This window comes from Pleurodeles waltl, chromosome 8 (assembly GCF_031143425.1).
Source record: "Pleurodeles waltl isolate 20211129_DDA chromosome 8, aPleWal1.hap1.20221129, whole genome shotgun sequence".
Taxonomy (NCBI): Eukaryota; Metazoa; Chordata; class Amphibia; order Caudata; family Salamandridae; genus Pleurodeles; species Pleurodeles waltl.
The window spans coordinates 213713650-213785738 of NC_090447.1; the positions used below are offsets into that span (position 1 = coordinate 213713650).

A 72089-nucleotide genomic window follows, 5' to 3' on the forward strand; every position below is an offset into this window, starting at 1 on the left:
ACAATTCAAGAAACCCCCTTGTGTTGCAATTCCTATCCATAAGTATGCGATGGAGGTACTATTGAATCAGTGGAGAGATCCAGATAAAAGAAATCTTTCAAAGTTATGGCAAAATTATATCATTTAGAGAAAATGGAGGATATCCTTCTGGATTCAATACGTGTTGGTTCTGTGGTGGCAAGTCATGTTAGTGGATCCTCCATGGCAGAAGAATACATTCCAAAAGATCCCAAAGAAAAGAAAGTGGATGGAGCTCTTAAAAAGGTGTAATCAGGAGTTATGATAATGATATGATATGATATGTATATTTATATAGTGCAGCTGATCACCAGTGAGGGTCTCAAGGTGCTGTCCATGGGCCCTGGGGAGATTAATTGATTTGCCCAGAATCATGGGACGTTGGGTTGATGCCAAGATTGGAACCCGGATCTCCGTCTCTCGAGGAAGTTTCTCTGACCACTGCACTACATCCTACCACATTTGGCTTTAAGAGCTAGAATTTATAGTGTATATACATCCCAGTGTTTAATAACCGACTTAAAAATCTCTTTAAAGCTGTTCAAGAAAATCAATATGCAAGAGACTTGCTGGAGGAAACAGAGCGCCTGACTGAGCTACAATCAGATATATCTGTTGATTCTGTAAGGAGCCTTAGCATTGGCCTGCGGTGCATCTATTGAAGCCTGGAGATATGTGTTTCTCAACAACTAGAATACGGCTGCTGCACAAAGAGCTACAGCACTGAGAATGCCTTTGGAGAGAATGAGAGTGGTTCTACCCTGGAATAAATAATTACACAAATATTCAAAGAAAGGTAACACTCTTATTCTTTCAGAAAACAAAATTATAAGTCACTCTGATCTTCCTCCTCATCCTTTAAGGTAAAGGTTTTATTCGCCAGCCTTCAAGAAGACATTTTTTTGTAAGGAAGCAGTCTAAACCCATTTACAAATACTCTAAAAATAAACAAAGACCTGATTATGCCAAGTCCCTGATAGCGGTTGGGCAAGATTTACCGGTTGGGAGAAGAATCCACCACTTCCTGGAAGTATGGGAAAGAACTACAATAGATGCCCAATCCACAGGAATCCGGGACAGTGCCTAATACGGTGAGAAACTCTCAGAGAGGGCAGGCTGTATACTCAATTGTGTTTCTGGTGCCCTGGTTAACAGCTCTATTCAGGATTATGTGAACAAAAGCCCAGGGCACACCAAAGCAAATTTTGTGTGGTTGATCCAAGTGGTCATTCAATCAAAGTCAAAGTCCAAAGAGTATGGCCCTTCAACCTCCTTGGATCCTTCCAACATTTCCTCCACTTTTGAGAGTGGGATCCTCTTCAGAAACCTGAAAGTAACCCTCTCCTTCTGGAGGTTGAGACGTTGACTTTCTTGCAGAAAGATCTTTCATCAAAAGTGGTTTAGGCTGTTTATAGTTTGTGAAAACCATCAACTAATAAGTCATATGTTGGACATTGGTCAAACTTGAATTCTTGGTGTTTATTTCACAACATCTCTGCTACTTCTTGCACTATTTCTTCTACTTTAATTTTTTGTTAAAAGGCTTTGCTAAGAATGTTTCTTTACCAACTCCTAAATTCCAATGGCTTTAAATCACAGCTTTCGAAGTGGCAATCTGTCTCTGCAGGTACTGGAATCTCGTTTTTAGACTATTAAAGAGTTTCTCCAGTTCTAGACCCTTACCTCACAATATAGCTCCTCTTTGGGGTCTATCTTTGGTTCTAGAATGTTTGCAATCTTACCCTTTTGCACCCCTGGACACAGTAGACTTGAAAAATCTTTCTCTGGAGGTGTGTTTTTTGGTAGCTATCACAACTGCATGCCGCTTGTCCTGTGTCGTCCACCTTTTTCAACATCATGGATGATGCAATAGTTCTGAAATGGGAGCCTTCTTTTCTTCTTAAGGTTAATTTGAAGTTTAATTTGTCTTGTCAGGTGGTTCTTCCTTCTTTCTTCACCTTGGTCTGAGGATGAAAACTTGCTGCATTAGTTGGATGATACATGTGCATTGTCCATGTTGATAAATTCAGTAAGTACAAAAAGTCAGGCAGTCTGTTACTTTCAGTTTACCTGCTCAAAAATGACAAAATTGTTGGATAAAAGAGACTATTTGTTTTGCATACTCAAGTCAAAATTTGCAATGTCCAAATGACATTCAATTACACTCAACTAGGAGAGTGACGGCCTCAGACAGAATTTCAAGGAGTTCCGCTTGAAGAAATTTGTAGGGGTGGGACTTGGGCATGTGACGACCACACGTTTGTAAGACATTGCTAATTGCAAAATATCTTTCAGGAGGGTAACCGTTTTGAAGTAGTTGTTTTGCAGTCAGTAAAGGGCAAATAATTGTTGTTTTTGCTCATATGTGTTTTTTTTTTATTAAACCACAGGGTGTAGCATGATTTTACTCTATGCTTTACTGTGTTTATTTAAATTGTAAAATGTATCATAAAAAGGGAGTGCAAGTCATTAATTAGGATGTCAAAGGCCTGTGGGCTTTGGTACACCTCAAAGATGATGACAGGGGCGAGAGAAGTAGAGGTAATGGCGCAATTACATACCAGTAATCTTCATTACTTAGTTTTACTCATCCTCATCCCAGTCATCACATACCCACTGACTCCCTGTTTCCACCTGAAATTATCTCCTCTTCAACAGAAGTCAATGGGAGAAATACATTCTCCTGGTTATTTTTTAAAAATCTCCCTCTTTCATCTTCTAGAATGTTGGCATGCGTTAAGTATTTATATCTCTCAGCTAAGGGAAGTTAGAGTTGGATATAGCATTTCCTGTTTTTTAGTTTCCTGTCTTTTTTGAAAGGGGACTTCAATCCAACAAATGATGACTGGGACGAGCACAAGTAGGACGAAGAATAATAAAGATTCCTGGAATGTAGTCGGGCCAATATGTGCAATGGCATGCTGCAAAATTTCATTTCATTGTGCCTCAAAAGTTTGTGATCCAGGCCGCAATATTCTGGAGGATTGTTATGTTTGGGGGGACCGCCCCACGTTCCCCGGCGCACAGGGGTGTTTGGTTTCTAAACCCCGTGCATGCCGGAGGGTTTATCTCCCCTGTTGATGGGAGAGAAATGGTATAGACGCTGTGACGTAAGAAAGATAATAAAGTGTTTGACTCGGCAGGCGGGAGTTTAGTTTTTCCCCAGCCGGTCAGCGTAACGGTCCAAGTGTGTGTCCGGTGTGTATTTCTTTCAACCGCGCACTGCGGCCCGTGCGATACCTCCGCCAACGAAAACTGGCATTGCGGCCGGCTTATTACCGTGCGCTGCTCGAACCAGAACAGAACAAATTGGCGACGAAGGCGGTGTTGTTCGAACCCACGTGGGGAAAAGCGGCGGTGTGAACACGGAAGTTGAAACGCGCGCAAGAAAAAAAAAACACGCTGAAGCAAATCGACGCGAGGCACAGTTTATCTTTACCTGGCAATACCGGAGTGAGCTACAGCTCTAGCGGGACGTGCGCTCGGAAAGAAAGAAAGAATACTTCTCCCAAAACGACCCTTGGAGACCGGCTGACGGCCCCCACACAGAAAGGAGGTGAGAGAGAGAGTGAGGCTCACAAACGAAGGGGCACAGACATCTGGGCCTAAGAGGGCACAAAAAAAAAAAAAAAAAAAGAGGGGACAGAGGAGTAAAATAAAGACATAACTGAGCAAACAAAGAAGAACAACAACAAAAAGGCAGGAAAAATTGACAGGAGTCAAGGACATAAAGAGGGGGTGCACAAAAAAAAATAAAAAAAAAAAAATGGCTACATTCCCAGTCATAGAGCCTTTTATTATGGAAGGACCCCCATCAGCACAGGCCGCAAGGTGGAAGTCATGGGTGGAATGGTTAGAAAATTACTTCGCAGCGGTCGCACTAGACCCGGATAGACAAAGACCAATGCTTTTGCACATGGGAGGAGTGATGCTGCACAGAGTCAGCAAGACAGTGGCTGAAGAAGGGCCCCCATTCACGTACCGAACGCTGAAAAGGGCAATAACTACATACTTTGAACCAATGGCAAATCCAGACTATGAACGATTCCTCCTGCGACAGGCCAGACAAAGCTCAGATGAATCAGTAGATACATACTATGCAAGGTTAAAGGAACTAGCAAGCACGTGCACACTGCCTGACCCAGATGATGAGATAAGAGCACAATTCATCCAAGGATGCCACTCAACAAAATTAAGAGAGCACATCCTTCAGATCCCAGGTATGACGATGGCTAACATGCTGACGGTGGGCAGGTCAAAAGAGCTGTCCAGGGTAAGAGCCGCACACATGGAAACAGCGCTTGCACAAACCATAAAAACGGAACCGGTAAATGTCAGAGCATCAGACAGTATGACGAAAAACAAAGACAGAACAAAAACGACAGGGGTGCAACGATCATGCTACATGTGTGGAGGATCATTCCCACACCAAGGGAAATGCCCGGCTCTAGGAAAACAATGCGCCAACTGTCAAAAACTGAATCACTTCGCAAAAGTTTGTCGATCTAACACCAGATCAAGAGGAGATAGACAAAAGACAAGTCAAGGAGCCAAGGCGGTACAACCACCAGATCTCATTCCTGACATGGATGATGATGATGAGCCAGAAGGTACTGTGTACATAATCCATGCAACGAAACCAGGCTGTACAAGCCGAAATAAAATTCCCAAGTGCCAAGTCACAGTAGCGGGACACCAAGTTACAGCCCTCATTGATACGGGGGCGTCAATTAATATACTGGCACAATCTGACTTCGACAAAATGCCACGTCGCCCCCCTCTGCGACGCACCACAGTACAAGTATTCGCATTCGGATCAACCCGGCCTCTCCCAATGGCAGGAGTCTTCGTGACGGACATCAATCATGAGGAAGTAAAGGTACAATCCAAGGTGTATGTCACCAAAATAGGAACCGGAATGCTGCTCAGCTGCCGTACTGCAGAAGAGTTGAAACTGGTGACATTCGCATTTAGCATTCACGTCGGGGAGTTAGAAAGTCTACAGGAAGAATACGCAGATATATTCCAAGGAATTGGCTGCCTGAAAGACCGTCAAGTAAAGCTACACATAGATAAGTCCATAGAACCAGTCGCGCTGAAACACCAGCGAATTGCATTTCATCTCCGCCCACAAGTGGAGGCGGAACTAAAGAAACTAGAGGAAGCGGACATAATTGAGAAAGTAGAAGGGCCAACCCCATGGGTGTCACCCATAGTGGTCACTAGAAAGCCGAAGCAACCAGGGGAGGTACGCATATGTGTAGATATGCGCCTCCCAAACGTAGCCATCAGGAGGGAGCGTCACCTCACCCCGACAGTCGATGACATAGTGGCAGAGGTCAGTGGGTCCAAGTGGTTCTCAAAAATGGATCTACGAGCCGGATACCACCAAATAATGTTGGCTCCGGAGTCTAGAGCTATCACCACATTCTCTACCCATGTGGGACTACGCCGATACCGATGCCTGAGTTTCGGGATTGCCAGCGCAGCCGAAGTCTTCCAGGACACCATCAGAGGAGTTTTAGCTGGCCTGGAGGGAGTCCTAAATGTGACTGATGATATCCTGGTACATGCACCCACAGTGGAGATGCACATGCAGAGATTACGAGCAGCATTCCAACGACTGCACGAAAATTGACTAAAATTACATCGCGAGAAGTGCGAATTTTTGAGAAAAGACATTGCTTTCTTCGGATATCACTTCTCAGAAAAAGGAGTTCGGCCGGACCCAGAAAAGGTGGCAGACATAAAATCAGCACCACCACCCACTACAGTCACCGGTGTGCGAAGTTTCCTGGGGATGGTAACTTATTGCGGGAGGTTCATTCCCAATCTAACCTCCCTCACGGCTCCCCTCAAGGAGCTCACCAAGGCTCATACTCCGTGGGAGTGGAACGATACACAAGAAAAGGCATTTCAGGACACAAAACGGGTACTATCGGCAGAGACGACTCTGTTTTTTTTTGACCCAGCAAAAGAAACAGAACTATCAGTGGATGCGAGCCCCACAGGTCTTGGAGCCGTGTTGTCTCAAAAGAAAAAGGAAGGTGACTGGGCCCCTGTGGCGTATGCCAGTCGAGCATTGACAGAAACGGAACAAAGATGTTCACACATAGAAAAGGAGGCGCTAGCAGTTAACTGGGCCTGTCGCCACTATCATCTATATATCTGTGGTCACCCATTCACGATATACACCGATCACAAGCCGCTGATACCGTTATTTAATAAAACAGCCTCACAGCCTCCCCCGAGAATTGAAAAATTGATTCTCCAACTACAAGGGTATCAGTTTGCTGTGGTATATCGCCCAGGGGCACAAAACCCAGCAGACTATTTGTCTCGGCATGCAAGACCTATTACTGGACGTGAAAGTGAGGAGATCGAGAGTACGGAGGAGTACGTGAGGTTGATAGTGGAGAGGTCGCGGCCACTGCCCATGTCCCTGAAAGAAATACAAGACGCAACAAAGGAAGATGAGGTATTGCAATTGGCAATATCCTGTGTCAGCGATGGGAGATGGCATTTATTGAAGCAGAATCTGAATCTAAGAACCGAGGAAGCCAACCACAATATGCAGGCATTGTTTCGAGACAGGCAGGAGCTCGCCGTGTCGCCGGAAAACTGCCTGTTGAGAGGAAGTCGGCTAGTTATTCCGGACCGCCTGAGACAAAGAACCGTCGAGTTGGCCCACATTGCTCACCAGGGAGTGGTCAAAACAAAAGCTCGACTGAGAAGCAAAGTGTGGTTCCCTGACCTAGACACCTGAGTAGAGAAGATCATACAGAGGTGCCACGCGTGTCAACTGGCAGGGCCGATGGATCCGCCGCCCCCCATCATCACCGAATCTATCCCGGCAACGCCCTGGCAGAGAGCAAGTGCGGATCTTGGAAGTTTACCGGATGGAAGACATATGCTAGTAGTGATTGACGATTTCTCAAAATATCCAGAGGTCGAAGTTTTAGAGTCTACAGTCACGGAAAATGTAATACCATGTACAGAGAAAATAATGGCTACGCATGGGTTGATGCAGGAACTACGAACTGACAACGGTCCCCCATTTTCGAGCAACGAGTTTGCAGCATATCTGGCATCGCATGGCATCCACCACAGAAAAATCACTCCACGATGGCCTCAAGCCAATGGTGAGGCTGAAAGGTTCATGCGGACCCTCAACAAGGTACTGAGGATTGCGGTGGTGAGAGAGAAAAATATAGACTGCGCGATATTTGAGTTTTTGAGAGAATATCGACTGCCCCCTCACAGTACAACTGGTGTGCCCCCGAGTCAGATTTGCATGCCAAGACAAATAAGGGATACAATTCCCCAAGTGGAAACCCTCACAGAGACACCAGGACAATTCAAAAATAGGCAAAAACGAGTGGAAGCGAGACTACGACAGAGACAGGTCCAAAATGAGAGAATGTCAAGGAAAAGGAGAGCGCATACCCGATATCTGAGTATAGGTGAGGTGGTACTCATGAAGAATCGACATCCGGCCGGAAAATTTAGAACAACTTTTGAATCGGGCCTATGGACTATCACTCGAGTAAAAGGGACGCTAGTGACAGTCACCAGAGGAAACGAGATGGTGACCAGGAACATCTCATGTTTCAAAAAATACCACGGAGATCACCCTATCCATCAAAGGAGCGGAAATGATCGCAGCCATGAGGGAGAAGATGAAGATCTAGAGCGACCAGGTTTTTTCCTGGGGAGTGAACTAAAGAATAGTCATACAGGCAACAGGGACGATGTCAGAGAGGGAGAAGTGGCACCTACGGGGGTTCCGACCCAGGTCGAGGAGAGCCAATCAGCGTAACGGTCCAAGTGTGTGTCCGGTGTGTATTTCTTTCAACCGCGCACTGCGGCCCGTGCGATACCGGCATTGCGGCCGGCGTATTACCGCGCGCTGCTCGAACCAGAACAGAACAAATTGGCGACGAAGGCGGTGTTGTTCGAACCCACGTGGGGAAAAGCAGCGGTGTGAACACGGAAGTTGAAACGCGCGCAAGAAAAAAAAAACACGCTGAAGCAAATCGACGCGAGGCACAGTTTATCTTTACCTGGCAATACCGGAGTGAGCTACAGCTCTAGCGGGACGTGCGCTCGGAAAGAAAGAAAGAATACTGCTCCCAAAACGACCCTTGGAGACCGGCTGACGGACCCCACACAGAAAGGAGGTGAGAGAGAGAGTGAGGCTCACAAACGAAGGGGCACAGACATCTGGGCCTAAGAGGGCACAAAAAAAAAAGAGGGGACAGAGGAGTAAAATAAAGACATAACTGAGCAAACAAAGAAGAACAACAACAAAAAGGCAGGAAAAATTGACAGGAGTCAAGGACATAAAGAGGGGGTGCACAAAAAAAAAAAAAAAAAAAAAATGGCTACATTCCCAGTCATAGAGCCTTTTATTATGGAAGGACCCCCATCAGCACAGGCCGCAAAGTGGAAGTCATGGGTGGAATGGTTAGAAAATTACTTCGCAGCGGTCGCACTAGACCCGGATAGACAAAGACCAATGCTTTTGAACATGGGAGGAGTGATGCTGCACAGAGTCAGCAAGACAGTGGCTGAAGAAGGGCCCCCATTCACGTACCGAACGCTGAAAAGGGCAATAACTGCATACTTTGAACCAATGGCAAATCCAGACTATGAACGATTCCTCCTGCGACAGGCCAGACAAAGCTCAGATGAATCAGTAGATACATACTATGCAAGGTTAAAGGAACTAGCAAGCACGTGCACACTGCCTGACCCAGATGATGAGATAAGAGCACAATTCATCCAAGGATGCCACTCAACAAAATTAAGAGAGCACATCCTTCAGATCCCAGGTATGACGATGGCTAACATGCTGACGGTGGGCAGGTCAAAAGAGCTGTCCAGGGTAAGAGCCGCACACATGGAAACAGCGCTTGCACAAACCATAAAAACGGAACCGGTAAATCTCAGAGCATCAGACAGTATGACGAAAAAGAAAGACAGAACAAAAACGACAGGGGCGCAACGATCATGCTACATGTGTGGAGGATCATTCCCACACCAAGGGAAATGCCCGGCTCTAGGAAAACAATGCGCCAACTGTCAAAAACGTAATCACTTCGCAAAAGTTTGTCGATCTAACACCAGATCAAGAGGAGATAGACAAAAGACAAGTCAAGGATCCAAGGCGGTACAACCACCAGATCTCATTCCTGACATGGATGATGATGATGAGCCAGAAGGTACTGTGTACATAATCCATGCAACGAAACCAGGCTGTACAAGCCGAAATAAAATTCCCAAGTGCCAAGTCACAGTAGCGGGACACCAAGTTACGGCCCTCATTGATACGGGGGCGTCAATTAATATACTGGCACAATCTGACTTCGACAAAATGCCGCGTCGCCCCCCTCTGCGACGCACCACAGTACAAGTATTCGCATTCGGATCAACCCGGCCTCTCCCAATGGCAGGAGTCTTCGTGACGGACATCAATCATGAGGAAGTAAAGGTACAATCCAAGGTGTATGTCACCAAAATAGGAACCGGAATGCTGCTCAGCTGCCGTACTGCAGAAGAGTTGAAACTGGTGACATTCGCATTTAGCATTCACGTCGGGGAGTTAGAAAGTCTACAGGAAGAATACGCAGATATATTCCAAGGAATTGGCTGCCTGAAAGACCGTCAAGTAAAGCTACACATAGATAAGTCCATAGAACCAGTCGCTCTGAAACACCGGCGAATTGCATTTCATCTCCGCCCACAAGTGGAGGCGGAACTAAAGAAACTAGAGGAAGCGGACATAATTGAGAAAGTAGAAGGGCCAACCCCATGGGTGTCACCCATAGTGGTCACTAGAAAGCCGAAGCAACCAGGGGAGGTACGCATATGCGTAGATATGCGCCTCCCAAACGTAGCCATCAGGAGGGAGCGTCACCTCACCCCGACAGTCGATGACATAGTGGCAGAGGTCAGTGGGTCCAAGTGGTTCTCAAAAATGGATCTACGAGCCGGATACCACCAAATAATGTTGGCTCCGGAGTCTAGAGCTATCACCACATTCTCTACCCATGTGGGACTACGCCGATACCGATGCCTGAGTTTCGGGATTGCCAGCGCAGCCGAAGTCTTCCAGGACACCACCAGAGGAGTTTTAGCTGGCCTGGAGGGAGTCCTAAATGTGACTGATGATATCCTGGTACATGCACCCACAGTGGAGATGCACATGCAGAGATTACGAGCAGCATTCCAACGACTGCACGAAAATGGACTAACATTACATCGCGAGAAGTGCGAATTTTTGAGAAAAGACATAGCTTTCTTCGGATATCACTTCTCAGAAAAAGGAGTTCGGCCGGACCCAGAAAAGGTGGCAGACATAAAATCAGCACCACCACCCACTACAGTCACCGGTGTGCGAAGTTTCCTGGGGATGGTAACTTATTGCAGGAGGTTCATTCCCAATCTAACCTCCCTCACGGCTCCCCTCAAGGAGCTCACCAAGGCTCATACTCCGTGGGAGTGGAACGATACACAAGAAAAGGCATTTCAGGACACAAAACGGGCACTATCGGCAGAGACGACTCTGTTTTTTTTTGACCCAGCAAAAGAAACAGAACTATCAGTGGATGCGAGCCCCACAGGTCTTGGAGCCGTGTTGTCTCAAAAGAAAAAGGAAGGTGACTGGGCCCCTGTGGCGTATGCCAGTCGAGCATTGACAGAAACGGAACAAAGATATTCACACATAGAAAAGGAGGCGCTAGCAGTTAACTGGGCCTGTCGCCACTATCATCTATATATCTGTGGTCACCCATTCACGATATACACCGATCACAAGCCGCTGATACCGTTATTTAATAAAACAGCCTCACAGCCTCCCCCGAGAATTGAAAAATGGATTCTCCAACTACAAGGGTATCAGTTTGCTGTGGTATATCGCCCAGGGGCACAAAACCCAGCAGACTATTTGTCTTGGCATGCAAGACCTATTACTGGACGTGAAAGTGAGGAGATCGAGAGTACGGAGGAGTACGTGAGGTTGATAGTGGAGAGGTCGCGGCCACTGCCCATGTCCCTGAAAGAAATACAAGACGCAACAAAGGAAGATGAGGTATTACAATTGGCAATATCCTGTGTCAGCGATGGGAGATGGCATTTGTTGAAGCAGAATCTGAATCTAAGAACCGAGGAAGCCAACCACAATATGCAGGCATTGTTTCGAGTCAGGCAGGAGCTGGCCGTGTCGCCGGAAAACTGCCTGTTGAGAGGAAGTCGGCTAGTTATTCCGGACCGCCTGAGACAAAGAACCGTCGAGTTGGCCCACATTGCTCATCAGGGCGTGGTCAAAACAAAAGCTCGACTGAGAAGCAAAGTGTGGTTCCCTGACCTAGACACCTGGGTAGAGAAGATCATACAGAGGTGCCACGCGTGTCAACTGGCAGGGCCGATGGATCCGCCGCCCCCCATCATCACCGAATCTATCCCGGCAACGCCCTGGCAGAGAGCAAGTGCGGATCTTGGAAGTTTACCGGATGGAAGACATATGCTAGTAGTGATTGACGATTTCCCAAAATATCCAGAGGTCGAAGTTTTAGAGTCTACAGTCACGGAAAAGGTAATACCATGTACAGAGAAAATAATGGCTACGCATGGGTTGATGCAGGAACTACGAACTGACAACGGTCCCCCATTTTCGAGCAACGAGTTTGCAGCATATCTGGCATCGCATGGCATCCACCACAGAAAAATCACTCCACGATGGCCTCAAGCCAATGGTGAGGCTGAAAGGTTCATGCGGACCCTCAACAAGGTACTGAGGATTGCGGTGGTGAGAGAGAAAAATATAGACTGCGCGATATTTGAGTTTTTGAGAGAATATCGACTGCCCCCTCACAGTACAACTGGTGTGCCCCCGAGTCAGATTTGCATGCCAAGACAAATAAGGGATACAATTCACCAAGTGGAAACCCTCACAGAGACACCAGGACAATTCAAAAATAGGCAAAAACGAGTGGAAGCGAGACTACGACAGAGACAGGTCCAAAATGAGAGAATGTCAAGGAAAAGGAGAGCGCATACCCGATATCTGAGTATAGGTGAGGTGGTACTCATGAAGAATCGACATCCGGCCGGAAAATTTAGAACAACTTTTGAAACGGGCCTATGGACTATCACTCGAGTAAAAGGGACGCTAGTGACAGTCACCAGAGGAAACGAGATGGTGACCAGGAACATCTCATGTTTCAAAAAATACCACGGAGATCACCCTATCCATCAAAGGAGCGGAAATGATCGCAGCCATGAGGGAGAAGATGAAGATCTAGAGCGACCAGGTTTTTTCCTGGGGAGTGAACTAAAGAATAGTCATACAGGCAACAGGGACGATGTCAGAGAGGGAGAAGTGGCACCTACGGGGGTTCCGACCCAGGTCGAGGAGAGCCAATCAGCGTAACGGTCCAAGTGTGTGTCCGGTGTGTATTTCTTTCAACCGCGCACTGCGGCCCGTGCGATACCTCCGCCAACGAAAACCGGCATTGCGGCCGGCGTATTACCGCGCGCTGCTCGAACCAGAACAGAACAGAGGATCTGACAACATAATCAAACTCGACCCATCCTTGACTCTTCTGTCAAACTGAAACAGGGCTTCTAAGTAACCGAAAGGAGTTGGGTGGCGTTTTCTAAAACTACAAAATAAATGCATAACACAAGAAGTCATGTAATTGAAAGACAATGGAGTAAGGCCGGGTCCGTTGCATACAGTGATCTGAGCGTCAAGGGACCCGCCCTCGCCTCCGGCTAGAAAACCAGGGCATCCTCATCCAACATGGCCGTCGGTTTCTACGTCCAAATAAGACCGTAGTAGCCGCTCCAGTCTTCCTTCTGCCTAATTATGTCCACTCCTGCGAACACTTTCCTCAAACTTTACAACGATCCAAGTGCGTTCCCTTTTTCATAGCTCAGTTATATTTAATTTTTTTTGAAATTTTGAACATGAATGCTTCGGATATGTCTCGGTTCTCTGGACTACCACGACTTCCCATCATTCAGCTAGTAACAGCCATTCACGTTTTGAAGCGGTGCGCATGCGTGATTTCCCATCCTGCCCTTCGCGGCGTGTCTCCCTAAGCTGCCATCTCTTCTGACTCCCGGAGGTTACGGTCTCGCAAGGTGAGCGAGCTATAAGTAACGGCTGTTTTAGAGATAGGGAGCGTGGCTCGCGGGCAGCGCTGCGCGAGAAAGCGGCTATAGTCAGGCCCAGGCGGTAATGCTAACAGACGTTCTTTTTAAGACTGCGCGCCGTCATGTCCGTGCCAAGGTCAGCTAGGTTCCGGTATACTGTCACCGTACCAATTTCTGTGCATACGAGGCATTTATTTTAAATGTTGTCAGTAGACGAAGTGAACCGGATTCGAGGGGCACGACGTGTCCCTGCTTTTTTAATTTATGAAAAAACGTCTCCCTACTTATTATTAAGACAACCTTCCCGGAACGGTGAACTCCTGTCGTGCAAATGTTTCAGCGTAAGTTTAATTCAGGGAGTCTTCTGCTCTGTGAAATCGAGGGAGGGATGAGCAGCTTAACCATGAACAGGCCTTATTGCCAGGGTGCCTTCTCTCTGAAAGAGATGCAAATTCTCCCAACTGGTAAATTTGCAAATGTAAAGGTGGCTTGGAAGCAGGGACTGGTTTAATTGATCGAATCAAATAAAGCTTTGCAATGACAAAAAATTATTCTTGGACTGGTAGTGCCACAGAGTTACTAGCTGAGAAGTGCAGTGTGTGCTTTTCTGGGCAGTTACATCATTACCTTCAGTCTGGGTACTACTGAAACCTATATTTTGGAAGCACCATTTTATATGAAATTGTTTTGCACATTTGGTAGCAGTCGGCTTTATATGGCCTATAGTGCAAGTTTAACATAATGATTCTTGTACTCTGCTTCCTGTCAAGGGCTGGGCCCTCGTAGCACTAACAACACACAAGCCAAAATTCTCCATTTTACCAACCAAGATTTCATTCTGTGGCTTTCTGGTTACACACAGACCTCTCAGTGAATTAACTAATAGAGGTGTTGTAACACACAATATTGTGCTTGCCACTGATTAAGTGAACTTTCTTTCATTCATTCAGTGAGTTATTATATATGTAGCTACTTGAAGGAGAATATTTAGTTTTTTTTTTTTTAGCCACACCTTTGACCCCATCCCATTCTCACTGACCCTGCCACCATTGCATACAGCATCATAGTTTCCATACTTTTTTTTTTTTTTTTTAATGTACTTCGACTGCTGAATGTTGATCTTCTGGATACATTTTGCTCTATGACTCTGCCTCAGAACCAACTTTACCTATTGCCACTGGTCTTGAAGTGGCTTCGGAGTTCTGTAGTTTCATTTATTTTAATGAACCCAGTGGTTGAAGTGGGTGGGATTGCCTATACTTTTGATTTATGAAACGCCATTCCTCTTCTTTTTGTAAAAAAAAAAGACAACCCTACTGGGACGGTTAATTCTGACAGTTTAAATGCTTCAGCTAAAGTGCCATTTACTGAGTCTCCTGTGTGGTGAAACTGAAACAGAGCAGTCTGCTAAAGAAGCAGTTCTGCCAGGGTGGCTGCTTGCTGAAAGAAATGTAAATGTGCACGACGGGTTAATCTAATATTTAAAGGATGCCTTGGAGCCACCACTGACTTTAATTTGACCTAATCACTTGAAGCTTTGTGATGACTAAGACTTAACCTTTTCGCTTGGTAGTTCAAAGAGTTGACAACTGAGCTGTTAAGTGATTGCTTTTAATTGTAAATGTATCTATATTGCACTTACTACACCTGCAGTTGTTGAAAGGACAATGTTTAAAAGCAATTGTATTCAATGCAATCTGGGTATTACAAAAATCTGTATATCTTAAACATTTTGTAGCAGTCTGATAGTATGTAATACAAGTTTAAAATAATGAATTACATATTCACAGGGGTGTGGAATTTAATAAAATATCTACTTGTCCATGGGACAGGTTGCGTCTTAAATCTACTTTGTCCTGTAAAAAAAAAAAATTGACTTGTCCCTTTTGTGCCATGTAGTGCAGCGAGAAATTCTAACAGCAATCTAATTACTTAAGAGCTCCGATAATGGCCTCTCTGATTATGCCAGGGCTACTGTTATAGCAGGGCTTGAATACTTGCAAATTCAATCCCTAATATAGCAGTTTCCTTATATTGCCACCTTTCTGCAGATCTACATACTGGTGCTGAAGGAAGCAGTAAGCGATATTTCCAGGGCTGGAATGCCTTTAAGTCTGCAAACTTAATAAGTTGCGTGTTTTAAGGATTTTCACCATCTCTTCTCTAATCTTTTCCTGTAATAAGAAAGGTTGGGAATTTACTCCTGACAATGGCAGAAGTAGAAGTTCTTCCAGGGTTGGTGAAAAAAGTGGTTGGAGGGAAGTGAAATTGTAAACGCTCAACGGATTTTTCACAAGAGGGAATCTGCACATGTATATTTGCTCATGTTAAAATACAGTTCATAAATACTTTCTAGGAGTAGATTTCCTGGTCTACTTCTGTAAGTTCTTGTGAATTCATGAAAGCCACTAATTCAAAGACATATACTATAGGTGCATTTTTGTGACTTTCTTTCAGTATTGGGTTCCTAATTAGGTCTGGTGTTAACAAAAACAGTTTGCTTTTATTACTCTCTCTATCGGCTGGCTTCACTATAAGTGATTGCATTCTGCTCTTCCACAAGGAGCATATTGGCACACAAAGTAGTTTTGTTCAGTGCCAGAAACTACTGTGGCAATCAGTGGTGTAACAAAACTGGAGGGGACTCCCCTGCAAAGAACATGGAGGGCCCGCCCTCCCCCTTCTACCAGACTCACTCGGGGCAGGTGCTGTGCTGAGGGGGCCCCTGGAAAGGGGGCTGCGTGTCCTTTGTTACGCCACTGGTGGCAATATGTGCTTTTTGAAACCAAAATCGTTTTTTCTTTTTACCATTCTTTGTTACAATTGTGAGAGCTAGGCAGCTCCCACAACAATAAAGTTACAAAAGCCATGTCAAAACAAGACATGCATTGACAAAACCAAAAGACTCAGAAAAAATGTTGGATCGGTTGTCTTTGCCAGTGCTTGTTTATTTTCATACTTCCCATAATCTTGAAAATGGCTACACTGATTATTATTATTATTTTTTTTTTTCAAATACTGGGAGGCAGCAACACATTTGACTAAATGACCCTTCAAAGAAGTAGCACCTAAAATTTCATAGTAGTGAAACTTTTTTTTTTTTCCTACTTGCATTTTTTTTCAGAACACTTTATTTTGAAATCAAAGAATCACTCTTGCTTACAAGCTTCTGCAAACATTTGCATGCATGTTTTTTTTTACTGGAACCACTGTCCGTAGTGCAGTGTGACCTTAAAATGTTTATTTACAGCGCTCACCCTAATAATGAAGGCTTTTCATGAATGAACCATAAATACACGTTCAAACAGCATTAACATATGGACACACATTACCTCAACTGCACACTGTTCCGTTCTCTGTAAACTGATAGCCAAAGAGTTTGTGCTGCAGCGGGTTGGGCCTACTTGTCCCAAGGACAAAATAAACATGAACACTTGTGCCCTTGACCCCAAACAATATGTCCCGGGCATCGGGCGATAGGAATTCCACATTCTTGTATTCACAATGCTTTCTGTCACAGACTGTGATCTCGTTGCACTATAAATACACTTCACTTTTCTCCATTGCACCAACCTAGACTTAATTCTGTGGCTCTCTGATTGCACACAGACAGACCTCTGCAGTCCATTAATAGAGGTTTCATAATGTACTATAGTGCATTTTCAATGAGTAACAACATTTTAACTTATTTTTTTCATTTAAGTGTTATTTTATATGAAAATGCGTCTGGGGCACACAAGTTCTTAAACTTCAAAGCGTGAGTCCATTTATTGAAAGAGATGCAATTCAGTGGTTCAAAAGTTCCATACACAAACACAGGTAGCAGCTGACACGTGTTTGATCTGACGACTTTTTCGAGACTGCAAAATTAACAAACATCATGTAAGTGTTTGAATCTATATAATACACAACAAAAATTGATGAACCACCACCCATGTGTGCCATGCATGGGATACCAAATACGGTAGTATACCTACAGGTGTTGCAGTCTTGTGATAACAAGCCATAAAGACCAGCTTATCAAAAAAATGCCAAAGCGCGGGAGGACATTACAAGTATAAATATAAAATGATTGAGGTTAGTGATTTCATGCTATTCTCAAGTCAAGTGGAAAAACAACAAGGGAATGAGTGCAACTAATGTCCGTAGGTTAAGGATCCAAGTGCAAAGACTAAGTGCCAAAGGGAATCTGGGAGTAATGACAAAGTTAGCGAGGGAATGGCTTGTGCCACATTGTGCTTCATGCAGAGAGTAACAGAGGAAGGGATAGAAAGGTGTACCAGCACTCCTTCAGAAAAATGTGAAATTATGGATATTACTTGTCTTTTCAAATAATGTTGCTGAAACCATAAAGTAAAGAGCACAGCTCAGTATCAATGTGCGTGGGTTTCGTTATGCAAACAGGGTCCAGCTTAAATAGGATGTCCCTGTTAGATTTGACTCAGCCTGTGGTGGGAAACAGGGAAAACAATTGAGTTGCATGAGCTAGTAAAGATAAACCACACAAGAAAATCAGAACCAAAGCTTCAGGAAGAAGCACATACCTAATTCTGATCATGGAATGAATATTAGTCAGATTGTGCCGATAATGGTAACAACGGGGACCATTCTGAAAAGTCAGTATAAGTGAGCGTCAAAGTAAGTCAGTCAATAAAAATATACTCTTCACAGCACAACTGCTGCATAAAAGTGCATAGGGTACAAATCCATAACAGATGGAAAAAAATACATAACTTTTTCTAAAAAACAAAAAAAACAAATACATAAAAGCATTACAAAATAATGTAAAACTTCCCTCACTCCATTTGTTTAAAGAAGGGAGCCAAACTCATACTGGTATCAGTATATAAGAGGGGATGCCTTCCTAATTTTTAAAATCCGCCATAAAAATTATGCTGCTACGAAACATGTGGATAAAGATTGTAACTGTTTCACAAAAAAGCAATGCCGGTTTACATTGTTGAAAAGTAAACTGCTTGAGGTATGAATGGAGCAGTGTATGCCTCGGGAGATCATAAAACAAGCAAAATATGCTTTAATGATTGCGTTGATTTCCCATCGACAGGGGGGGAAGGTCGGCATGAGAATAGCAGTCTGATGGAAATCCCGCCATCAGCGGGATATAATAAAAAAAAAATCTAGTCAATAGATAACTGCTTCTGATTCCAAACAGTGCCCAAACATGGCTTCAGATCAGCCAATGAAAATCATTGCTTATGTAGAAGAACTGTAGATTTATTACGATTAGTAGCTTCCCTCCTGGCCGCACTATTTCCAAAAAATGGCTGTTTCAAGGTGGCTTTTGAGAGACTGCTACACTTATTCAGGGAAACAAACAGGTCAGCTAACCCAGTATCGTTTAGTGTTTGTTTGATGTATGCCAACCACGGAATTTCACATGCTGAAGAAAGATTTAAGCAATCGCTTATAATCAAATGATTTAAAGGAGCTGATTCCCCTACCCATATTGCCATCCATAGCAAAAGCGGGGCAACTTTCATCTTCTCCTCAATATATGGCATCCCAAGTGCAGGATGAAACAGTACTCTGAAACAACTCTGGGGAACTGCAAGGAGGATTCTTTTATTTTTTATTTTATTTAAAAAAAAAAAAAACATTTTCTACACTCTGTATCCTGTCTGCATCTACTATACCCCACACTCCAGCCCAGTAAGTAGCAATGGTCTTGCTGTGTACAGAGTTTCTGTCACAGGTTTGCCCCCTATCTTTATACAACATTTCTGTATACCTAAAATAGACTGCTCAATAAACGTCACACTATTGGTTATCATCAAATTCGAAGAAAGACTCTGATCAAAAAGGACACTGAGGTATGAAAAAACGTCTGTCTATTCCACTTTAGCATTATCAGTGAGGAAGGTGGGGCTTCTTTTAGGGCTTTTTCCACATCTCATGACAAAGATTTTCCTTGGGTTAACCTTAAGCTCCTTCCTAAATGCATTATAATCCTTTATAAGCCCTTGAAAGGCCTGCCCATCCTTGCTAGCAGTGCCACGTCATCTGTGTATAATAAGAGGGGGATAAGTCTCGTTCCTACTTAAGGGGTAGCCCTACGAGTAAGCATCAGAACTGCCTTAATGTTGTTAACATACAAATAAAAGAGAAATGGGGCAAGGACACAGCCTTTCCTCACTCCTCAGCTAATGTCAAAAGGGTCAGTGCTCTCCCCCTCTTTCCCACAGCGGGCTGATGTTTGAGCCCCACAGTACAACTGTCTGATTTAAAAAAAATAAAATAAAAAAAAAAAGGCTGACCTTTTCAATCCCCCATCTTCAACATGATGGACCATAATGTAGAATGAATGATGCAATCAAAAGCGGCTGACATCCATGAAGGACAAATACATGGTCCCCTTTTTAGCCACAGTATATTTGGAAATCAGCTGATTCAGATTCAGTGCCTGACCTATTGTACCCATACCCCACTTAAACACATTTTGGGTATCTATCAGTACAGTGTGCAGGTTCGTCCATGCTTCCAACTGCAGGAGTAAAACCTGCCCCACGATCTTTGTAATGAAATCGAGGAGGGACATTGGCCTATAATTCAGGGGCTAGAATCTATCCCCCTTCTCATAGATCAGAATAATCAAGAATGTTTGCCATGAGGGAGGGCGACCAACCTAGGAAACTGCATTTAATAAAATAGTCAACATGGGGGCCCACAGGTCCTCAGCTTCCAGAACCACATCTGCAAGGACCCAATCAGGACCAGGGTGTTTCCCATCACACACTCCTGCAATGCTTCCTCCACTACAGCTAGCTCAAATTTTAGATGCAGAAGAGGATCTGAATTGGGCAAATCGGTTCCAGTAGCTTCTACTTTGGGTTCACACAAAAAATATCAGAAAAATGCTTTACTCACTGGCTTTCTTGGACATGTACCTCTGTTGATGGATCCAAGGATGCTTTCCAGCATGAGGCATTAACCCCCTCAAAAAGCACCACTATCTTTCAATTCAGAAGCTGCACTAAGGTCCTCCCATGCCTCATCCCTTATTTCTCTTTGCCTAGTTCCCCCGGCTTTCCGGTACTCTGCCCTAGCATATTGAATCAAAACTTTATCCCTGGGAACTGCTATCAAAGCGGCATGAACGTCAGATAGTGCTTTGGAGCATTTCTTACCAAACCAGCCATTAGATTGGAAAAATCTTCCTGGCCTGTGAAAACATAAGAGCAGTCCTAATCGCTTTAATTATATCACCAAATGCATCTTTTATTTCTTTAGGGTTATCTGCAGGAACAAGACAAACTGATACACTCTGCTGGTTACTCTGAATCAGGGAAGGGAGAAAACTAGCCTTGTCTCCCTTGGCTCACTTTATCACATAGTCATTTTTCCTACCCAAAATCGTCGGAACCTTGCCTTTACAGGGGAGTGGAGTGGGGTCTTTATTCACACCCCATTCAAATAGCAGGTCATGTATGCATGATTGCTATTACCAGATTGTATGACCTGCAGGTCCCTGAGGTCGCCCCCTAGCCGCTCTGAACTTAAGATGTAGTCAATGGTAGATTAAGCCCCGCCTCAAAATGCTGTCTTTTGAATTCTAGCTTCCCCATTATCACTTAACATTTTCAACTTATATTTTACTAACAGATGGTTTCAGGGTGACCCCATAACTATCATGCCTAAAATACCCAGTCCTCTTGTGCGTGGTCTGTAGCAGGCCACATCTTGAATATATAGATAATGGGTAATGGTGGGCTTTGAAATCTCCAACCAATAAAATCTCCAATTGCTTCCCATGGAACTGGGTTAAACGTATAATCTCCTCCCCTAATATATCCACCATCTCTGAGGCCCTTCTGTCAAAAATAATATTGTAAAAATTAATCTAGAAAATGTCCCACTCACAACTGAAGACCAAGATAATAGATTGAAAACATGGGGATACTACAGAATGAAATGACACCTTCTCTGGAACAGCATTGGAAATCTGCATTTGAAGGCTTGGCTACACCCACAAACACTTGATACCCATCTAATCCCCAATCAACTGCCCAGGTTTCCTGAAGACCAATAATTTGGTACCTCCCCAAATGATCCGACCACTCGGAGTTAGTCACCTTCTTGCCTAGGCCCGCTATTTTCCAGGATTTTTTTTTTTTTGGGGCGATATTAGTAGAAATCACCCTCTTCATATACTGCCCCACACCCCTTTCTCTGCCACACGCCTGGGGAGTCAATAGTTTTGAGCTTCACTATGCACGTTGGATACTACCTGTGGGCTGGGGGGGAGGGTGGAACCCAAGACTGACAGCTTACTCGCCGTAGCAGCAGCCACATCCTGATAAACTGTCTTGCTACCACCCCTGCTGCCCCCCCCGGTGCCCCTACCGCAATTGATTGTATAACTTGTGTATTAGCAGAGACTGGTGGGCCTTCTGGTCAAACAGAACCGACAACTTAGACTTAGTACTTTCCAGTCGGTCCACTAGTGGTTCAGGAGACCCCTTAGTTTAGACATCATCCTCTCACACTGTTGATCAATGCACTAGGAATCAACTTGGGCCAGCTGCAGTGTTTTATTGGCTTGTGCTGGGGATTTAGTTTGCCCCATACCTCCCTTCCTTTTGATCAGGGGCTTGTTTAAAGTTAACGAGTCAGGATGACAAAATCTGGGGTCTGGTGAGGGTAACCCTTGGTCCCGATTAGCATCTTGGTTTTTAGCGTTCACAATACAGTCCCCGTACGCATCCTCATAAGTGGCATTAGATTGTAGGCCCTCAAAGCCCCCTTTCCTGAACAGGCGGTGTTCTCTCAACCCAATCTCCTTCGACAGAACACCTGCCACTTGGTTAAGGAAGGAGTCCAATGTTGTTACAGTGTCCCCCATCGATGGACCTGACAAGTTTCGTTTTACCCATGATTAGCTCCTTGCAAAACAATAAGTCCTGAGCCAGGAGGGAAACAATATCCCCTTTGAAGAAAAAAACCAGGCCAAAAAGGGGGTGTCCCAGCCCGGCCACACTTGGATGCAGCGAAGCGTAGACATGCCCAGTCTTGGTCAGGTATTTACCCGGGAGCGTCCTGCGCTGCAGGGCAGGTGTAGCGCTTTAATAGCACCTAAAAGATTTTGCCTACTCATGTCACAGGAAGCCCTGCTGGGGGATGAAGTCCTTCCCCAGCAGAGACAGAGAGGAGTCCCAACAAAGTCCAGTGAGTCCCATGCTGCTGGGCAGATATAGGGATGTAATAGCGCCTAAGACTCAGTCTGCTCATGTCACAGCATACCAAAGTCCAGCACGCAAAATAAGTGATTATTAAGATAATATAAAATGAGATTTGAAAAAGAGAACAGAACTTACCAAGTATCATGTACTATTGTTTAAAAATGTAATGCATTCAGATAGTGATTCTTTGCCACAAGGGTGTAGAATTTATTAAATTATCTTCTTGTCCCAGGGACAGGTTGTTTCATTAATTTCCTTGTCCTGCAAAAAAATCCACTTGTCCCTTTTTTGTCATGTAGTATGGCAATAAATTATGGCACAATTTAATTATATGAGAGATCGGATAATAGCCTCTCTGATTATGCCAGTGCTCATACTATAGTAGAGTTTGAATTTTAGCAGTTCCCATTTTTTGATACCTTTCCAGAGATCTACATACTGGCGCTGGAAATAGCAATAAGCAATAGTTCCAGGGTTTGAATGCATTTTGGAGTCTATGCAAACCTACTAACTTGTATTTTTTAGGGCTTTTCACCAGGTCTTCTTTAATCTTTTCTCATACTGAGAAAGGTTGGAAATGTACTCCTGACAAGGGCAGAAATGAAACTTCCTTGTTTAGGAAAAAAACAGTGGTTGGAGGGAAAGTGAACTTGTAAACTCACAACAGTTTTTTTCATGAGCAAATCTACACATACATTATTGCTTGTGCTAAAATGCAGCTCACAAATACTTTCTAGGAATGCGATTTCCTGGCCTACTTCTTTAAATACTTGTGAAATGACGAAAGCTTTAAATCTGCACTAATGCAAGGGCATTTGTCATGGGTGCACTTTTGTGACAATATTAAAAATTGGGCTCCTAATTAGGTATTAAGTTAACCAGGATTGTTTGTTTTTATTAAAATTCTGTCTTTCTCTCTATCCATAGACTAGCCTCACTGTGAGTGACATCATTCTGCTCTTTCACAAGGAGCATATCAGCACACAAAGAATGTTGTTCAGTGCCAGAGATTACTGTGGTAACGCGTGCTTTCTGAGTCCAAAAACATAATTGCTCTTTGCTAATGTGTTGATAAATATGAGGGTCTCGCAGCTCCCACAACAATAAAGTTTCACAAAAATCATGTTAAAACAAGACACGCATTGACAAAACCAAAAAGCTGACCACCAATGTCTTACCTATTGGCTTTGCCAATTATTGTTTATTTTCATGTTTTCCAGAATTGTATTGAAACTGGTTGCACTGATTTTTCCTTTATGAATATTTTTTTGGCAATATTAGCACCGCAAGCACATTTTAGTAGATGATGCTTGACAGAAATGATAGCTAAAATTTCACAGTAGTTTATCAAAAGATTGTTTTCTATTTGTATTTTTGTGAACATTTAATTTGAAAGCCAAAGACTCATCAATCTTGCTTTCAAGCTTCTGAAAATATTTGCCTCTAATCGGAGAGCATTCTGGGAGCATAATACATAGCCTCATATTGTTAAACTTTGCAAAGGTGCATACACATTTTTATACTGAGGCCACTGTCAGCAGTGCATTCCAGGGTTACAACATTTCCATAGAGCGCTCACCCTAAGAAGAAAAGCTTTGCATTAAGGAAGTGTCAGAGTCACCAGATCCTCGGGGTCTGTGCACGTTCCCAACACTTCCACCACAAGACAGCTCCAATACTCTGATTAGATTTATCACAGAGTCTAAGAGAGTCCAAGTGGGGAAAAGGGGATTAGGACGGGAACAGCTGGGAAGGAGACCTGTAGGAAGCAAAAGGTTAAAACACAACATCAAAGTTACATCTCATTAAATCAGTACCATGCTACAACTCCTAAGCTTCGTCTTTTCCGAAAAACATGAACAACCCTAGAATAGTCCTAAAACTGACTAGGCTTTAGATGAGCGAATGCCTGAGGAGGAAACAGGAAAAGTTAAATAGGACTTTCAGATTCGAGTACTTTCTTTAGCATGAGAATCAGGAAACACTCTGAGCAATTTCTAAACAACCATATGAATCTCCTTTTAAGAATATAGATAGGAACACACAGCATTACATCTAGAACTCTGGTATTGTTGTGTTCATCTCAGAAAAAACATTGGGAAGTGAATTGCGCACATTGCCGATTTTTATATCAGTATTAAACACCATAAAGGATTGTGCACCATGAAATCACACAACGTAGATTCAAGGAATAAATCACGCAACGTGTCAACTTGAAATGCTACCAAGAAAATGTCTTAGAATAGTAGTGCACAGTAATTTACATTATTTATACACGAGGAAAGAATTGCGCGTCTTGCCGATTCAAATGCCACCATGCAAATGCCAAGAAATGGTAGCGCACAATGAATAACATGAAAAAACACTCAAGGAAAGAATCGCGCGTGTTGCCGATTCTAATGCCACCATGTAAATGCCAGAAAATGGTAGCGCACAATGAACAGCATGAATTACACACGAGAAGTGAATCGCGTGTTTCGCCGATTCGAATGCCACCATGTAAATGTCAAGAAAAGGTAGCGCGCAATGAACAACAAAGTTAAATGCTCATGAAACGAGTTGCACGTCTTGCCAACTCGTAAAACATCATGTAAATGTCAAGAAATATCAGCCCGCAATGAACAATAATGTAATAACGAAGTCAAATCTTTATGGAATAAATTGCGCGTCCTCCCTATTTGCAAACCACCATACAAATGTCAAAAAATGGCAGCGCACAAGTAATCTGTTATTCATTTAAGAATTAAAATCAAGAATATGAAGATTCTCAATCACGGTGTTGGGAAATGTCCAAACACAGTCTTACCGCCTGGAAACAGTGTTCACCAATGAGAGATGAGTGCAGAAGCCTGGAAAATCCAAATAGGCCGCCGGGACAGGAGCTCAGGAAGAAGCTGCTGCTCTGCACCGGGACCTCTGAATAGTGAGCACTGGAAGTTGGGCTGACTCTCTTTTATAGAGTCTTGGCCCAGCCTAGAACCACGCCCAGGCATGTTGCAGGGAAAGTCTCCAGAAGGCCCTGGAAAGGGACCACACACTCTGAATGTCTGCAGCAACACATTGTAAATGTACAGTATTTATAAGCACCTTAAAAATGAATCTTTTGGATGGAATTCTGCAATGCAAAAGGTTAAACAATAACATATCATCACAATGCATAAATTACATTATCTTGCGAGTGTTGGGTTTTTGCATTCTAGATGCCCGTAGAGCGCGCACTATCCTGGTGTTGACATGAAGCATAAGTTCAAACAGCATTATCTTATTGACAAAAAATATTACCTTAACTGCAGAAAGTGCCCTTCCTGATCCATAACGCAGTACTGTAAACTGGCAGTCAGAGAATGTGCTGCAGGGGGGTGGGGCCTACTTGTCCCAAGGTCAAAATAAACAGGAAAACCTATTGCCATTGACCCCAAACAGTATGTCCTGGGAGTCGGGCTATAGGAATTCCACACCCCCTGATGCTACCTGTCCAGATCATTAATACATCAATGTATTTCCCCCAATACTCCACATAGTTTATTAAATCTGCTGGACAGTTGGACCAAATGTAAACCTTTCCCAGCTATCCTACATACAAGTTAGCAAAGTAAGGGGAAAATTTGGAACCCATTGCTTTTCCCTGACATTATTGAAACCAGGTGCCATTATGAATGAATACATTATTGTCCAGTATTAAGGTGATCATCTCAATTAGCATGTTAATATGTTCAAATAAGGTGGCATCTCTCAGGGAGAGGAAATAACTTACGGCTTAGAAACCTGAGGTCTTGGGGATGGGAGTGTAGAGTGAACAGATGTCTAAGGTCCAAACCAGCATTCCTTTGTCCAGGTGAAGTCCATAAGGTGGTTTAGTAAGTCTTTAGTGTCTTGGACAAAAGAAGGTAGGTTGTGAAGATACAGTTAAAGGACCCTGTTTGCAAATCGTAACCCATGCACATAGATATTGAGTTGTGCTCTTTTTGGTTTCAGTCACGTTATTTGAAAAGACAGCTATCGTCCATCTTTTCATCGTTTTCCTCAGTAGTGTTAGTACAACACCTTACTCTCTATCTCTTCCTCTGTTACTCTCTGCAGGAAGTACTATGTGGCTCTTACTGTTCCCTCACTATTTTTGTCATTACTCTGAGATTCCCTTTGACACTTTCTTTGCACTTGGCTCCTTAACCCACGGACAATCTCTGCACTAATTTCGGTGTTTTTCTTTTTCTTTTCACTCTACAAAAATAGCAGGAAATCACTAACCTCAAACATTTTATAATTACATGTGTAATGTCATCCCACGTTTTGGCACTTTTTTGATACGCTGGTCTTTATGGTTTATAACATGACTGTAACACCTGTAGGTATACTACCATATTTGATATCCCATGCATGGCACACATGGGTGCTAAGCATTGGTGCTGGTCCATCAATTTTTGATATGTATTATATTGATTCAAACATTTATATGGAGTTAATTTTGCAGCCTTGAAAAAGTCATCATAGAATAAAAAACGTGTTGGTTGCTCTCTGCATTTGTGTATGGAACTTTTAAACCACTAAATTGCACCTCTTTCAATAAATTGACTCATTCTTTGAACCTTAAGGACATTGTGCTACAGATGCATTTTCATTGTTATGCTTTTGTGAGACTCCCTCCCAGTTGGTCACTAACTCGGTTGCATAGTGGCAGCACCTGTAATGCACCCTTTATACTACATTTTTCATACTTACCCTATGTGGGGGAAGGTGCGATAAAAATTCTTACCACTGCACTCCTCTCATTTTCATGTTATTTTACATGCAGCTACCTGATAATGAAAGACAAAAAAAAAACCACTTAAAGAATAATTATTGTTTTAGCATCTCCTTTGATCCCATCCCCACACTTATTGACCCACCCCCACTGCATGCAGCATCAGTTTCCATACTTTTTTAATGCACTTCGACCACTGAATGAACGCACTCTGCAACATTTGCTTTCTCTTGAGCAGCATCTTCCTTATCCTCCGGTCACCATGTGAGAGCAGCAAAAAGTCTTCAGTCTCAACTGTCCCAGCCTTTCAGTTTGTCTGGCTACATCAAGAACGCTATTTTTTTAGGATGAAGTTTCAAATTCCTTAAGCCGAAAGTGTTGCAGATTCAATCTGCCACATAGAAATGGAGGGGGTGTGCTATTGAGGGCTACCTGGCGTCAGTATGCTCCAAGCATAAAGCTATAGCTAGAACAAGAATTTCCTTAGGAGGAGGGGCAGAACTCATGTTCAAGCTAGGATGGATATCAAAGGGTATGAGAAGGTCTATGTTCAACAAGCCCACTGCAGAAAACAGAGGTTCTTACTATTGATGGTGGATGAAGGCAACACTCTTTTTGACTATAGCAGAGAAGGTGATCTCAGCTTGGAGAAGCTGGAAGGTTAAGATGGCAGAGAGAGAGTGCAAGAGCAGAATAGCTTGCTTTTATTGTGGCTAATGTCCCCCGGCTCTCAGTTTACCAATTCACACTTATACAATGGTTAAACAACTAGCAAAAAATGTCTTTGGAATGAAGGCGTGGTTAGAAAAGGCTGTCTATGGCCATATATAATGTGGTACCTGAAGTGTTGGTGCTTTTTGATGCTGCAGAATGGTAGCTTAGAAGGATATTGTATAGTGCGGCAGTCTTCAAACTTTCTTGCTCTGAGACCTCTTCCCTCTCACCCCTCTTTAAGTAGAATGATTTGCTGAGTAGGCCCAACTCAGAATTGTAGTTGAGAAATATTGTATAGTGCAGAGGTCTTAAAATGTTTTTGCTATGAACACCCTCCCCTCCCTTAAGCAGATTGCTTTAAAGTCTAGCTCCCTCTGAAAGTTTATTGTAAAAATTGGTGGAGGGACAGGACTGAGCATAGGGGGCAGAGCTTTCAAGATCATTTCATAGATGTTTTCTGTAGCTCATAATCTACACTAAATGTGAGACTTAGAGAAGAGCTAATCACCAAACAGAAATTGACCCCCAAAAAACTACACTTCATAATTGGTGTAATGTAAACTCCTCACACTCCTGGGCCCCGATGCACTAATGATAGTTGTGACCTAGAGGAGCAGGCTGTCTCCTCTGCCTGTTCTGTCCTTTCCATACCCTACCATGCCTGGCCATCACCCCTATCTCGGAACAGATCATATCCCTTTCAGGAAAAAAAAAATCAATTCCCATGTATTTCCCCAATCCCCCTTTTGCAGCAAAGGTGCCCTGGGCCCTAACACAAGCAAGGAAAATAGACCTTAATGCCTTTTTTGTAAAGTAAAAGTGTCATTATTCTGATGCAGTGGTCCCCACACACCCCTGTGCGCTTGTGCCATTGCACCTGCTACACTAATAATAATTACTGCCTAGCAAAGTAGCTAGTCTCCTGTGCCCTTTATTAATCTATGGGCCCCTTATTTTTCCCTCCCCAACAACTTGCTGTAGCCCAGCAAGTAATTCTGACTATTGCAGACATCTAGGTGCATTATTTTTCAAACTGTGCCACAGCTCTCTTGCTTTAGTTTCAGGACAACTTTGTTTTGAATGTCCCTGGCAAATTTACTTTTAGGCACTCACTTGATTTCATAAAATGTTACTGTAAATAAATCCAGATTATAATTGCCTAGGAGTAAAACTATTTCCAGGTGTGAAGGATCAAATCCCTCTCTGAAAAGATGACGTGTAAAGAAAGGAGTTATTCCTGGGGTAAATATTTGACCCCTGGAAAAGAAAGAATACACTTTTGAGAAAGTGAACTTGTACTTGCCCTGAAGGTTTTTGTTTGTATGCTAGCTTATGCAAAAGTGAATTTCACAGATATTTTCTATGAATATGCCTGAAAACCTGCAAGCCTCTTCTGTCAACTCTTGTGAATTCTTGAGGGTTATATACCTGCACGTATGCAAAGTAATAGACTTGCACATTCACATTTTCTAATTTATTTTTTAGAATGGCCCCACCCCTTTAATTTATTTTTGTACATAATGGTTTTACGCTTCTTTTCCATTATTAGCTATAGGTCTCACCTACAGACAGCCTTTAGCTTTTAAACGACCTCTTGTGGACCGTACCAAAAGTTACAGTGGGCTTAGAGCCAGCTCACTGCTTAACATTGGTTGACGTTCTTGCCAGTTTCATGTTTGTTTCTTTTCAATGGCTTTGCTTTGTTTTGTGTTTATCCCTCCCTTGTAGCATATCTTCTTTACCATTCATTTGATTGCATGACTTGTAACCTTCTGCTGCTCACATTCAGAGAAATGTTTTTCTCTTTTGGCACTCCGAGTGCTTGTTTTCTTGCTCTCAACCTCATCTGCTGCTCCCACTCTTTAAATACTGACCTGCACACTCCATGGTTGCTCTCCTCTCCCCCTGCCTGACCATTTGTTCTTGTATCTTGTAATCATAAATAATAAACAAAGAAAATTGAAGCAGCATCATGTGAAATGCTTGCGCATGCGTGTTGATGTTTGTTTGCACATATATCATCACATCATGAATAGGGCTTCTGGTTTTATAGTCTTTGTTAGAAATTGTGTTTCTGTTTGACAGGTATGGACCACAATCCTAGTCAGGGTAAGTCACAAAAACACAATAAAGTAACCTGTGCTTGGCATGGAGCAGTTGAGCTTAAGAAGCAATGTGTAAAGTAGTTGTGCAACACTTCAAACCGTAAACACACCTCCCAAAAGATATCACATCTGCTTAGAAAAATAGAAGTGAATTTAGTAAATAAAACGGGACCAAAGCCACAAAAATCCAGTAAGTAAAACTTGCTATGCATTTTTAAAGAATAAACTGTAAGATAGTACATAGAAGCAAAATCGCGCCATCCAGGAATATCTGGTCATGCTGGACCGGGACAGTCAAAGGTCCAGGCCACCTGTGATGGAGCATGGGCTGGTTACAGGGACCTTGTTGTGCCCGCTGAACCAAAGTAACTTAAAATCCTAGTGGGGGAGCATTATATTGATTTCGAGCCACACAGTTGAGGAGATGCATTGATTTTCCCCACGCAGTTGAGATGTATCGAGGGTAACCACGCAAAAGTGGTGATGTCAGAGCCGAGGTCCAATGGAGTTCGGGCTTCAGCCGCATCAAGGCTCTGCCCTTGTTCTAGTGAGCGCAGTTGTTGCGAAGTGGAGTTCGGTGTCCTTTTGAAGCTGTTGACGGGGATGCAGGGACCTTGCGTCAAAGAAAGAGCAGAGGCGCTGGTTCCGAAAGGGATGCACTGGTTTCATCCACGCATCTGCAGAGATGCGGTGGTTCTGTCCATGCAACGGCAGAGATGCCATGGTTCTACTTGAGCAGCACCTTAAGATTTACTTCCAAGGACCCAGGACTGAGGTGGCACTACTTGGCAGGTTAGGCTCACAGCTGGCAGAGTCCAGTTGCAGTGTGATTGTAAGTCTTTTATGTCCGCGATACTTCAAATCAGGAGACCAGTTGGCTGGCCCTTGGAGTCGCTCTGGGTTGGAGAGATGAAGGTCCAGTCCTTCTCATCCAGATAAGGAGAGCAGCAGGTCATTCCAGCCAGGCAGCAGATCTACCACAGCAGTCCTTCTCCCCATCAGGGTATCCACAGGTCTGTACTGAAGTGGTAGGGTCTGAGGTCCAATACTTACACCAAGTGGTGCCTTTGAAGTGGGGGAGACTTCAAAGAAGCCTTTAAAGTTCAGAGGTTCTCCCTTCCTGCCCTGGCTCCAGACTCCCTACAAGGGAGTATGCAGCCGTTTGTCTGGTTGAGAGGACACAGCCTATTTGGGTGTAAGTGGTAGGCTGTGGCCCACTCCTCCATCCCATCCTGTCAGGATGGCCTATCAGGGCTCATAAAGTCATACCTAAGCTTCCTTTGTGTGTGGCTGTCTAGAGGGAATACACAAAGCCCAGCTGTCACCTGCTCCAGATGTGAACAGACAGACAGAAGGCACCAAATGGCGGTCCGGAAAATGCCAATATTCTAAATGTGCCAATTTCAGAATTACAATTTAAAATCCAACTTCAGCATTAGTTGTGATTTTAAATTGTGATTTCCAGAGACACCAACCTCAAAACTTCTCTTCCAGGTTTTGAATTAGATTTATAAGATGTAATGAGGTAATTTGAGTGTAAACCTATGGGAGAGATACTACTTGAAGTAGTGAAGAACAAATGTAAGAGTTTTTCACTACCGGGACATGTAAAACTCAAAAGTACATGTTGAACTTTTTAAATACACTGCACCCTGCCCCTGGGGCTGTATAGGATCTACCTTGGAGGTGACTTTTATGTTTTAAAAAGGAAGGGTTTGGGCCTGGCACATAGGGATATTTTGTCAGGTTGACATGTCAGTTTAAACTGCACACACACACACATTCTGCAGTGGCAGGCCAGAGACCTGTTTAAAGGGCTACTTAAGTGGGTGGCACAATCCGTGTAGCAATCCCACTAGCAGCATTGTGAGGTACTGTACCGAGGGTGCATCGCACAGCCGAAGTGGTGCATCGGTTCTGAGGTGCTGCGAGATTCTGCATCATCGCTGAGAGTACAGTCAATGAGGGATTGCAATGCGAAATCCAGTGTTGAGGATGCATCCCGCAGTCAAGGTGATGCATCCGAGCTAAAATGAGCAAATCTGCATTAAAGTTGCAGCCGACAAGAGATTTGCAATTCAAGGTCCTGTGTCAGGAAAGGTTAGCATAAGTGGTGTTTCTGATGGATACACCTACCTGTGGATTCCTCACCTAAAGAATTCTCCCCTACGCGCCAGCTTCAACGGAAATTTTCTTCTAGCTCTGCACGTTGCCCAACTCCACGCGACACCGCATGACGTTATCCAGGCAATAAGAAGCCCTCGACGACGTGCAGAAGTCAGTTCCCTTTTTTTCTGTGCCTTCGAGTAACAGTTTTTCTTCGAGGCTAACAGGGAGCTACAGTTGCACTTCGGTGTTACTATGTCTTAGCCAAGAAAATCTGGCTTTAAGCCTTGTAACCAGTGTGGGGGTCGGATGTCGGTCACTGACCCCCATGAAAATTGTTTATGGTGCCTTCGTTCCGACCATGAGGTCGAGTCATGCGGTTCGTGTCAACGCATGAACCCTAAGGCACTTAAGGAGAGAGAGGCGAAATTATTTCTGGCCCGTTCCAAGAAAAGGAAGGATAGGCGTCATCGTAGAGAGTCGTCTTCGAAATCTTCGCAGACTCATCGACGCCACGGGTACTCTCGGCGTCGTCACGAGTCTCGGCGCTGGTCGAGAAGGGGTCGATCCCGGTCCAGATCTCCGTCAGCTCGGCGCCGTCCGACGCGGGAGGTTAGCCCGACCATCACTCCTCCGACGACTCTGGCTTCTCCGACTTCACCCTTGTCGGTGTTTGAAGTCGAGCCTCATCAGGATCCGCCTTCTCCGGAGCAGGAGATGCCTGGTCCATCATCGGCCTCTATGCCGGCGCCGGTTCCGCAGGCTTATCCGGCGCCGGATACGGATCCCGCTGCATTTTTAAATGCAATGTTTAATTTAATATCTTTTCCACCATGGCACCTGGTGGTGGACATGCGGGTCCGTCAGGCCCTTTGGCTTTTAACTTGGGTGCTCCGGCTCCTTACAAGCCGACACCCTTTATGCCATTTCTTCCTTCTGGAGCCGCTTCGGCGCCGATGCCCTTGGCGCCGTCCAGGAGGCCTGTGACGCCTGCAATGCCTGCTACCCCCGGCGCCGGTGTATTCTCCACCGATCCAGTCTACAGTTAAGTTGCCTGTGGCGCCGGAGGGTCTGGCGTCGGATGGATCCGAAGAGCGGCGCCAGCGAAGATCTTCTGTGTCGCCGATGCCTTATCGACGCCGGGACTCGAATCCAGGCTCCGATCAAGGAGATTAGCATTACGCCTCCGGGAGGAAGAGGAATACAGCAGACAGCATTGGGAGGAAGGCAAGATCTTGGAGCCGTCAGGTGATTTCCAAGGCTTGGACACAGCAAGTGGCATTGACACTTCCCCTGAATGGGATTTGGCTTCCCCAGGGGAGTATACTGAGGGAGCTGCATCATTTCATGCTGTAATAAGGAAGGCTGCAGACTTTTTGGACCTTCCTCTTCCTGCTGCAGAGATGAAAAGAAACCTTCTGACTGAAGTGCTGCATCCGGCTTCGGTAGTGGCAGAGCCTCTCTTGCCCTTCAATGAGGCTCTCTTGGACCCCATTAAAGATATCTGGAGGAAGCCAGTGACTTCAACAGGGCGGTAGCGAGACGCTATAGTGCGGCTCCAGGTGACCCGGACTTTCTTTCCAAACATCCAACTCCAGAGAGTTTGGTTGTTCAGACATCATGCTCCTCTCGATCAGCTCCTGGTTCGTTCCCTGGGACCCCTGCGGACAGGGAGTCTAAGAAGAAGGACCAGGCAGCAAAGAAGGTCTTTTCTTCGTGCAGCATGGCCTTGAAGTCGACCAATGCAACTTGCATTTTGGGGCGTTATATTCATGCCCTTTATGGAGGAGGCAAAGGGTCATCCTGAATTGCCACAGGAGGTGTTGCATCTATTAACAGACGCTCAGGCGGCGACCCAGGTGATTCAGTCTGGGTTGGACACCTCGGACTCCGTGGCAAGAGCTATGGGTACATCCATAGTGACGAGGCGTTTATCAGGTTTCTCCTCGGATGTGCAGGCTACTCTTCTGGACCTGCCTTTTGACGGAGAAAAACTCTTTGGGACAAAAGCAGATTCTGCCCTTGAACGTTTCAAAGAGAGCAGAGCCACAGCGAGGTCGTTGGGACTTCAAGCAACCACTTCCTCTACCTTTTAGATCCTATAGAAAGTTTAGAGGTTTTGGTCGTGGCTCCTCCTTTTGTGGCAGGTTCCAGGCGCCACAGCAATCTGCAGGATCCCTGCCTTACAGATCCTTCAGAGGCAGGGGTAGAGTATGTACGAGAGGGGCCACCCAGCAGCACTCTGCCTCTTCCTCAGGAGGGGTGCAGCAGGGAAAGCAGCCTTAGTCCTCCACCACTCCCTGCTCACGTGTCTCCGGTAGGGGGGAGACTTGCCCGATTTCTTCCCATGTGGGAGTTTATAACATCAGACTCCTGGGTCATCGACATCGTGAAGAAAGGGTATGCTCTTCCCTTTCGGGAGTTCCCTCCCCGCCCATCCTTCTGTTAGGACGACCATCTTCTGTTACTACAACAGGAGGTGTTATCCCTATTGTCAAAGGGCGCAGTGGAGTTGGTTCCGGAGCAGGAGAGGGGTCAGGGCTGTTATTCAAGATACTGCCTGATCCCCAAAAAGGATGGTCGGTTGAGACCAATCCTGGACCTGAGGATTTTGAATTGGTTCCTCAAGCAGGAAAAGTTCAAGATGCTGACAGGTTCTTTGGCGTTAAACGAAGGAGATTGGATGGTGTCTATCAATTTGCAGGATGCGTACTTCCATATTCCGATCCTCAAATCGCACAGGAAGTATCTCCGGTTTGTAGTGGGGTCGCAGCATTATCAGCTTGCGGTCCTCCCGTTTGGTCTTACTTCAGCACCTCAAGTCTTCACAAAGGTGATGGCGGTGGTTGCAGCAGAGCTTAGAAGAAGAGGCATACGTTGTTTCCGTATCTGGACGATTGATTGATCAAAGCCAAGACTCCAGGGCTCGTGCGGCATCACCTGCAGTCGACAACTAAGTTGTTGTTCGACCTGGGTTTTTTCGATCAATGTACCCAAATCTCACCTGGAGCCCTCGCAACGCCTCCGGTTTATAGGGGCAGTAATGGACACAACATTGAATCGAGCCTTTCCTCCGCCCCAGCGGGTTCAGGACATTCAGGCATTGATTCCGATGTTTCAAAATGGAGCTGTAGTTCCAGTCCTCAAGGTCCTAAGTCTGCTCGGTCTTTTTGCTTCTTGCATACTGCTGGTCACTCATGCACGCTGGCACATGAGGGCTCTTCAGTGGTGCGTCCGCAGGCAGTGGTTTCAGCACAAAGGAGATCTTGAGGATTTGATCAGGATCTCCAGAGACACTGCTTCAGTGGTGGGCTGCGGTCAGCAATCTGTCGTAGGGAAGGCCGTTCTCGCTGCCTCCGTCAGTGGCCATAGTTGTAACGGATGCTTCCACTCTAGGGTGGGGAGCTCATCTGGGGGACCTGGAGATCAAAGGCATTTGGTCTCCAGTGAAACAGAGGTTTCACATCAATCTGTTGTAATTGCGGGCTATACGTCTGGCACTCAAGGCTTTTCTCCCTTCCCTTCGCGATCAGTCAGTCCAGGTCCTGATGGACAACACAACTGCGTTGTGGTATATAAACAAGCAGGGAGGAGTGGGGTTGTATCTTCTCTGCAGAGAAGCTCTTCGACTCTGGTCCTGGCTTCAGGTCCACCAGATTTGCTTGGTAGCAAGTCATTTGGCTGGGGTTCTGAATGTACGTGCGGATGTTCAGTCGACGCATCTCGGTCGACCACGAGTGGCGTCTTCATCCAGATCTGGTTCTTTACATCTTCCAGATGTGGGGGTGTCCGAGGATAGATCTGTTTGCTACTCAGGAGAACGTGCAGTGCCTGTTGTTTTGCAGCCTCCGGTATCCGGTGCAAGGAGCTTTGGGGGGCGTGTTTCAGATGTCCTGGAAGGGTCAGTTGCTTTACGCGTTTCCTCCCATACCCCTAATTCCTCGAGTTCTGAGGAAGATCCGTCAGGACGGGCCCAGGTCATCTTGATAGCCCCGGATTGGCCGAGAAGGGTGTGTTATTCGGACCTTCTCCAATTCTCTCTGTGCCCTCCGCTCCGTCTCCCTTACAGGGTAGACCTCCTCTCGCAGGGGCAGATTCTACACCCCCACCTCCATGCCTGGAAATTGAACAGGGCAATCGGAGTGCTTTTTCTCTCCCGCTGGAAGTGGTGGATGTTATTTTATTGGCCAGGCGACACTCCACCAAATCGATCTATGCAAGTAGGTGGGCTAGATTTGTAGGTTGGTGTGGAGAGAACCACATTAATCCCTTAAAGGCTCACTTGTCTGACATATTATTATTTGCTCTTTCCTTGGCACAGAAGGGTTGTGCAGTTGCCACAGTTAAGGGCTATTTATCAGCACTGTCGGCTTTTCTGTGCCTCCCAGGTCAACCCTCCTTGTTTAAATCTCCACTTGTTTTAACGTTCGTTAAAGGTCTCACTAATAGGTTTCCGACCACTCCGTTTGTTATGCCACAGTGGGATCTTAACTTGGTATTGACATTTCTAATGGGATTGCTATTTGAGCCAATGCACTCTTGTTCTTTGCGTTTGCTGGTCTGAAAGACTGTATTTCTGGTAGCCATAACATCGGCCAGAAGAGTGAGTGAGCTTCAGGCTCTTAGTGCAGAGTCTCCATGCCTTTCCTTTTTTAGAGACAAAGTGGTGTTAAGGACCAAGGCGGCTTTCCTCCCGAGGGTTGTTACACCCTTTCACTTGGGGCAGTCTATTACTCTCTCTTCCTTTTACCCTCCGCCTCATCTATCCAAGGAGGAAGAGAGGCTCCACCGACTGGATCCACGAAGAGCATTGAGCTTCATTGTCGACAGGACGAGGGAGTTCATGCAAGACGATCAGCTCTTCCTTGGATACGTGGGGAAGAGGAACGGCAGAGCAGTCCACAAGAGAACGCTGTCCAGATGGGTCATTCTCTGTATCAAGTTTTGTTATTCTTTAGCGAAGAAAGAACCACCTGTGGGGCTTCGGGCTCATTCCACCAGACCTGAGGCTGCTTCTTCGGCTTTTGCTAGGGGTGTTCCTGTGGTTGACATCTGCAAGGCAGCAACTTGGGCATCCCTCCATACTTTTGTCAAACATTATTGTTTGGATTCTGAGGTCAGGAGGGATGGCCATTTTGCACGCTCAGTGCTGCAGGATTTCTTGGTTTGACCAGTCAGGCACCCACCTCAGGAGGTAGTACTGCTTTGGGACTCTATTCTTTAGGTGAGGAATCCACAGTTAGGTGTATCCATCAGAAGAATAAGCTACTTACCTTTGGTAATGTTTTTTCTGGTGGATACATTAACTACCTGTGGATTCCTCACGTTTTTTTCTTGGTTCTTCTTCAAATTGTCACTTACGTGTAGGATCCGTTTGGTGTTCCGGCAACTTCTAACCATGATAAACCTATACTGGTGAGGATCAACTTGTGCAGACATAAAAATTTAGCCTGGAGCCATAATCCCCTGTGAACAGCTTGAAATCCATATGGAGAAGTGATATTGGCCTGTACAGCGAACAGAATGAACAGTTCTGTCCTGGTTTAGGGATGACAAAGATTGAAGCCTTTAACAAAGATTTTGTAAGCTCCCTTAATCTACAGATGAGTTGAACAGTTGGTTTAGGAGTTTGGCCAGACTGGCAAATAGTTTTATAGAAAAGTGGCAAAAAGTTGGCAACTCCAGGGGTGGGGTTGTTAGCCTGAAACCTAGAAGTAGCTGAAATCACCGCCTCTGTTTTGATAGGGAGTTTTGTGGCCTCCACATACGTATGAGCAAGTTTTGTAGTTTGTTTCTGAGCAAAGTATTTTCTGATTAGATGCAGTGATTCTTTTCCCGCTGTGTAGAGTTTCATAGAAGTCCATGTACTCCTAAAATACCTTTGTCATTAGTAATGTTAATCTCATTCCGGTTCCTCATTGCTATCAACCTTTCTTTAACAGTTTTAGCTTTGAGTTTGTACATAAACAGTTCATCTGTTCCCTCCTATGTAATACTTGAGTTCGGAGTAAGGCATACCATAACCAACATTTTGAATTGTAGTCTGTTTGATGTAAGTTTACACCAAACCTTGAGGGTAGGCCATTCCCCTTTGTATATGCTCCCTAATTCTCTTACCTTAGAATTAAGGGTTTTTCTTCTTTCCTTTTGTTCTTCATTCACTCCGGCTGATATTGCTAGTATGGCTCCTCTATTGAACGCCTTAAAGACTTCCCACAGTGTGTTAAACCAAATAATGTCCCCATAACTTAGGGCCAGGTACCTTATCAAACTCTTTCTCTCTTATGTTCTTGTTGTATAAAAGCGTCTTTCATTTGCCAGTGAGTTATCATGCTCGGACCACTAGGGAGGCGCATGGGGAACGGATAAGCAAATATTTTTTGATAGCACCATTGTTCCCATCTAAGTCATGGGTTCACCAGCATTTGGGAGTTGGGGGGGTTACATAGTCTAGACCATGGATACTCAAAGTACGGCCCAGGGGCCGTATGCGGCCCCCTTGACCTTTACATGCGGCCCACTGGGCTAGAGGAGTACAGGGTTGCTGTTCACTCCATCACAAATAGAGAGGCAATCATTTATTTCAAGGTTAACTGGTGTTAAGGTAAGGAACTAACCAGGGAGCCCGAGCTTCACTTTAGAAGCAAGTTCACTTTTAAAGACATCTTGCAGCAAAAGTGTAAAAATATAACGGTCACTTCGTAATTCAAGTGTATTAGGTTAACATGGAGTCCATTTCACCTAAGTATAATTTATTGTATCAGTACAGTGAGAAGTATTCATTCAAACAAGAATTTAGAAACATAAATTTTCACCTCTACCCTGACATACGCCAAAAGTGAATAAAACAAGCAAGTCAGATGTTATGTGCACTTTTTGAGTGATCTGGGTTCCTATTATAGATGAACAACATTATAGTTTATTAAATCACACAGGAGTAGATTTGTACGATGCAGACCCTGAATCTAAAATTAAGCAATTGTCCAGGATCACACAATTTGTAAAAGTGGGGACGCCAAGATTAATCCCAGGTTTTCTAGTTTCATATTGCTCAATTCAGCCACTAGATGTATATCCTTTGCTTCGCCTAGCAATATTTAACCACCAGTCCTCCCAACCCTCTCGCCCGACCACCTCGGGCACATCACAGACCAAACATTTTGGCCCCTGGGAAAATGTTTGTGAGTACCCATGGTCTAGACTCACGTAGGTGTGATTTGAGGCAGGTAAAATTGCATTGTCTGTGGATGTTGTGCCTTCCATATGTCTCCTCTCAAGCCCATTGCACTAATATCCCTGTCCTTAACACCTCTGGTGTAAGGGTTGCTTCACATCGCTATTGCAGGGTACTGAGGAACAAATCCTGATGCAGCGCACCTTGTGTCCTTCACAGATTGTAGAGCCCATTGCTCTGGCAGCCTCAGTGGTATCATCCTGCCCTTGAAGTTATGGAGTTTTGCTTGAAGAGGCGAATCACAAAGCATTCAATATTGTCCTATGCTTCCGATAATGTCACTCTGATCCGTTCATTGAGTCTTCTTGAACAATTCTCCAAATTCTGTATATGTTTCCTGGAAGTCTCCATTTATATCCCTAACCATCAGCAGCTCTTGGTGTATTGACTCTGACGCTTCCCCTCTTGCGTCACTTGAGTCCTCCTGTGAGGAGAACCCGATACCAAGGTCAATCAGTTCTTTTTTTAAAGTTATGAAGGTCTGTTGTGAGTTTATTGCATAGATAGGGGGTATTGCATTACAGTATACAGAATACCTCTTCCATAAAGACTCTGGTGGTGGATACTTCTTCCTGAGCTGCTTTCAGCAGGTGGCCCTGTCTGGTACAGGCAATGTGCCTTGTTGCCCTCTCGGGATCACATTCAGAGGTTGTCAAACATATCCATGATGTGGTCTCTTTTTTTGTATTTCCTTGATGCCATTGTTGCAGAGTGTGAGTGCCTTCAAGTCCTATAGCAGGGTAAACGGCATCATTGGTGCACTGACCCCTCCCCGCCCCCCTTCTGCATCTGAGGCAGGTCGTGTCTCTCCAGGCTGGTAGACTTAACTCTGTCTTTGTGTCAGAGTGCACCATGATTGCTATTTCTTTGTAGCCACATCTTGGCTCTAGGGTGTTACGTCCTCCTCAGGCAGACACTGCTAATAGTTAGCACATTTGAGTGCCTTCAAAATCTCTTCTGTTCTGTTAGGACCCAAAGAAAGGCCTTCGGCTTTGTCTTTGTGAATTGTACAGCGCCCCTTCAGTGCTTCTACCCCTGCTCCCCACCCCCTCCCCCTTCTGGGTATCAGTGAGGGAGGAACCCAAACCAAACACCAGCAGGCTGCTGTTGGATGCAGCAGCATCTGCCCTAGGCCTGCTAACAATTACAGACCTGTCCTCTGACCGTCACATCTCACCTTGGCCATAGGGGTCCACATGTCCCCACGAGTGTTTCCCAAAACCCCACCCCATTGGTCTAAGCATCTGCCTTATATTTGGCGGTTCCAACCGTCAAGTTATGGGTGATATGTTGAAAGGTCAGTATGTGCAGAACATGCACGTCAGAGCTTCATCTGATGGAAATCTGTTTCCATTCACCTGTCTCGGTCCACGGGTGCAACTGGGGCTTCAGAGCCACCCAGTTGAGAAGAAAAGTGTGTGGTCTCGCTGGGATAGCTTGCTTTGAAGGGATGATTGGGTGGTGGAAGACTGGAAACTTCCCACTCTACTGCCATCTTGTCTTTGCCCCTTGTATTGTATTGGATAATTTAAACACATACCTAGAGCATTACACTTGAGGAAATATGAAAATAAGTAGAATTTGTTTTGGCAAGCTGGTGTTTACTTTTCTTACGAATGCTTATAAACGTGTGTCAATTGCTCTTCATAGGGCAGGGGCAACCGGTCACCCTGCCTTCCAAGCTGGCTTTGATCTTTGTGCAACAGCCTATACACAGCGGTGTACAGATGCGTTGTGAAGCTACTGTCTTGTAAGTGTACATTTTAGCAGAGACTCAGCAGGGATTGCAATCTAATATATTAGAGAGCTGGGTTAAGTGTCCTTCCCTAACTACAGATGGATTTCCCCCCTCCTAGCCAGAAAGAGTTATGCAGTAGGCGCAGAAGTGGGAGATGGCATATTAACCAACATCGGGCACTTCTGTCACCGAACCTGACTTAAAAAACTCTGAATATGATTGTAAGGCTGCCTAGTGCTTGTGTTTTTGCCATAGTGAGAAAAGACATAAGTAGGTACTGCTCTTTATTTAACAGAAAAATAGTGTCCGGTTTAAAGGTCTAGTTGATAACTCATAGGCCCTGCAGGCTTGCAATATATCTTTTAGGATGTTTCCAGGCCTGGGCAGCGAGGAATAAGAAGACACTGTTGCAATAGTCAATGCATGAGAAGATAGTTGAAGAACAAGGCAATCTGGCAGGGTACTGCAACAGACGAAACTCCTATAAGAGGAAATAAACTGCCAAATGAGAACATTTGGAATTAATTAGCAATCCAAAACGTCAGTCACGCATAGTTTGCCATTATGCAATACAGACAGTGGATTAGGGCAAGGAGGTTGGGGAGTTGAAAGGTAGTGGCTAGCACACTATAAGTAGAGCGTAAGTCTTTAAGGCATTTATTTTGTTTACAATAATCCATGTGTGTAAGACCGCGCACACACTGCTAACCAGTTTTACGAATTTCAGTAATCTTAGCATACAACTGAGAGTCCTTAGCACACCTGATATCCAGTGTGGTGATCTTTGAGAATCATATGCTACCTTCCTTCTAATAAATTAAATCAACTCTGTGATCTAAAACTGAAGTAAAAACCTTGAAAGCAGCTGACAGGCTTTTCCAAAGACAGTTTAAATTGCAGTATCAATTAGCATTTGTTACAAGGGAAACAACTTTTTAGCTTTCAGTCTTGACTTGTAACTTGTTGAAATACCTATTTGGATCTTTCAAAAACGGACATGTACTCCAGTAGTTCTTTCTGTACTTGCTGCCTTCCAACATCACTGATAATCTGCCGGCAAGCTTCTCTGACAAAATCACTGTGTTGTGTTATAGTAACCCCATTGAAGAATGAGTAGTGTTTCATGATGGCACTGTGGTCTTTGCCCCTTGTTCTGAGTTCTCAGCAGTTTCATGAGTCCACCCCTACGACTACAGTTGCTGAATAATAAGTTGTAGGAAAGTACCATCTTGCCTGGCATGTTACCCCCATTTTTCACTGTATATTATGTTGTTTTAGTTGTGTGTGTCACTGGGGCCCTGCCAGCCAGGGCCCCAGTGCTCATAAGTGTGCCTGAATGTGTTACCTGTGTTATGACTAACTGTCTCACTGAGGCTCTGCTAATCAGAACCTCAGTGGTTATGCTCTCTCATTTCTTTCAAATTGTCACTAACAGGCTAGTGACCAATTTTACCAATTTACATTGGCATACTGGAACACCCTTATAATTCCCTAGTATATGGTACTGAGGTACCAAGGGTATTGGGGTTCCAGGAGATGCCTATGGGCTGCAGCATTTCTTTTGCCACCCATAGGGAGCTCTGACAATTCTTACACAGGCCTGCCACTGCAGCCTGAGTGAAATAACGTCCACATTATTTCACAGCCATTTTACACTGCACTTAAGTAACTTATAAGTCACCTATATGTCTAACCTTTACCTGGTAAAGGTTGGGTGCTAAGTTACTTAGTGTGTGGGCACCCTGGCACTAGCCAAGGTGCCCCCACATTGTTCAGGGCCAATTCCCTGGACTTTGTGAGTGCGGGGACACCATTACACACGTGCACTACATATAGGTCACTACCTATATGTAGCTTCACAATGGTAACTCCGAATATGGCCATGTAACATGTCTATGATCATGGAATTGCCCCCTCTATGCCATCCTGGCATAGTTGGCACAATCCCATGATCCCACAGGTCTGTAGCTCAGACCTGGGTACTGCCAAACTGCCTTTCCCGGGGTTTCACTGCAGCTGCTGCCAACCCCTCAGACAGGTTTCTGCCCTCCTGGGGTCCAGCCAGGCTTGGCCCAGGATGGCAGAACAAAGGACTTCCTCTGAGAGGGGGTGTTACACCCTCTCCCTTTGGAAAATGGTGTGAAGGCTGGGGAGGAGTAGCCTCCCCAGCCTCTGGAAATGCTTTCATGGGCACAGATGGTGCCCATTTCTGCATAAGCCAGTCTACACCGGTTCAGGGACCCCTCAGCCCTGCTCTGGCGCGAAACTGGACAAAGGAAAGGGGAGTGACCACTCCCCTGACCTGCACCTCCCCTGGGAGGTGCCCAGAGCTCCTCCAGTGTGCTCTAGATCTCTGCCATCTTGGAAACAGAGGTGCTGCTGGGACACTGGACTGCTCTGAGTGGCCAGTGCCAGCAGGTGACGTCAGAGACTCCTTCTGATAGGCTCCTTCAGGTGTTGCTAGCCTATCCTCTCTCCTAAGTAGCCAAACCCTCTTTTCTGGCTAATTAGGGTCTCTGCTTTGGGGATTTCCTTAGATAACGAATGCAAGAGCTCATCCGAGTTCCTCTGCATCTCTCTCTTCACCTTCTGCCAAGGAATCGACTGCTGACCGCGCTGGAAGCCTGCAAAACTGCAACAAAGTAGCAAAGACGACTACTGCAACTCTGTAACGCTGATCCTGCCGCCTTCTCGACTGCTTTCCTGGTGGTGCATGCTGTGGGGGTAGTCTGCCTCCTCTCTGCACTAGAAGCTCCGAAGAAATCTCCCGTGGGTTGACGGAATCGTCCCCCTGCAACCGCAGGCACCAAAGAACTGCATCACCGGTACCCTGGGTCTCCTCTCAGCACGACGAGCGAGGTCCCTTGAATCCAGCAACTCTGTCCAAGTGACTCCCACAGTCCAGTGACTCTTCAGTCCAAGTTTGGTGGAGGTAAGTCCTTGCCTCCCCACGCCAGACTGCATTGCTGGGAACCGCGACTTTTGCAGCTACTCCGGCCTCCGTGCACTTCCGGCGGAAATCCTTTGTGCACAGTCCAGCCTGGGTCCACGGCACTCTAACCCGCATTGCACGACCTCCTAAGTTGTCCTCCGGCGGCGTGGGACTCCTTTGTGCAACTTCGGGTGAGCACCGTTTCACTCCACTTCGTAGTGCCTGTTCCGGCACTTCTGCGGGCGCTGCCTGCTTCTGAGAGGGCTCCTTGTCTTGCTCGACGCCCCCTCTGTCCCCAGATGCAATTGGCGACATCCTGGTCCCTCCTGGGCCACAGCAGCATCCAAAAACCCTAACCGCACGATTTGCAGCTAGCAAGGCTTGTTGGCGGTCTTTCTTCAGGAAAACACTTCTGCACGACTCTCCATGGCGTGAGGGATCCGTCCTCCAAAGGGGAAGTTCCTAGCCCTTGTCGTTCCTGCAGAATCTTCAGCTTCTACTGTCCAGTAGCAGCTTCTTTGCACCCACAGCTGGCATTTCCTGGGCATCTGCCCATCTCCGACTTGCTTGTGACTTTTGGACTTGGTCGCCTTGTTCCACAGGTACCCTCGTTTGGAAATCCATCGTTGTTGCATTGCTGATTTGTGTCTTTCCTGCAGAATTCCCCTATCACGACTTCTATGTCCTTTGGGGAACTTTAGTGCACTTTGCATTCACTTTTCAGGGTCTTGGGGTGGGCTATTTTTCTAACCCTAACTGTTTTCTTACAGTCCCGGCGACCCTCTACAAGGTCACATAGGTTTGGGGTCCATTCGTGGTTCGCATTCCACTTTTGGAGTATATGGTTTGTGTTGCCCCTATCCCTATGTGTCCCCATTGCATCCTATTGTAACTATACATTGTTTGCACTGTTTTCTAATACTATTACTGCATATTTTGGTATTGTGTACATATATCTTGTGTATATTTGCTATCCTCATACTGAGGGTACTCACTGAGATACTTTTGGCATATTGTCATAAAAATAAAGTACCTTTATTTTTAGTATATCTGTGTATTGTGTTTTCTTATGATATTGTGCATATGACACTAGTGGTACTGGTAGGAGCTTCACTCGTCTCCTAGTTCAGCCTAAGCTGCTCTGCTAAGCTACCTTTTCTATCAGCCTAAGCTGCTAGACACCCCTCTACACTAATAAGGGATACCTGGGCCTGGTGCAAGGTGTAAGTACCCCTTGGTACTCACTACAAGCCAGTCCAGCCTCCTACATAAGTCTCCTCACATCTGAAATTAAATTTGACTAAACTAACCTTGGTCATTTTGCACCTCTGCTAACAAGAATTTCAATTTGCTGCCAGTGGGTGAAATAATCCCAAAATTGCTCTCTTAAATTTATTTCCGCGCTTGGAGCGCATTTCCAACTTTTATGGAGTTCTCATGATTTGAAGCACTTCATGAACACGGCAATCTTTTTTAATAACGGTAGTTGTGTAAAATCTACAGAATGCACACCAGGTGGTAGTTTCTCCGTATGTAAAATGGATGCTAATTTGCAGTAGCACAATTACATTTTGTTCTAGTGCCTCAGCAAAATATCCTTTTGTCTGTGGTGGTGCGCCCTTCATTAGCACTCCATTAACTATTGGAGGGTGTCTGTCCCCTTTCTAGCCCAGAAACCCTCTTAATTTGACGAGTAAATTACCAAGTCATTCCAGGATGGGAAACTACCAACAAGTAGGAAGTGCACTCCCACTCTGAGAAACACGTGCTGCCGATGTCTGTGAAAGAAGACTGTCTGTTCATTGACTTAAAAACCGTGAATTCTGAAACTTCCAGACCTATGATTCTTCTTTGACTGAGAAGAGATTCAAAGGAGTTGAACACTTTTGTGATAAAATGTGTCTGTTGGATGATAGTTAATTGGCTGTGTCCCTGTTAAATTTAGCCCACTGATAAATATGTTTTGCTTTCTAGTTGAGACAGACATCAAATCATGCTGCTCCAGGGTTTGTTCCGTTTGTCCTCCATCTTCCGGTCATCTCTCTCTCTCCAGCTTCGAAGGAACATTGGACTCTCAGCCATTGTATTCAACAAAGCAAAGGAGCTTGATCCAGTCCAGAAGCTTTTCCTTGATAAAATCCGAGAATACAACACAAAGAGCAAGTAAGTGAGAGGTCTTCTATAACAAATGTAACCTTGAAATCGATGAAAGTGGATGAAAACAAGCTCATATAAAATGTGTGCAGTTATGCCCACAGCCCTGCTATAATTGCTATTCTCTCTAGAGGGAAATCTGAAGTACTTCAATGACCAGGTCAGCAAACTGTCAGATTCATTTATATATAAAAAACAACTTAAGCAGTGTTGTATTTCACTTCAGTCATTGCACATTAGGGGGCGTATTAAACAAAGTCACCCAGGTGGTGCAATTGCCGTTTGCATCCCTGAGGCACTGTGGTTTTATGTATTAAAAAGGTTGGAGATGGTTGTGTGGCCACTTCTGTGTTATGGATCACATTGGAGAATGTTTTGTGCAGCCACAGTTAAGAGGATGATCCATCATTTGTATGGGGGCATGCCATTAATTCCAGGCGTCATGGTGCATTAGCCAATGGAAATCCCAAGTTACTCACCATTATCGTTATTTGATACTTCAGTTTACCAGGGTTTCAAGTAAACTGTTCACAGTATACTAGTGGGTTGACAGGAGTACTCTAACTGGTCTCGGGGCAAACGCAGGCTGTGTGGGCACTAATTTCAGTCACTTAAATAATTTGCTGCAGGGTACCTCGCCTTTAGGGCCTCATATCCTGGTAATAACTAGTCATGGTCAAGTAATTATGTTTTGCCACAGGTGTGGCATTGGACTCCCTCCGGACTTACAAGGTTACTGTGTGGCAGTGGGAATTGTTTGGTGTTCATTCCCATCTTTAAGACATGATATCTCCAGAACTGTGAGGGTTAGCAACACAAAGTCTAGATTTACAATAGCAAAGAGCACACTTTCACACTATTAAGATGAAGTTGGAGTTCTCTTGTCTTCCTCTGGAGATTTCACATGAGATATCTTGGCTTCCAAAAGTCGTATGGGACCATGCAGGTTCTCATTCCTGCAGTTCTGGAAGCATCCTATAAACTCTTTGACTTTTATGGTTTTCAGTCAACTCTGTCTAGTTGTCTGCAAGGTACGCACACTTCATAGACATCTTGCTTCATTGAGTCATCATCCACAGGGCTTCAGGTAATTGAGCCTTGCAGTCATCTTCCTGTGCCAGGGCCAACTGTCCTTAGGCCGGGCACTTGAAGTCACTATTGTTTGTGTCACAGTACAGGATGCTTCCTTTGGTTTATCATTCCTTGGAGAAATATGGCCATTGCCTAGCCCCATCCATATTGGGTTTCTGTAGGAAGTTGGCTCTGTATATACTATATCAAAATGAGATACCGTGTGTACAGAGTCCAGGGGTTCCTCAAAAGGCTTGACGGAGGTAATAATAGATTATATTAATGCTCTATTTGTGGTAGTGTGGTCGAGCAGTTAGGCTTATCAGAGGGTAGTGTTAGGCATTTGTTATACACACACAAGCAATAAGTGAGAACATACACACTCAGTGACTTAACTCCAAGCCAATAGGTTTTTATATAGAAAAATATTATTTTGTTAATTTATTTTTAGAACCACAAGATTCAGATTGCAAGTAAGTACATTAAATGTAAGGTACTTTGCATAGTAATTCCTAGAACTTTGAACCAAAACAGTAATGTACACAGTTTTTTAGAAAATGGCAATAAGCTATTTTAAAAGTGTACAGTGCAATTTTCAACAGTTCCTAGGGGAGGTAAGTACAGTTTAGTTATTACGGTAAGTAAGGCGCTTACAAGTTCAGTCTCTGGGGCATAGGTAGCCCAGTGTTGGGGTTTCAAGTCAACCCCAAACACCCACTGCCAGCAAAAACAGGGCTGGTCAGGTGCAGAGGTGAAAGAGGAACCCAAATAATATGGGCGCCTATGGAGACGGGTGGTGCTCAGTTGCTAGTCTTCTGGCAGGTAAGTACCTGCGTCCTCCAGGAGCAGACCGGGGGGTTTAGTAGAGCACTGGGTGAGGGGTCCCAAGTAGGTACACAAAACACACCCTCAGCGGCACAGGGGTGGCCGGGTGCAGTGGGCAAACAAGGTGTCGGGTTTGCAATACCTTTCAAAGGAGGGACCCAGTGGTCACTCAGATGTTGCAGGCAGGGCACAGTGGGGCTTCTCGGGCCAGCCACCGACTGGGCAAGGATGAGGGCTGCCTGCTGGTCACTGCTGCACCGGTGGTCGGTTATTCACGGGCCTGGGGGCTCTGGGTGTAGTGCTTCTTCCAGGTGTCGGATTTCTTCGTCCCGGGCAGTTGCGGTCAGGAGGGTCCTCGGGATTCCCTCTACAGGCGTGGTCATGGGGGGTGCAGAGAGGTTAGCCCAGGGTGGACACGTTGCCTGGGGATCCTCTCTGGGTTGTTGGTTTCTCTGTACATGGGGCAGGGGCGTCGGCTGCAGAGTGGTGGGGACTCCTGCTTTTGGAGTGAGGTGAGAGTCCTTTTAAAGATGGTTTCTTCTTGCTTGGTTGGACAGGTCTGCTGTCCACAGGAGTTTCTTGGTCCTTTGTAGTTGCAGGGCAATCCTCTGAGTCGGCAGAGGTCGCTGGTCCCACAGGTTGCGTAGCTGGTGCAGGTTTTCTGAAGTTGGAGACAGGCCGGTAGGCAAAGCAGTTGTTGTCTTCCTCCTTCTCTGCATGGCTTTCCAGCTAAGCCGTCCTTCTTTGTAAGTCATCAGGAATCTGAAGTCCTCGGTTCAGGGTTTCCCTCAAATACAAAATTTAAGGGTGTGTTAGGGCTAGAGGGCAGTAGCTAATGGCTGCTGTCCCTGCGGGTGGCTACATCCTCCTTGTGCTCCCCTCCCTTTGGGGAGGAGAGCACATCCCTATGCCTATTGGTATACATCCTCCAAAACAAGATGGAGGATTTTCCAAGTAGGGGGTCACTTCAGCTCTGGTCACCTTAGGGGTGGACCTGGCTGAGGGGGTGACTCCTTATTTTTTATTTTTCATTATCTCCCCGAACTTGCCGCCAAAAGTCGGGGCTGTGTCCGGGGAGGGGGGGCAGCCATCTCCACTAGCTGGCGGGCCCTGGGGCATTGTAACACGAAGCCTGAGCCTTTGAGGCTCCCTGCAGGTGTTACAATTCCTGCACGGGGGAGGTGTGAAGCACCTCCACCCTGTGCAGGCTGTGTTTCTGGCCCCAGAGAGCACAAAGGCTCTCACTTCAGGGGGTCAGAAACTCATCTCTCAGTGGCAGGCAGGCACAGACCAGTCAGTCGTGCACTGAAGGTTTGGGTAAAATACAGGGGGCCTCTCTAAGAATCCCTCTGTGTGCATTTTGTAATAAATCCAACACTGGCATCAGTGTTGGTTTATTATTTTGAGATGTTTGATACCAAACTACCCAGTGTTCAGTGTAGCCATCATAGAGCTGTGGAGTTCGTTTTGACAAACTCCCAGACCATATACTTAATATGTCCACACTGTACCTAAAATGTCTAAGAATAGACTTAGACACTGTAGGGGCATTTTGCTCATGCAGCTATGCCCTCACTTGTGGTATAGTGCACCCTGCCTTAAGGCATTAAGACCTGCTAAAGGGGTGACTTATCTATGCCACAAGCAGTATTTTGTCTGCATGGCATCCCAACGGGAATGCCATGTTGACTTGCCTTTTTCTCCCCACCAACACACACAATCCGCAATGGCAGTGTGCATGTGTTAGAGGAGGGGTCCCTTAGGGTGGCACAACACATGCTGCAGACCTTGGGGACCTTCCCTGGTCACAGGGCCCTTGGTACCACTGGTACCTTTTACAAGGGACTTATCTGTGTGCCAATTGTGGAATCAATGGTACATTTTTAGTGAAAGAACACTGGTGCTGGGAACTGGTTAGCTGGGTCCCAGCAAACTCTGTCACGTCAGCATCAATATCAGGGAAAAAGTGTATGTGGGGGGGTAACTGCAACAAGGAGCCTACAGTTTCTCTCTGCATTTCCACAATGAATACTGGCAAAAATCCACAAAGCTTGTAGGCACAGTATTTAATCTAACTTAGAACGACTGGCTGGAAGCCAGAACCAGTCAAAGTAATAGCTTTCTTCAAGTTTTGGAAGTCTGCTCTAATCATTCCTCAGAGAGTTTGTTACAGCAGTCGTGCCAGAAGACAAAATGATTTTGTGCAAATTGGAATGGTAAATATTGTTTAAGTGCTGAGCTACTGTGTGTATTGATGCATATGTATTCTCTTTTACAAGAACTTGAACTGTTGACTTCCATGCATTTAGAATTGAGTGCCTAACTGTTTTGCTAACATTGTGAAAATGTCGGTTATGAGCTACACATTTGTATATTGTCATATGATAATACTAGCTGATGAGTTCTGTGTAACCAAGTGCATTGTTTCCTGCTTTCGCCATCTAGGCAGGTTGGTGGGCCTGTCGATGCAGGTCCCGAATTCCAAAAGGAGTTAACTGAAGATATAGCCAAACTTCAACGATTGTATGGAGGAGGAGATCTTGAGAAATTTCCAGACTTTAAATTTGAGGGTGAGTTGGAATTGCTTGTTCTTCATAACTAGTAAGGTGTATTAATAGGAGCAACATTGGAATTGGAAGCCATTTGAAAATATTGGATCAAATGTTTCTGTTAACTGGAGTAGGTTTTCTGTTGCGTTTGTTTCTGAATTTCTAGTCAGACTTTTGTTATCTTTTGCTAGTGTAGTTTATAATAACTTAATCCTGAAGTCACTTTTACTGGGGCTCTGTAGTTGTGCGGCATATCCCAGTTGCAGTCTTGTGGCTAGTGGGGTCACGTTCTCCATCTGACAGTCTTGAGAAGTTATTATGTTGGACTTTACTTTGGATTGAAGCTTTTCATGCACGATGCTCTGTATCTGACAATAGTGATCTCTCAATTTTGGGCCGCCCTAGAAGGCTTTTTACGGGTCGTTAGTTACCCCCCGCCCCCCACAGCTTAGTTCCTGCCCTCTTCAAAGGGGGATGCCTTCTAAAACAACACGATTAAAAAATTTAATCTGTTCCCTAATGCCATTTTATCACAACGAAAACCAATCCGTTGCATTCCTGTGAGAAATCCCTATGTTAAATGTTCATTCTGTTTAGCAGAATGTAATATCTCAACAGTAAGTGCTAGAGGCCTCATTGTCATTTCGTGTCTCTTTCTTAACTAAAGAGATCGAAAAGTAAAATAAGAGTGGGGAAAATGAGGTGAGGTGCATGGGTCAAGGCCCTGTTTCTGCTATTGTAGAAGAGGATACATTAGTGACAGAACCCTGGTGAAACAGTACGATATGTAGTAATGAGCTTTGTTAATCAGGGTTTTACTTATCCAACAGAGCAGCAAGCCATAGATCGGGAAATATGTTGTAGCTAATATTAAGAAGCACTAGGTTTCGAGAGTAGCTATGCTTAGGAAGTACGTCCACTATAAGAGTTGGTCAGTAAGAGCTGGACACTGATCATTTTCCTTCACCTCAGCCCTGTGACACTGGTGACGAAAAAGGGTCTCTGAAACTTGGAAAGTGTGGAAGTAACTCCTGAACGTGGGAATCCAGTGACTGCATAGAAGTGCCATACAAAGCTAATAGTGATGCTACAGAAAAATACCATAATATTATCCAGTTTCTGCGGTCACTTCAAGTAATACGGTACCCCACAACCATCCCCTGTAACTTAATAAGGGATTACAAATGTCTGATCAAATAGTCACTTTCCTCGAGGAACCACAATTATAATCCATGTAGCTAGATAAAACTATTTGTCTAGTGGAGTGACTCGTGAAAGGAAAACCAAAAAAATAAAGTGATTGAATATAATGTAAATGTGAGAGGTGAGGTTTGTTCTGCATAACCTAGCATGTATGTGCTTACCATGGCTCGTGTGGGGCAGCCAAGTGTACTCGCTCCGGTATCCAAAAATGCTGATGGAAGGGGAAAACGTCTGATGTGTTGTTGCGTTACTCTTGAATGACCTGCTGCTTAAGGTTTTGAAATCATTTAACAACTCTTCTTTAAGTCCCAGTGCATTAATCTAGTTCGCTTTTTGTATGTTTCCCCCTTCATAGAACCCAAGTTTGAAGACCAGCAGAAGTAATTATTTTCCAGCTCACCATCAGAAGTGGCGCCATCAGTCAAAAAATTTCTCCTTCTGATCTGTTCAGTTGTAAATAAAACTCTTTGGTTCATTTACCGTTATACAACATTTTGAGTTATGGTGTTATTTTGTGTTGTTTATTATTTGAAACGTATAGAGTGCACAGTCGGCCACTAGTTTGGCATGGCAGTGACCTTTTCAGTTTCTTTATGAATACAGCTGCATCAAACACCATATAGAGCTGCCGTCCGTAGTAGTCAATAAGCACCTCCTAAACAAGTGCTTAAAAAGAAATCATTTCTCGGCTGCATTATATTTAACGTCATACATTTATAAACTAAGATACAAAACACCACCAATGGGTTAGTATTGAGATCGTCAGCCTGACCTATTATGGAGAGCAATGTTAGTATTCATTAAAACTGTGAGAAATATAATTTGGGTAGTGTGTAATAAAGCAATGTACAACAGAAATGTTTGCTGTACCCCTTATTTTAAGACTATATTTAAGGTGCTATTAGACTACGCTGATCTTTCCTATTGGTAAGCATTATAGGAATATCTAAACTCATGAATTACAATAACAGCCGCCCCCTCAATCTGAAGAACACATTGTGGAATATCGTTTTCATTTGTGTGTTAGTGAATGGAATCCCTAAAAAGTTGTGTAAATTAAACCACTTATTGAATGTATTCAGGTCCTTGCCAGGTGTGCACTGCACTTTCTGCTTCGTAATAATTGGGTATCATTACGTTATGTTCCCATGTTTTCTCTAGGACTCTCAAGATTACTATGTGGGACTTTGAGGCTTATGTTGTTCAACATGATTGCAAATGTGGGGAGAGGAGAATTGGGGGGGCAAGAAGGCTAGTGGCATTAGAGCAACACTGACTTGGTACTCCGAAAGAAAGCTTTGTTACAAATTAGAGTACTGCTATGCATCCATTCTAGGTAAGAATAACAGATGCATCGAGGACAAACCCCCTTATGCCACAGTACTGGATCACTCACCAATAAAGCCTGACCACGTTTTCCAGTGCAACGTCTGCCTCGTTGAAGTTTCGTCAGAAGTTTAAAATTTTATGTTCAGTCTCGAAGAAAAATAATACAATGGAAAACCCTTGACAAAAAAATAGTCATACAGATGGTTTACAGTGTTTAACGTATAGTGACAAATAAGTCATGCCACAAAACAAGTAGCATTCAAATAGGCTATTAATACTTGTGATCTGACAATCTGGGAACAATTGCAGGAAGCTGTGAAGGAGTCAGTATTAGGGTGGGGAAGGAAACTAGGTTGTGGTTTATGGGTTTCACTGGTAGGAGAGACATTGTTACATAGTGTAGTGGAAGAGGAATAAGGAGAACAACAAAATTGAAGCAGTGGCACAACAGGCAGACCTGGGAGGTGGTGATCAATTGATTTAGCCTCTTAATATCACTAAGGGGAAGGTGAGTTTCTTTTGGGTGAGGGGTTCTGACAGGGAGTCGTCTTTAGGGGGTGTTTCAAAGTCTAGCCAGAGTTTATATCACTATTGGGCGTCTGTTTAGGCACCATGCGACTTCTCAGCAACAGAGTGTGCTTTCAGTCTTCACCCTGATTAAGAGATCTCAGCGCCAGATGTCTAGTAAGGGGGACTAAGGTGATTTCCATCTACTGGTAATGGCCCGCCTACAACTAGCAGCTCTAGGTTGAGAAAGTGTGGTGCTGTTTTCTGCGGTTTCATTTGGCGTTTTAAAGATTTCCAGAGCACAAGTCTCCCAGGATTATAAACGTGAGAGTCCTGTCATGTCCACTGCCTTCCATAGAATGCCAGACCAGTGGGGTTCCAGTTTGGAGACTCCACAGGATGTGGCTGAAGTCTGGCAACTGTGCCCCACAGCGGGCACTGACTGTTAACCATAGGGAATAGTTAATTTTAGATGGAGAGAGGTACGTTCTCTGGAGTAGGTAATACAGGATATTTTCAAATGTGAATTACGTGATAATACATAGGATACTCAAGGTGGCCTTCCCCTTACGTTGTGGAGGAATCAAGACTGTCAGCTTTGTTTCACAGGTACTTCATTGCTTTTAGTGGCCGCTCAGGTGTGTGAAATCTGTTGACATTTACCTGTGAATTTACAAGAAATCATAACGATAAGTAATCTTGTATTGGAATGGGAGTTCTTGATAAACAGCAAGACCATTTGTGTGTCATCTTTGGGAATAAGTGGTATTGTTTGGCTCCAAAGTCTTTAAAAGTGATGATGTATACAGCATGATCAGATATCTCTCTTGATCTCCGGATGAAGTGTGATTAGGTCCAAAATCACAATCAACAACTTTGTGTTGGAGCATGGTCTGATGAGCTGGTTGAAATTGATCCAGGATGTAGATGTGGGTGTAGGAGACGATCTATGTTTGGAGTTTGGCATGATGTTTGTTTTTTCTTCATTACTGAATTGGACAAATCTCATGGCCACTAACAGTTCGATGGACCAAAGTCTGCGCATTGTGGTGTAGAGTTGAACATGCATCACAAAGGAAAGAGGAGACAACTGCACAGGAACCTTCGAAGCATTGCACTCTTCTTCTGGAGCATCTGGCAAGTTACATTTAGCTTCCTCATTTTTCCAGCTTTAATTTCTCACTCAGTCCCAGTATTTATAATGCAGGAGACCAACAGTTACATATGGCTCTAGTAACAAAAGCCATTTCAGCTTCCACAAAGTAGTACTATTTTGCGTACTTCAAAATGTTATTCACAGACGTCCAAACAGAAATATCGGCCTCTGCTTCTCCTGTCTTTTCTGTATGAAGATTTCTGACCTGCTGGTGGTGATCTCAGCACACATAAGTATAGGATTTAGTTGTAAATGGAAAATGGGGTATAATTACAACAGAATGGGTGGGGTTGAGGGAGTGATATGCCAATACAAAACACACATCCGCATAAGAGTTAAGTTTAAATTTACTACAGTAGTGTTACTGACAACATCTGCTTCAATCTACTAAAACAGCCTTGGTGTAGTCAAGCACAAATGGGCTGAACCACTGGTTCTGCAAGACATTCACATATAAACGAACAAAGGCAGGTAATTACTTTTGGTGAAAAGTATAAAATAAATGGGATAACATTTTAAATGAAAGTTTATGTACATTCATGTTATTTTTATTACATTTATTTTTAAATGCAACATTTCTAAATGGTAATTTGGTGATGAACATTAAAACGTAATACAGTATGTTGTAAATTATTTATTCATATTCAAAACGCGAATCACATGAAATAATGTATAACTTGGATCCACAACATTCAACGCAAAAGGTACTCCAAGCGGTAGGTATGGAAATTGATAAAATTTATATTTATCTTTGTTATTCAGTGCGGTAGAACTAGGTGAGTACGAGTTAGGGAAATGTTTTAATACTTTTTAAATAAACCAATATTCTAATTCCCTGTTAATTTCTATATGGACAATTCTACTTTGTGGCAGAAATCGTTATACATGTGGAAAGTTACTAATAGAACTTTACATTTGTAAATTCAGAAATTGAAGACTCATTTGAGGGGTGTGAAGACTCATTCTACAAGTGAACATAGTAAATTCCATCCATTAGGAAATGTGCATCTAGGTGCAGGTGTAGATTTACATATGAGGACATCCACACATGCAAACGTATCTTTGTGAATAGGGCCCACAGTTTTCATGGTCATGATGTTGTGGTAGGTTCGAAACTGTGTTTGACATTTTTTCTGGCTTATTATTTTGGGTAGGAGACTACCTGCATCAAGGAATTATTCCAACCCTTGTCGCAGTGAGCCCTCAAAGTCAATATATTAACCTGAGCTCATCAACCTGGTAGCTATGGCATAGAGCGGATGGGCTTAACTTGAGGCATGTGTAAAATATTTATGCAGTACCAAAACAGTTATGAAGTCAAAATGACCAAAAAAAATCCCAAATTAAATTTTGCAAAATAGAGTATGTTATGTTAGCAAATTTTAAAGCTCAGCAAATACTTCAAGATGTCTCCTGGTGCTAAGTAAACACAAGGAAGGAAGCTTCTGAATTAAAGCACACAGATGGTGCTGTTAACCAACTGAGGATCAGCTCGACAGGTCCAGTGTTACTGAAAAGCCAGGTCTTCAAAGCCTTCCTAACCCTTAGTAGGTAAGGGGTAAGTCATAAGGGACCTGGTAGCTCATTCCAGTTCTTATGCTGCGTTCACCGAAAAGGCTTTGTCGCCTGAGCGAGCTTGTTTAAGTCTGGGCACAACCAGCAGTTGCACACCCGAGGAGGTCAGGCAGTATGATGGTGTGTAGTTGCAAAATTTCTGGATCAAGTATTTAGAGCTACTGTGATGTACTGCTTTAAATAAGAGGCAAAGAGATGTAAACAAAAACCTCCTGTTTTGCACTGGTAGCCAATACATTAATTTTAGGGCCTAAGAAGATGGAGAAAAACAAGGGTATTCCATGAACAATCTGGCTGCTGCTTTTTGTATTCTTTGGCGTTTTCTACTAAGACTTTCATCCAGCCCCAGGAATAAAGAATTGCAGTAGTCCAGACATTACCTTAGACTTAATATAGCTCACCATACGGTGAGCTGATTTAGGAAGAAAGGGTAAGAAATTCCTGAGCAGTCTGAGGAAAAAACATATTGATGCAATATGTTTTATTTGACTCACAGGGGAAAGTTCAGGTTCTGAACAAACCCCCTGGATTTGTGACCATTTTATTAGGATTTGGGCTGTTGGGTCAAAAACCAAATTGCGAAAATTCTGGTATACAGGAATGTTTAATCTACTGTACTTCCTTCTTGTCTGAGTTGAGTTTGAGTGAGCTTACAATGCGCCGCAATGCAGAGATGAGATAGTTCAGTAGGTGTGGCACCCGACCCATCCAGTGAGATAAGCTGAGTGTCTTCCATGTAGTTCATACACCAGGACCAAAGTATTTTGAGAGTCTCAACAGTGGATGGGTATAGATATTAAAGAAGGAGGGCCTCGGTGTTGAAACCTGAGGAGCAACTTTGCTCAAGGTCTTAAACTCTGGCTTCTAGTGGTAGGAATCTTCCTGGCACCAATCTGTCAGATAGGAACTACCCCACTCCACCTTTCCTCCAATGCAGATTTCCTGTAGCCTAGTCAGAAGAAATAGAATGAGATACCATATTGAGTGCTGCAGACAGATCTAATGGTACCAGGGCCAAATAGTTTGCCCTGTCCGTAGGCATTCAAGGGTCATCCACCACCGCTAGCAGGGCCGTCTCTGTGCTATTTAGTGGGCAAAAGTCTGATTGAACCAAGACAAGTATTTGTTCACTAGCCAGGCACTTAAACATGAGATGACTGACATTTTTCTCCTCTATCTTTGAGGCAAACAGCAACAGAAGGATTGGCCAATAACTTATAAGAACATCAGTATCCACCTTTTTTTTTTTTTCTTTTTTTTTTTTTATAGCGACGCTACAAGTGCCCGTTTCCTTTCACCTAGAACACATCCACTTAACAGCTTGATACAGATCTCCAGAAGTGACAGACCAAGGACTTCAGCTGCCACTTTTCAATGAGATGGAGAGACAGAGATTCCAGTGGATGATCCGATGTATAGTATTGCTTTCCAATCTTTCCCTAAGAAAAATAGAGTTTGGGTCCTAGTCACCGTAAGGACATGTTAACTTTAAATTTTTGCATGTCCTACCTGTATATACCATGCGCTCTGCCTTGTGAGGCCTACATAAAAGTGGCTTAGTAATATTTAAACAGAAGTTTTTTTTACCTGTCAAAATGAGTTTATTTTGGCTGGTCGCAGTGCATAATTTGCACTTTTACAGTGAGGCTACAGTGCTAGGCTAAAAGCCATGTTGGCACTGCTACTATACTGGATGGCACAATATGTGCCACAGTCCATTATTGGCATTTAAATTCCAGGTCCTAGGAACATCTTGTACCATATATTAGGAATTTATAGGCAACTTAAATACACAAATGGAGTATGCCATTTCAACCATGTTAAAAGGGGGAGCACAGGCAAATTACTTTTAGAAAAATGGGCAAAGTGCTTAGAGTTCCTACCAAAACTGATAGGACATCTCACTAAAGGTGGTCGTTTCCCACATTTTCCATGGCAAAGAACCTATGATGAGACTTACACGGCTGATACAAACATTTAAAGAAACATGCTGTATGCAGTGTAAAACCATAATGGAGCCAGTGCTGTGCAGTAGGATTCATGAAAATATACCTGTGCTTCAGGTAAAGTAATTTAAACATTACACTAGAAAATATGATGACAACTTTATCAGTCAAGTATGAAATACCACCTGATTTTGTTGTGGTAAACTGAAAATTCCATGCCAAAATGAGGGTGTTAATTGTCCTAATTTGTGGGAGTATCGTTTTGCTCTCACATTCTCTAAAACACACCAAAGCGTCAAGTCTTGTACCAAAATGCCCCTAGTAGCAAATAGAAAAACAGAGAATGCTATTTGTACCCTTTAATCATCTTCCGTGGTGTTAACTTTCCTAAACACAAAAGCTGCATGAAAACAATTTGCAGTAATCACTTCAGCCTATTCGGGTCTCTGATATAGAACAACCAGCATAATCTCTGGCAAAATAAACCACTTTTCCGGGAGACGTGGAGTGAACCCAAGTTTACGACGCCAAAAGTAGAGAAAATGATGTCTTTCTCCGAGGTAAATAATAAATATGCTCTACTATAGAGTGAGTTATGGAATTATCTACATCAAATGCTCAGAGGAACATATAGCACTACAATTCATATTCTTGACCCGAATGCAGTCTTCTGCTCGAAAACATATGAAATCCTGATCAGTGACCATATTCATCCATTATAAATTAAGAGAAAAATAAACAATTTGAACAAACTACTGAGATCTCTGGTGACATGGCATACATAGATACTTGGAAAATGAACTCAAATTAAGTTTTTTTCCCTGTACAGAGTCCTGGTGAAAAAAATTACCATTGGAAATCATGGCCTTCTGGAAGGAGAAACGTTGGAGACGTTAAATGGCAATGTGCATACTGTAATCATATGTTACTTTAAACCCTTATGATTGCAGGCTCATCGAATCAATATGTCTTTATACAGAAACACAGATCTTATAGCTAGGAGCATTCGTTTTAATGACAGCCATTTCACAGGGAATTATGATGGCAAAACTGCTCAAGAATTAGACATTCATCCATTAAATCACATATCAACACATGAAGGCTCAACATGGCCAATGTATTGCAAGTGAAACAAGCATTGTCAAACCCAATAAGTCTCCCCTATCCCAGATATTTTGGCTTCGTGGGAATTGAGATGCATTGCATTCAGTGGGGTTGATTGGAATGGCATTATGTGGCATACACTGGAGTGGCTTTGTGTGGCATGGAGGGGAACTGGGTGGAGTGGAATTGTATTGGGTAGAGTGGAATTGGGTAGAGAGGGGCATGGGATTGTGTGGCATGGAGTGAAATTGTGTGTCTCGTAGAGGAATTGTGTGGCTTTGAATTGAATTGTGTGTAGTCAAATTGTGTGTTGTAGTGTGGAAATGTGTGTCAAGAACTGGAATTGTTTAATGTTGATTTGAATTGTGAGGCCCCGAATGGAATAAAGTGGAGTGGAATTGTTTGGTGTGAAATTGTGTGGCTTGTGGTGGAATAGTGTGGAGTAGATTGGCATCCTTGGCATAAAATCGTGTTGCATGGAATGGAATTGTGTGACATGGAACTGTGCAGGGGAGTTGTGTGGCATGGAGTGGAATTGTGAATTGTGTGATGTGAAGTGCAATTTGTCAAGGAATGGAATTTTGTGTCATTGAGTTGTGTGGAGTGAAATTGAGTGGGATGGAGTTGCCTGGTCTAAAAGACTGTGGAGTTGAATTCTGTGGCTTAGGGTTGTGTGGAGTGGAATTGCATGTCATTGAGTGGAATTGTGTGGCATGAAGTGAAATTGTGTGGAGTAGAATTTAATTACAATTCTGTGGCGTGTAATTGTGGGGCATGGAGTGCAATTGTGTGGCATGCCATGCAGTGCTGTGGAATTGTGTGGCATGGAGTGGGACGTAATGGTGTGGAATGGAATTGTGTGAAGTGGAGTGGCATTGAGTGGAATTGTGCAGGGTGGAATTCTGTGGCATGCAGTAATGTGGAATTCTGTGGCATAGAGAGGCAGAGTGGTGCATAATGGAATTGTGTGGAGTGGCCTGGAGTGGAATTTTATACAGTGATGCTGAGTGAAATTGTGGGGAGTGGAATTGTGTGCCATTGAGTAGGGTGGCATGGAGTTGTAATGAGGGGACTTATGTGGAGTGGAATTGTGTGGCGTGGACTTGTAGAATGGACTGGAATTGTGTGGAGTAGAATTATGTGAACAGGACTGAAATTGTGTGAAGTGAAATTGCATGGAGTGGAGTAAAATTGTGAGGCAATGATTGGAGTGGAATTGTGTGGTGTGGCATTAAATTGTGTGGTGTGGAATGAAATTGTGTGGCATGGAGTACTTTTGTGGTGTGGAATTGAATGGAGTGGAATTGTGTGGCATGGAGTGGCATTGTGTGGTGGGACGTGCAGTGGCATTGTGTGACGTGGTGTGGAGTAGATTGGCATTGTGTGGTATGGAAAATTGCCACTGAATTGCCTTTTAAATTGCCCTGTAGCGTTTCAGATCCTTGTGCTATATAAATGCAATTATAAAACAATGTTACCACTTATCTCGACCTATGATCTATGTACACATCTGATGCTTTTTTCCAACACAGGAGATTGTTAGTATATATAACACGTCTGTGAGAACTGGTTTGATTCCAAATAAACACATTTTTGACTGAGAGGGGGCAGCATGTATCGTACCAGTTGGGGATAAAAGAGATGGAGAAGGATGCAGCAGTGTTGTGGAGCTACTAATGTTAAAAGCCTTTTCCAAACAGAAGCAGTGTATGTGCTCAATACTCAGTCATGATAGAGAATGATAGTAACAATCATCTTGTGAGAAGAGGTAAACAGAACAGACTGCTGGAGGTTTAAACAAAAGATGTTCCGAAATGTAAAATCAGGGAGCTCATGACATCTCTCTCAGACATTAGAGTGGAAGGGGTAGAAGCAACACAGATGGGTGGTTGGAGGTGAAGAAGAAATAGTATCGCAATCACAGTGCGAGCAGTGGTCGGACGTACATTTCAAAGAATCAATCTGTGTTTGGTCAGTGCTTTTCTGAAAGGAAGTGACGCTCTGCACACACGCTGGACAAACAAGGAGCAGTAAAGAGTGATAATGATGCCAACAAATGGTAAGCAATGTTTGGCTCCAAATCCTGCATAGTAAATGTTAAATCTGTCAGCTCGTGGCATGGTTTCACCTGTTTTTTTTGCTTCTGCCCTCGTGTATTTGATCCTATGCTGTTTAGTTTTTCCTGGCCTTAGGACTCTGGGCACTTTACCCATGCTTACCAGTGCTAAAGGTGCTAGTGCTTTCTGTCTAAATTGTATTGGTGATTTGTTTATCCATGATTGGCATATTTGATTTACTAGTAAGTCCCTAGTATTGAGCACCAGGTGTGCCCAGGACCTGTAAAACCAAATGCTACTAGTGGACCTGCAGCACTGATTGTGCCACCCACATGAGTAGCCCTGTAAGCATGTCTCAGGCCTGTCATTGCAATCCCTGTGTGTGCAGTTTTACCTGCCATTTCGACCTGGTAAGTGCACCTACTTGCCAGGCCAAAACCTTCCCTTTTACTACATGCCAGTCACCCCTAAGATAGGCACAAGGCAGCCCCATGGGCAGGGTGCAGTGTTTAAAAAGGTAGGACATGTATTGGTGAGTTTTACATGTCCTGATCGTGGAATACTGCTACACGCGATTTTAACTTTTACAAGACCTGTCTCTCCCATAGGATAACCTGGGGATTGCCTTGAAATATCTTTTACTTGTAATTTCCCATTGGGAACAGATGGAGATATGGATTTTGGGGTCTCTGAACTCACAATATAAAAATACATCTTTTGGTGAAGTTGGGTTTTGAATTGTAGGTTTGAAAATGCCACTTTTAGAAAGCTGGCATTTTCTTGCTTAACCATTCTGTGCTTCTGTCTGTGGAATATACGCCTGGATCGGGATGATAGTTGGGCTCTTTGTGCATTCACTTAAGACAGTCACACAAAGGGATCACTAGGCTGATGGGTCTTCCTGCACTAGAGAGGTGGGAGGTTCTGTCCGCACACAAAGCAGTCTCCAACCCCCTAGAGCGTGTGGGGCCAGGGCAGGGAAAGGCAGGGTCTTGTGCACCATAAGGATTTCTCTTTGAAGTTTGCCTACTTCAAAGACAGAAACGGGCATAAGTACTGGACCCCACATATTTAGAACATTTCTGAACTGAGGACATTCTGCCAGGAAGAAGAGCTGGATGCTGTAGGAGGGACTGTCACTCTGCTTGCTGCTTTGTTGTGCTGGCCTCCTGCTTGCTGCTTCTGTTCTGGGAGTGAAAGGCCTGGACTTTGCTTTCAACATCCTGATTTCCAAGGTTCTCTAAGGGCTTGAACTGAGCTTGCCTCCTCTTAAGAAGTCCCAGGGCCACCAAAGACTTCACCTACCAGCACCTGGGCTCTCTTCTCTTTACACCTCCTTGTAAATATGGACCCTAATGATGCAGTTTTTTGAGTAAGAGGGGCGTGCAATGGGTGTTGCTGTGGGCATTCCCTCGCAACACCCATTGCTTTTGACGCTGCCCCAGTTTTACGAGAAATCGTAAATTTGAGGCAGGGCCAAAGACTAACGCCAAGCACCTGGGCTCTCTTCTCTTGCTGAGAGTCTTGGCATGCTAAGTGGAGCCAAATCCAGTTCCTGGGCCCTTGGAAGTAAACTCTGGTGCAACTAGGAAGAAATGAAGCACATCTACTTCAGAGCGACTTTGGAATCGGCTACGCTTTCTGGTTGACCTGCTGACACCTGCACCGGAGCTGTGGTCCCCGTTGAGTGCAATGTCCGCGACCTACACCACAGGCCTAAAACCACCTCAGCGCCTCTGAAGTCCAACACAGCGTGAGTCCTGAGTGCCATGTCCATGATGTCCAGGACATCTGACTCTGCCGCAGCACCTGTGGTCAGTGGTGTGATTGCGAAACTACAAAGTTGACGCATCGCATCTTGACCTGCTGGATTCATCCACTCTACCAGGTCATATGGAACCAACGCCTTGCCACCAACTTTGCATGACCTTCGCTGCCACCATAAGAAACCAACACCTCACCTCCCCTGCCTAGCAGTAAGGAACCAATGCCTCACCTCCCAAGTAGCAGTAATTAACTGAAGCCGCACTGGCTCCAGCGACACCTCTCCTCACTGACTCCATGCAAAGTCTATTTCCTCATCGTTTTCCAAGGTACTGTACATGGGGTCCGGGCGACTTCGTGACCGGCCCGCACTCCTTTGTAAGTGGCGTTGGGCCATTGGGAACAGCTCTGTCAAGATGCTGTGATAGCCTCAGTTGGTGCTATTGTGTTGATGAGGGCTTTACCAAGATTTAACCTTTGAAAACTCATATCTTTACTTGTGTATTTTGGATTTTTTACATTTTGGTCTTGGTTTACTCAGTTTGGTGGTCTTCATGAAACGTTGCATTAAACTGAAACGTTCTTCGAAAAAACAACATAGTTAAATATCTCTGGATGGCTGTAAAGAAATGGCTCCCTGTTGCAGTTACCCCCCACTTTTTGCCTGATACTGATGCTGACTTGATTGAGAAGTGTGCTGGGACCCTGCTAACCAGGCCCCAGCACCAGTGTTCTTTCACCTAAAATGTACTTTTGATTCCACAATTGGCACACCCTGGCATCCAGGTAAGTCCCTTGTAACTGGTACCCCTGGTACCAAGGGCCCTGATACCAGGGAAGGTCTCTAAGGGCTGCAGCATATCTTATGCCACCCTGGGGACCCCTCACTCAGCACAGACACACTGCTTGCCAGCTTGTGTGTGCTGATGAGAACAAAACGAGTAAGTCGACATGGCACTCCCCTCACGGTGCCATGCCAACCTCACACTGCCTATGCAGTATAGATAAGTCACCCCTCTAGTATGCCTTACAGCCCTAAGGCAGGGTGCACTATACCACAGGTGAGGGCACCAGTGCATGAGCACTATGCCCCTACAGTGTCTAAGCAAAACCTTAGACATTGTAAGTGCAGGGTAGCCATAAGAGAATATGGTCTGGGAGTCTGTCAAAAACGAACTCCACAGCTCCATAATGGCTACACTGAATACTGGGAAGTTTGGTATCAAACTTCTCAGAATAATAAACCCACACTGATGCCAGTGTTGGATTTATTAAAAAATGCACACAGAGGGCATCTTAGAGATACCCCCTGTATTTTACCCAATTGTTCAGTGCAGGACTGACTGGTCTGTGCCAGCCTGCTGCTGAGAGACGAGTGTCTGACCTCATGCAGTGAGAGCCTTTGTGCTCTCTGGGGACAGAAACAAAAGCCTGCTCTGGGTGGAGGTGCTTCACACCTCCCCCCTGCAGGAGCTGTAACACCTAGCATTGAGCTTCAAAGGCTCAAGCTTCGTGTTACAATGCCCCAGGGCACTCCAGCTAGTGGAGATGCCCGCCCCCTGGACACAGCCCCCACTTTTGGCGGCAAGTCCAGGAGAGATAATGAGAAAAACAAGGAGGAGTCACTGGCCAGTCAGGACAGCCCCTAAGGTGTCCTGAGCTGAGGTGACTCTGACTTTTAGAAATCCTCCATCTTGTAGAAGGAGGATTCCCCCAATAGGGATAGGAATGTGACCCCCTCCCCTTGGGAGGAGGCACAAAGAGGGTGTACCCACCCTCAGGGCTAGTAGCCATTGGCTACTAACCCCCCAGACCTAAACACACCCTTAAATTTAGTATTTAAGGGCTCCCCTGAACCTAAAAATTTACATTCCTGAAACTACAAGAAGAAGAGGACTGCTGAGCTGAAGAACCCCTGCAGAGGAAGAACAGAAGACACCAACTGCTTTGGCCCCAGACTTACCGGCCTGTCTCCTGCCTTCCAAAAGAAACCTGCTCCAGCGACGCTTTCCAAGGGACCAGCGACCTCTGAATCCTCTGAGGACTGCCCTGCTTCAAGAAAGACAAGAAACTCCCGAGGACAGCAGCACTGCTCCAAAAGAACTGCAACTTTGTTTCAAGGAGCAGATTTAAAGACCCCTGCAACTCCCCGCAAGAAGCGTGAGACTTGCAACACTGCACCCGGCGACCCCGACTCGACTGGTGGAGAACCAACACCTCAGGGAGGACCCTCCGGCGACTCCGAGTCCGTGAGTAACCAAAGTTGTCCCCCCTGAGCCCCCACAGCGACGCCTGCAGAGGGAATCCCGAGGCTCCCCCTGACCGCGACTGCCTGAATCTAAAGTCCCGACGGCTGGAAAAGACCCTGCACCCGCAGCCCCCAGCACCTGAAGGAACGGAACTTCTGTGCAGGAGTGACCCCCAGGAGGCCCTCTCCCTTGCCCAGGTGGTGGCTACCCCGAGGAGCCCCCCCCCTTGCCTGCCTGCACCGCTGAAGAGACCCCTTGGTCTCCCATTGAAATCTACAGAGAACCCGACGCTTGTTTACACACTGCACCCGGCCGCCCCCGCGCTGCTGAGGGTGTACTTTTTGTGCTGACTTGTGTCCCTCCCGGTGCCCTACAAAACCCCCCTGGTCTGCCCCCCGAAAACGCGGATACTTACCTGCTGGCAGACTGGAACCGGGGCACCCCCTTCTCTCCATTGAAGCCTATGTGTTTTGGGCACCTCTTTGACCTCTGCACCTGACTGGCCCTGAGCTGCTGGTGTGGTAACTTTGGGGTTGCTCTGAACCCCCAACGGTGGGCTACCTTGGACCAAAAACTGAAACCTGTAAGTGACTTACTTACCTGTGAAACCTAACAATACTTTACCTCCCCCAGGAACTGTGAAAATTGCAGTGTGTCCACTTTTAAAACAGCTTATTGTGTTTTATGTAAAAAGTATATATGCTACTGTAATTATTCAAAGTTCCTAAAGTACTTACCTACAATACCTTTCAAATGAGATATTACATGTAGAATTTGAACCTGTGGTTCTTAAAATAAACTAAGAAAATATATTTTTCTATAACAAAACCTATTGGCTGGATTTGTCTCTGAGTGTGTGTTCCTCATTTATTGCCTGTGTGTATGTACAACAAATGCTTAACACTACTCCTTTGATAAGCCTACTGCTCGATCACACTACCACAAAATAGAGCATTAGTATTATCTCTTTATACCACTATCTTACCTCTAAGGGGAACCCTTGGACTCTGTGCATACTATTCCTTACTTTGAAATAGTGCATACAGAGCCAACTTCCTACAGGTGCCATTTGACAAATTTTCACAAACTTTTCAAAACTAGTAGGCCACTCACTTCAGCTGCTGTCTTGAAAGTTTCGGGGTGATCCTCCAATGGAGGCAAAGAAAAAGAGGGGTCCCAAAAGGCTTTCACCCCATGCAACTTCCATAGGGATTATTAGACACAACTACAGCTCAAACTGCTTGACGGAATTACATCTAATTTGTCAGAAAGCCAGCTCATGGCCACCCGAAAGTGTGCTTTTCATGATTTGGAGTACATTTGTTAAGTAGTTTCAGAGATATTTAATGTAAAAAAAAGAAATACAGATATCTAGGGACACAGATCCAACCGTCTCCATGCTTATATCTGATTGGCTGCAAATACTTCAACTAGGAAGTATTGGCAGCCATTTTGGGATTCAGACTCAGTCGAGTCCCAAAAGAAAAAGTGGAAAATAAAGAAAAGGGGTCAGGGTAGCAATAGCCTGACCCTCTAGGTCTAGTGCTTGGGTCCCAGACGGACTCCACCTGGGCCAAAAGCCCTTTTTCAAATTTTTGCCCTCAAATTCGTAGAAGATCTGCGAATCTCAGCTTTTTTTTTTTTAAAGCACTTCTTTCTCTTTCAACCCCTGGGTGGGCCAGGTCCAGGGGGCATATTTTAAAATATATTATGGGGAGTAGGAAGCATGTGCCTCCCTCCACATGGCCAAAATGGGCCCCAGGGACTGCCAACTCCCCGGAGTCTAGCCATATTTCGATTAAGCAGAGGAAGGCCGTGTGGCCCTCCTGAGTTGGCCTTTCAAGGCCCCGAGGACCGCCACCTCCCTGGGGCTTGACTGTATAATAGGATGGTGGCCGTGCGGACTCCCCTCCTCAGTTACAAATTGCCCTGGGGACCGCCATCTCACCATGGCACAGTATTATTATGAAAGATGGAGGGGCACATGTGATCATCCTCCCAAGGTGCTTTCGGGCCTGAGGACCACCACCTACCTTGCCCTTTCCTAAAGAAAGGAGGGGGGCCATGCAGCCCCCTCTTGGAGTCATTAATGTCCCTATGGACTACCACCCCACATGGCTGGCCCCTATGTCCTGAGGTGCCCACTTTCAGGACACAGTAGTTTTCTGTTGCTTGGCTGAAGCTATGACAACTGTAAGTCCGCTCCCAGCAGGCAGGAGCAGGAAAACTGCTTCTGATCATTTGGCCCACCTCCATATTTCTGATGCAGAGGAATATGAGCACATTTCCAACAAACAAAGAAGCTCTTAATACAATTAAAAGGAAGTACCCTTGTTTAGTGGAGATTCAATGCTTTGTAGTCTAGCTGTCTCCTGTTTACGAGGATCCATGGTTGCCCATGTTTTAGTAGGAAGACACATGAGGAACAGTCGCATTACCAAAATTACACCAGACATGGGCACTGGAGCCATTACCTTATGGTCCTTTATGCAGTAGTAGTGTGAAATATGAACTGTACGTTCATCCAATGAGGTAGAACTTACTAATTAACCAGTAGAAAGCACTCCAGTTGGGTAGACATGTTGTGCAAAACTGTGGACTCTTCTTGGATAAATAAACAGGAAAGGTTCCATTTTGGCACCAGTGCTCATTAGACAGAAATTTAACCTCAAAGGGAAGCACTTACACATATAAACATAGCAGCTACCCCAGTTGAAGCTCCGCTTCTGTAAAGGAAAAATCCTCCCAATCTATTGAACCCATTAAAGGCAAAACAATGGTCTTCTCTAGAATTCCATTTTGAAAAACACCTGCGGACAACCCCCGCCATGTATGGTAAAAGGCTGTGCGTGGCATGGCGTTGGGTGCCTACGGGGTGTCGTCCTGTGGCCAGGCACTGTGGCCAACCCCCACCTTGCATGGACGAAGGCTGTGCATGGTGTGTGGGGTTGGGAGCCTGGGGGGTTCAGGCGTAGGGCCTGGCAGCATAGTCGAAGAAATTGCATGTCGTCTGGTTAGGTGCTACGGGGAGTTGGCTGCAGGGCCTGTGGCCAACCCCCGCTGTTCACAGCTGAGGGCTGTGTGTAGCGAGGATTGGATTAACATAAGGAAATTGAATATTACATAACGTAAAAAAAAAAACTTGGAAATTCACTGAAAAAAACAAAGGTTAGAGGGATGTTATAGTTAGGGTCAGATCTTACATGCACAAAACCATGGAAATTCAACAATCTCAAGACACTATAATTCGTGCTCTAAGCTAACTATAATTTGTGCTCTCGCCATGCACTGCTACTTAACCCATATATTACATCAGTAATGATATCTTCTATGACATCGTTGATATTATCATTACAACATTTGCAATACAACTATTGATGAGAAAAAGGTGCATGCTGGTGGCGCAAGTTATAGTTACCTTAGAGCATGAGTTATTCCATTTTGAAAAACACCTGCGGCCAACTCCCACAGTGTTTGGTAAAAGGCTGTGCGTGGCATGGCGTTGGGTGCCTACGGGGTGTTGGCCTGTGGCCAACCCCCACCTCGCATGGACAAAACCTTTGCATGTTGCGGGGTGGGGAGCCTGGGGGGATTAGGCATGTGGCCTGGCAGCATAGTCGAAGAAATTGCATGTCCTCTGGTTAGGTGCTACGGGGAGTTGGCTGCAGGGCCTGTGGCCAACCTCCACTGTGCACAGCCGAGGGCCATGTGTAGCGAGGATTGGATTAACATAAGGTAATTGAATATTGCGTAACGTTAAAAAAAAAAAAATTGGAAATTCACTGAAAAAAACAAAGGTTAGAGGGATGTTATAGTTAGGGTCAGATCTTACATGCACAAAACAATGGAAATTCAACAATCTCAATACACTATAATTCATGCTATAAGCTAACTATAATTTGTGCTCTCGCCATGCACTGCTACTTACCCCAAATATTACATCAGTAATGACATCATTGATATTATCATTGCAACATTTGCAATACAATTATTGATGAGAAAACTGTGCATGCTGGTGGCGCAAGTTATAGTTACCTTAGAGCATGAGTCATAGTGTCTTGAGATAAGTATGATTAACTGGTGAATTTGTGTTGTTTTGTGCGTGTAAAATCTGAATTTAACTATAACGTCTAGCTAACCTTTGGTTTTGTGAATTTCAGTTTTTTTAATTCTATTTCCTAACTGTAGCGTCCATACATTAATATATATCACATAACAAATTGACATGAAAGCGTTTTTTTTACAAATTTGCTCTCATTCTCTGAATAAAACAGGTAATATAAGTACAAGTAAATACAATTGTCAAATTCTCAATTTGAGGTAACACAGCAGTCCACTTGTTGTACCATCTGTATGGATATTATTCTCTCTATGTACTACTAAGATACCGTGAGCTTACTATCGAAGCAGGGAGAGTTCTTGTTCATCTCATCAGGGTCTTTATTTCTCTGTCCATGGGGAGACGTGAGGCTATGCACCTTTGCAAGCTATTTTCAATGGCTATCTTGAATCATGCCACAAGGTGGCAGAAGATACAAGCCAGTGGATTAATGAAACTACAGGCTGCAGAATACTTTGCCTTGTTACAACACTTCGATGAGACAAAACTGTAGCCTTATGGACTTTCATTAAGTTAAATTTCACTTAAGAGTACAAGTATGAGTAAATGTACTCTTACACCTTTAAGTAACGTTACTACTTTTGGGTACTTTTGAGTGTTAAGTTACCCAAAGTGTGGATTTACACGTTTACAGCCCCTGAAAAAAAGGTTTAGAGCCCAACTTACATGTGCAAATTACTACCCACAGAAAATAATGTAGGTAGGGACTTCAATGTAAACTCCATGACAAATAATGTTCATTTAAATTACATTATTTTAAATAGTTAAATGGTTAAAAATATAGATATAATTTAGCTCTGAACTTGAGTATTTTACTACTGCTTTGGGTCTCTTTTTGGTTGTAGTAATGGATGTGCAGTTTGTGAATTTCTATAGGTTACTTTTTTTTTGGGGGGGGGGGTTGATGCCCCCTCACTCAAACCTCCTTACTGCTCCCTAATCCCCTCCCCTTTGTACGCAAAGTGTAGGATATATTATAGGAGAGGCAGAAACATAACCTCTGCACACAGGTTTGTAAATACTCTAAAACATACACATGCACTTTGTATTTTTGGGTAATGTAGCCCCCTCTCGTTAAGTCGCATAGGGCAGGAGGCTAGAGGGGTAAACTCAGTGACCCACAGATCAAATGCCTATTCTTCCTATTTAGAACAGCGAATTCAGTGTTAATATATTGTTTATATTGCTTCACTTTCTAACTCGTAAATGTCCATCGCAACCATTTCAATGCAACTAAATGAAAAATGCAAACCTCCCCCCTGTGGTCTCAAAATCCCCATCAAAGGTGCTCCCAAATGGTTGCTACTGGGCCCCAAAGGAATGTTATTAGCAGTTACCCAGTGCCTCCTCTTCTAGACAAATGAATGTAATGCTGGGAAGGAGGTCTCTCTAGGCTCTGCCAAGTCTTAGTGGCCTGCAACTGTAGAAGGTGAAAGCAGGGTACCCACTGTCGCACCTCCTTTAGATGTGATGCAGGGAGGATCCTGTGTGTTTATTTGTTTTCATGGAGTTATACGGCCCTTCTCCTTGTGCTTCACCAGTGCCTATAGCTTTGGCTAGTAAAATCAGAAGGCTGAATATGAAACAAACTAATTCCTTGAGGTAAATATTCTGTAATTCACAAATAGTAAGCAAAAGTCTCTAGACTGGCAGTGTATAATTTGTGTTGCCCCACCTGCTGCCCCCTAGATATTCAACAATAGAACACTTGTAAGGAGGACCATAATGCATTGGGCCATGCACAGTCATGTTATCTATCTTAATTGCTATTATCCTCTTAATCTATGCCAGTGCTACAGCGAATGGTGATGTGAGGTCCTCATGGGCTCTGTCTACTCCGAGTCCTGATGATGATCCCTTATCTCTAAGGGACAAAACGCCCTCATCTTCTTTTCAGACCCCTGCTTGTAGCTTTTGAATGTGATGCACTTATATGATGATCTTTTAATATCTACGTCTCGTCTTTTGAGCACTGAGCACCTCTGTTCTCACTGGCACATTTAGGGCCTCATTTACAAGAATCTGACGCATTGGCCTGATGTGTCAGATTTCTTGCTCTGCGATCCCCTAATAAAGCCGTGGATTCACGGTATTAACAAGACGGAGCTCCATGGCACAGGTTTTCACAGATGCCCATCTGTAGCGCTAAAGTCATACATTGCTGGACTAGAGTAAAAAAAATGAACCTACTCCAGCAATGCGAGGAGGTCCCAATAGACAAAAGCCCTGAGTCACTTTCACTGCCTGCTCTGAGCAGGTGGTAACATTCTGACTCAGTGAAGGCACAGAATAATGCAGTAAAATGTTGCAAATTTCACTGCTTCAGTTCTCCGTGTCGTATTGCCTGGCAACGCCTACCTCGCATATCATTGCCGGTAGCTGGCACCCAGACATGAAAAGTGACACTAGAGACCTCTTGCGTCACTTTTTAGATTTAGAGTTGTTTCAGTGCCACCGCAGCATTAAAAAAATGATGCTGCAGCGGTGCAGGGGCCTGGTGAATGAGGCCCTTAGTTTCGAAAAGGTGACTTTTG

At 44.5% G+C, this 72089-nt stretch overlaps 1 protein-coding gene across 1 annotated transcript; it reads left to right on the forward strand.

The window, feature by feature from the left end:
- The first annotated feature begins 13037 nt into the window (after positions 1 to 13037).
- On the forward strand, positions 13038 to 52238 carry ATP5PF (ATP synthase peripheral stalk subunit F6). The gene is made up of 4 exons (XM_069204088.1): positions 13038 to 13167; positions 45921 to 46109; positions 50442 to 50566; positions 52104 to 52238. Exons 2-4 carry the CDS (start codon positions 45940 to 45942, stop codon positions 52130 to 52132), a joined length of 324 nt encoding a protein of 107 aa, XP_069060189.1. The 5' UTR covers positions 13038 to 13167; positions 45921 to 45939; the 3' UTR covers positions 52133 to 52238.
- Positions 52239 to 72089: the final 19851 nt, after the last annotated feature.

Bases quoted from the DNA above. Each gene is read 5' to 3' on its own strand.
- ATP5PF (XM_069204088.1), top strand. From the start codon at position 45,940: ATGCTGCTCCAGGGTTTGTTCCGTTTGTCCTCCATCTTCCGGTCATCT. The intron at 46,110-50,441 runs GTAAGTGAGAGG...TTCGCCATCTAG, and splicing joins GAATACAACACAAAGAGCAA to GCAGGTTGGTGGGCCTGTCG. The intron at 50,567-52,103 runs GTGAGTTGGAAT...CCCCCTTCATAG, and splicing joins TCCAGACTTTAAATTTGAGG to AACCCAAGTTTGAAGACCAG.